Genomic DNA, 72,089 nt, shown 5'->3' with positions numbered 1-72,089 from the left:
CAATCTGAGTAATGGTCAGATAGTCATGATAGTTGATCCACAGTTGCCCCGAGCCTTGTGGCCTATAGGCAGAGTGACTAAAGCATATGCAGGAGTAGATGGGTGCATACGCACTGCAGAAGTGCAAGTGAAAGGGCGAACTTATCTTCGGCCTGTTGCCCGGTTAGTTAAGCTGCCATCGTGGGAGGATGATGGAGATAATAACTTACACTGAGACTTTCCTACCTAATTACAAATTTAGATAATAAATTTGGGGCGGCAATGTTGGAAAGTCTATTCCTTCAATTGGAACATGTCTTTCACACTACTGATTAATATACACCTTTCACTTTAAGACAGTGTGCTTTATACATCGCACAAGCTGGCTTACTGTGAGCATATAATCTATAAAGCTGTGTGCGTTCGTGACGAAAAAGTAAGTTATATCTAATTTCTAGAAGAAATATACCTGTTAATAATGTTGATGTTATCATTATTGTATTTGCACAAGTTGATTTTATTTGTCAATTTCTGTCGGGAAGCTAACATGCTAGTATTACAGACACGTGCTGTAATGCATTGTTGTTATATTATAAATGTTAATCTGTTAGCCAGATTAACTGAATTTAACACACTACACTAATAATTGTAGATTTGTCAGTGAATTTCAGACAATAGGTGATTGTTTATTGTTTATTTATGTTCAGTATGGTAAATGTTTAATATGTAACAATTAAACAGAAGGATTGTAATATTCTTTGTCTAATTTGCACATTTTTCTTATGTTTCAGACCACACACACACACACACACAACACATCTACACACTCATACCTTTCCACCACTATACATTATAACCAAATTGCTCACCGTCGTGACTTGTATCCATGTACCCAGCAATTCATTAAAGTTTTGTGGATATAACTCTCCGAGCCCTTACTCTCTTACCGGAGTCACCAGTTTTCAAGAACTATCTGAACATTCCAGAGGTACCACCTCTACAAATAGTTACTTTGATCAATGAGTGAAAGTGTCAAATAAAAGGATGGTTATTGAGATTAAGCAAGTAGTATTTGGCTGGTCACGCGAATCTAACATGGCTGCCTCAATGTGCGGACCCTCTCCATGTAAAATAAAACATCTTTTATAAGGTTATTGATCATGACTTCCTACATATGTTTCAAAATTACAATTAATTTCTTAGGGAGTACAGCTTTTTTTAATGAGGAAAAAATTACTTAGTGCACCTTTAACTTTAGTTCATTCATTTCTGTCTCCCACTCGCGAATGTCCTTCGACGCGCCCACGAGCCTGCAGTCAGCGGTGCCGCGCGCGCCATACTGAGTCAATAATACACACGGTGAATACATGTTAAAACTGTCATTACTTTCTCAAGTTATCTTTATAATGTTACAATTGAATATCGCACTACAACATAACATACATTTAAATACATTGTCATCTGCTGTACCTATAAATTGCGCTGGGAAACAGTTGGTGTCTTTTGTGTTTTACCTAAAGGTTTAAATATGATGATTTTATAATTATGATGTAGTAGGACTGTTAATAATACTGCTTAATAATGCCACTTGTACGTATTTTTCTATTCCAGAGAGACATCCAGTGCCTTAAACCTGTTTCATTTGCTTCATACTTCAGAAGGTAGTTTTTAGACAATTATATATTTTTGCATTGTAGAAACTTCTCAGCTGCATTTTTTATTTTTAAGGGATTGCTTTTTTAGTAAATCCACCCCAAAGAAGCTCAAATACAGAAGACAGTGGTATACTTTTTGAGTATTGTATTGCCAAATATCTCAAGATAGTTTTTGATATACTGGAGGTTCAAATAGAATAAGCTGCTATTTTTTTTTAATTATAGCATTTGCTTTCATAAGAGTTTATTATGGAATGACCTGTTGAAATGCTGTTTCTCTGTGATTGATGACATTTCTTTTACCTTTAGGAACTCAACAGAGCCACAGCAGTGAATGGTATAGGCTTTCTCATCATTGATAACAAATATATTTGCAAGCTTACATGGTGCAGACCAAAAATCAGATGTCAATGGAAATAAATGTTGCCTGTACAATTACTGATGCACATTAATTACTCCAGAAAAAAAGTGCTTATAAAATATTTTGTAAGCCTGCTGACCATTAACCCTTAAAAGGGCAATAACATAAAAATTCCTCATAAATTAGTTTATTGCTATTTTCTAACATACATTTATTTTCAAACATTTAAGTTTATTTCTTCAACATATAGAACTAATTTTATTGGAAATTTTGCAGCATGTAGCCTATTTTTCATTAAATCAATATTTGCATCAACATTTGCTATGAGGTCAGTGGATTTCTCACAATTCCATGTTACAGTAAATTAAGATTATGAATTGATTTCAGAGCTTTAATACAAAGTCACATGACCTCAGTAATTGCTGGGACTCTATTTTCAATAATTGTCACAGCAAATTGTCTAAGTTACTCACTGCTCCTTGATTCAACCTCTCAAATGCTGTATTTCCCAGGATACAAGAACCTTTATAGGGTTTTAAAGGCATCATCAAAATTGTTTTAGTATTGGGAATACTTCTGTGACCAGATAAGATTTGATACTAAAGGGGGTAAAATGGCAATATTTTAATTGCATTGTTTTTTATTGCAGTTCTTCTGTTTTTCTGTGAGCCCCATCTATTCCAGTCCTTCCTGCAACACACAATCCTTTTTTCTGCTTTTATATGGATGGCTGTCTACTTGCAAGTTCTCTTCAAAATTAGATGTATGCAAATATAACTTGAACTACAAGAGCAAATAACTAGTTGCAGAGAATCCCTTAAGTTAAAAGGATATTCAACCCAAAAATGTTAATTCTCTCATCATTTTCTCACTCTCATGCCATCCCAGATGTGTATGAGTTACATTTTTTTGCAGAACACAAACAAACATTTTCAGAAGAATATATCTGCTCTGTAGGTCCATACAATGCAATTGAGTGGTGGCCAGCTTCAAAAAGCAGCATTAAAGTAATCCATTCGACTTCAGTAGTTTAATCAATGTCTTCTGAAGTGATCCAGTTGGTTCTGGTTGAGAACAGACCAAATTGTAACTGCTTTTTCACTGCACATCTTGCCATTGAAACATCTAGGCATGATAATGATATCTAGCTCAATTATACTTCCTAGTGCTTGATGCATGCACAGAGTGCTAGATGCCGATAGGAACTGTAATCGAACTTTAAATCATGATTGCCAAGGAGGCTGCTGATGTGATTTATATTGAAAAAGGAGTTACATTTTTGCCTGTTCTCACCCAAAACAGATTGCATTGCTTTTTTTATGGATCTGTAGAGCTGAAATATTCTTCTAAAAATCGTCATTAGTGTTCTGCAGATGAAAGAAAGTCATACACATCTGGGATGTCATGAGGGTGAGTAAATGATGAGAGAATTAAAAATTCTAAAAAAAAAACTAAACCTTCAAGAAAACATTTAGATATAATTGTAAGCATATTGGCACTAAGGGTTTGCTTAACTTAAAGGGAAATTTCTCTCTAAAATGAAAATTCTCTCTTTACCCTCAAACTATTCCAGGTGTGTATGACTTTCTTTCTTCAGCAGAATACATTTGAAAAAATAAATAAATAGAAAGATATGTCAGCTCAGTAGGTCCAGTAAGTGGATGGTGATCAGACTTTTAAAGCTCCAAAAAGCACAGTCAGTCTGCATATACTTCATCCATATGACTCCAACAGTTAAATTAATGTTGTAAAAAATAACAATATTTAAGTACTTTTTAACTCTAAAACTCTAAACATACTTTTTAACCATTGCTTTCGGTCAGCAGCCTTATATGCATTCACGAGAGCACTGCGTACACCTCTTTCGTGTGACGAATTCACGTTGGCATGTTACAGGTTGTAATCGTGTTTTTCTCTCAGAAGAGACATCCAGGATAAGCACACAAATGCACCATTGTGAGTAAACAAACCAATAAATACAGATCTAAACCAAAATCAACGAAGCTTTTGTACAGCATTCCTCCTAATCAGCTGTAAACTGCGCTGCTCTTCCGTAAATGGTATGCACTTGTATAGTGCTTTTTTAACCTTAGCGGTTTTCATAGCGCTTTACACTGTGACTCATTCACCCATTCAAACACTCACTCACACAGAATAGCCTGCCATTGGGAGCAACATGGGGTTGAGTTTCTTGCCCAAGAACACTTCGGCAGGTGGAGTCGTGTGGGCCAGGAATCGAACCGCCAACCATGTGATTTGTGGCCAACCACCTGAGCCACAGCCACTTCCATGTTTGTTGCATGTGCATACTGCTGCTGACCGTAAGCGAAGATTTAGGGTTCAAAAGTATTTAAATATTGATCTTTTTGCACCGAAAGCAATCGTGTCACTTCAGAAGACATTGTTTTAACCGCTGGAGTCATGTGGATGATGTTTACGCTTACTGTCTGTGATTATTGGAGCTTCAAAAGTCTGATCACCATCCACTTGCATTATAAGGACCTACTGAGCTAAAATATTTTACTATTTTTCTTCAAATGTGTTCAGCATAAGAAAGAAATTCATATACATCTGGGACAGCATGAGCGTGAATAAATAATGAGAGAATTTTCATTTTTGGGTGAACAATGAAAAATAAATTAACCATGTTTTTACTTTAGTAAAATTGTAGCAAACATGACTTTAGGAACCATGGTAAATCTTGCAGTAATGGTTTTCAAATACCATGGTTAAACAATGGTTTCTGTTTCTGTAATAAAACAAGGTTTAATTTTTAATAACGGTTCATTTTCTTTTATTCCAGTAGTAACAATAGTTAAATTATGTGAGTAAAACCAGAGGAAACACAAAATTCAAATTTTATTACCATGCTTTTCATTGTCCTGTGTTACTCAGTGGTTTCACTACAAGTATCACGGTAGAAATATGGTTACTATAAAAACCATGGTAATTTTTATGGTTATGGTTTTACTACAAATACCATTGTTCAAATATGGTTATTGTACTAATCCTCCCACTCTGTCCTGCGCCCCTGCGGTCCTTCTGTGCATGTCTATTTAAGAAATTGTCTGACGTTAGTTGCATCATATGCATATGGTGGTAGCTCAGGAAATCTGTTGATTGACTGGTGTGCAACAGTCTCATTTTCTGTCCGCATGTTCACAGCCGCATGCAACAGACGCAGATTATGTTAAACTGCTCACTTGTTTTACGCTCCCTCTCTCACCTCAACAGTTCCCTGTTATTTTTAACGTCTTATCTAATGATAAAAAGGCAGATATCAAGCAAAGTTTTATCATATACCCGAGCTGCATTTATTTCCATTTAAACTTAAAGCCTGTTAAAGGGATTTACTGCATCTGCCTTGCTTAGATTGTATGCACTTTAAGTATCTTAAATAATTTTTAAATACGCTGTGACATCTCTTATAATAATACGAATGGCATATTATCATACATGGTGAGTACCCTGAGGAAACTAATGTTTAACTTACATTAGGACAAAAGAAGCTGTGTCATCTTGATCAGCCTTTTGGGAAGTCCGGTAAAGTTGGAAATAGCCTATATTCACAGATTCGAACTTCCCTGATCAATAACTAATTACAGAAACGTTGTTAAAATACAAACGACCACTATTTCCAACCGTAGTAATGTAGACAACTAGCTACATCCTAGTTTTCATCAAAATGAGCCTTCCTCCGATCTGAACAAATTACATTGATCAGTAATATGCGCAACCGGCCGAGATACAAGACCGCAGGGACCGTCTGCAAAGTGCAAAACCGAAAAGCGACACTTAAAACATATTCGATCATTTCACTGTTACACATTGTAGTGTCACCAAATTCAGTTCACACATCAGTTGTCTCCTGCTGGTTATACTACAACACTTTGTTTGGAAAAATGTGCTTTTGCATATTTTTGCATATTGTTTTATTAGGAAACCTATTCAATCACCTAACCCACTTAGTTTTGAAAAAAAATAAAATACCTTTGCATACCCCTGGGAAATTTTTATAGGGCTGGAAATGTGGTTATCTCTAGTAAGAGATATCAAAACTCTTTTACGGCCTCTTTAGTTAGGGCTGTTGCAAAACACACAATACCAAGGGATACCTTTGTTTGGTATTTGTGCTGCTGTCATTCCAAGGCACTGTATGTGAAACCATTTTGCACAAGTTCCACACTGAATCTATATGGGCATAAATATGTTAAACATACTGTATTAAGAAAATGTTAACTTTAGGAATCCTGTAATGCATAAAAGTATAGAATATATGATTACTTGAATGTTATCTCTTGTATTTCACAGATTATTTACAGATTATGCACTATTCAGATTATCTAATGTATTGATGTTTTAAAATAACACCTACTGGAGATTAAGTCTCACCCAAAAAGCATCAACAGTTTTGGGTTCCTTTTCCACACAAGGAACAGAACTCATCCTTTGAAACTGAATAAATAAATAAAAGAAATGCAAGTTTATTACTGCTAAATTTGTAAGAACTCTGCATCCTTTTTTTCAAGCTCTTTCTGTACCTCCTTCAACACCTTCTTGAATTCATATATGAAGGGAGATCTGCCAACAATTGTGTAGGCATTTGTTCTTTCTTCATCATCTTCTTCCTGAGCTAAGGGGCTGTCCTTTAATTTGTCTGTCTCTTCCATGTCTGGAATCTTGCAGTCTTTTATAAAGTCCTGCGTGGTCTTCAGATTAATCAGGACAGTATTTGTGGTGTGTTTGCCAATACAGTGCACAGTGAGTTGAAGATTTTAAGTGCTGTGGTCATTGAGGTAGTGTTTTGCAACCTGGCAAATGCAAATGTTGCAAAATCCTTTTTCTCCCAATTGACTGAGAGACAGCTTTGAGCACATGTGCAGAACATATGTGTAGCACTGTAAATGTTCTAATATCCTTCCATGTCTTCCATTTTGAACAAATAACAAAGCCCTGTCCAAGTAGCTGACATTGTGCTCCCTGTTGAATAACAGAAGAACGCTCTGGAGTAGTGCCCAGCTGTAGTCTGTTTCTACCTGATGTACACTTAGTTATGTGTACTGTGACATTTTTCGGAGGAATTGCATAAGCTAGAATGTGATTGGTGGTATAGAGTATTCATATGTCAGTATTTCACAGACTGGGAAAGGAGGTGCATTCTGACCATATCCCTGAAAGGTGAGAGAGTAGTAAAGGAGTCTTTTGGTCTGACCAGGAACTTTGGATACAACATAACCTGTAGCATCTAGGTATAAGGTCAGTGGAGTCTTCTTTCTTAGGTGTTGCACAACTATGCTTATTCCTGTTTCAGTATACATATGTACAACAAAGGGGTCAATTTGAAAGTCTGTATGTACCCAGGCATTTTGTGAAATCTGAAGTCACATTCCTTCATGATATTTTGAGTGAGGTACATCTCCATGAAAACATCATCATTAATTATTTTACTTTTTCTAACGTCTCAACTAATCACTTTAAGAACATTTTTGTTCAGATTTCAGGTTATGTTTCCTATTAATTTTCTGGCTGTGAGGAGTTTTGATATGCTGGCTCTTGAAGGCAAGGGTATAACAGGGATTTTTTCTCTCTCTGAAACTGTTGTGCAATACATTGGTCCATGGTTGCCTCAGTTTCATTGAACTGTGCAGTGGAACAATTGTCTGCCATTTCTTTCTAATCAATATAATTGTGAACCTCTTTGAAACCACTGGCAACTTTCTCCATTGTTTTTTGTTCCCTGTCTTTCCATGTTAAGGTTGGGCTCCTCTCTGCAATGGTATCTTCTGTTGTTTGTCATCTGCCTCATTCTCTTCTGTGTCCTCATCTGATTCAATATTATGAATCATGCAGGTCCTCTGTCCCATTGTCTTGATATGCCTCTCTAACATGTCTCTCTTCGTCAGTCTTTTTTGTCTTGCATACTGATGGCTCCTTAGTCTCACAATCATATATTTTTTCTCCATTACCTGAGATTCATTCATCTGTTGTTTACTAATCAAATCCCTCACTCCACTTCGATTTCTGGTCCATATGACCCATAGCCAATTACGTTTTTTCTTATGATCTTGACAAACAGAGTCAGAGAGATTTCAGACCAGATTTCTGTGGAATAACCTGTATCTCTCTTTGAAATGTTTGCACGCATCATTGTTCTGACCAAAGCTTCTGGTGGAATGGAAGTTTTTCCTCTGAGCCCCTTTTTTTGTTTAGTTTCCTTTTTGTTTTATCTCTACCCATTGTTTTTAAGTTGCCTCTCTAACCTAGGAAAATGGGTACAGGCAAAGCTTCAACCTTTTGTCAAGATAGTCAGTTTGTGTACATTTGGAGTAACATTTAAGTTAGTCAAATACACACAAGATCTAGATCCAATTTAAATTTGAATAGGTATACAAGCATACTTCAATTAACTATGTAAATAAATACAATGATAAGACAATTGAAAAAACAAAAATGTACTATAATGATGGAACTGGACTGAAGAAAAAACTTCAGGGGAATCCAAATGCATAAAGAACTGAAAGAGATTGCTTTTCTGATCATATGTTTTGATCACTGCAGGAAGAGCTTAATTGAACGTTGCTTCTGACTGGCTAGGGACATGGTCACCCTATGCATCCTTCATTTGATTGGTTTAAAGGTATTAGCCATCAGGCAGAAAATTAAAAAAATTCAAATACCCCAAATTATTTCAAAGTTTTTTTTCCCCCCAAATGAAGTGAAGATAACCAGCAGGAGACCACTGATGTGTGAACTGAATTTGGTGACACTACAATGTGTAACAGTGAAGTTACTGAATATTTTTTAAGTATCGCTTTTTGGTTTTGCACTTTGCAGACGGTCCCTGCGGTCTTGTATCTCAGCCGGCTGTGCTGTAGAGATCAATGTAATTTGTTCAGATCGGAGGAAGGCTCATTTAGGGCATATGCCCTGGGATTGAGGAGCAATTCCCCAACAATTCTTAGAAAGCAAATACTATTTGCTGCAATACAGTTTAGATTTTTTCTTTATCTGGACTCAGGAAGTAATTTAGAGCTGCAAAAGCAGGCAGATGAAAATTAACAAGTGAGGTTGTTGAGTACATTGTGAACTTTATCACACTACAGATAAGCATCCCTCATAACAAAGGATTTAGATAAAGAATGATCTCTAGTCAATATGACATGTTCCATCAGTTCAACATTCATGTGTTCTTAAGCAAGAGCCACTGAAGGAGCAGAGTATAGCTCAAGGAAGATCTCTTGATACATGATCTATTCAGAATGAGAGGACTGTTTTTACTGCTACTTGGTAAGCTCATATGATTTATTTTTGTGTAAAGTTCCTGTGGCTCAACTGGTAGAGGTCGTGGGTTAAATTTGTGTTTGATCCATACTTATAAAATGTATTCCTTGAATGCACTGTAAGTTGCTCTGGATAAAGGCATGTAAGTGCAAAAATTTAAACTGAATTAATTCAAATACAATATGTACTGAATGTGTTCCTTTTACACTGTGGACACAATATAATGTACAGAAAGATCATCAAGAATGTTTTAGCAAGTGTGTGTGTATGTACAGTATGCGCACCTGTTTGTGCACACATCATGACTACGCCACTTCTGTTTGTTAGAAATTATTTTCCTGCTTAATGTACATTTTTATAATTTTTTAATTGACATTCCTTAATCTTGCATCTTCAAATCTCAGAAATGTTTTCAGACTTACACTGATTGTGCATACTTTTTCTTTCAGACATTTAAATCCATTGCTTTTTTTCTCTAACTGCTATGTATTTTGCATTTTATGGGCAGTTTCAATGGTCTTGACCTCCTGTCCCAATGGCCAATTCAAGTGTATTGATTCGCAAGAATATGTTTCCATAGAGCAAGTGTGTGATTTCCGCACCAACTGTGCAGATGGATCAGGTGAACAATTTAGTGGTTGCTATTGCATTATGTAACTCATTTTTATTTGATTACATTCCTTTCCTAAAAACTTTAGTACCTTGAAACTGTTGCATCCTTTTGTGGTGTCATTCCCAAATTAATAATTATCTTAGAAAATACTATATTGTATCATGATGTAAGACATATTTCCCCTCACAGGCTCCTGTGACTTTGAGGAACATACATGTGGATGGAATGACACGAGTATGGATGCGTTTCGATGGAGATTAGAGATGGCAAACATCAGTGCTATCCCTGGTATGGACCATACCACAGGATCACCTTGGGGTAGGCCATCATCTAACTTCATTGTTCTACTGTAAATTTGATATGAATATGTTTAAATTTAAGGCTTCTATATTATGTATAGGTGGAGTTATGCATTTAGAGGGTGACAGTCCAGGTGCCTTCTCAAAAGCAATTTTGGAGCACACATTTCACCAGTCCACTGCACTCGGCTGCAAGATAAGGTGAATATTAATCCAATTCAACTATACATTTCATTAACACTCAGTTTCAGTTTTGTAGCTTTTACCCTATCTCTGTCTGTCTGTCTGTCTGTCTGTACTACCAAGCCTGAAGTCTATCAATTTCAGTTTTATGATTTTATGTTTCAGCTTCTGGTACCATCTTCATGACCCTATTGGTATTTCTTCCTACTTTGCCCTGAGCTCAATCTCTCAAACATCGACAACAATGTTATGGTCGATTAAAAAGGGGCAGACAAATGGTTGGGAAAACGCTTCGGTGTTAATTGGTAATCATCCTCAAGGTTTGAAGGTAGTAATCCATTGTTTTTTTTTTGTTTGTTTTTGTGATGTGTTTAATAAGTACAATAAGTTTAATAAGCAAAAACAGGATTGCAGAAATAATGTTTTCAAAGAGGTTGCCCCAAACGCCTCCATTGCATTTCCATTGGTTGGTCAAACAGGTAGTCCCATCCAAAATTCTGCTATTGGTTGAGCCAATGCTATGCTGGACTGGTCGAGATTCTTGAACAAATGGAGAGAGGTTTTGATAGTGCCACAGTGTTCACACTTTTCAGAGAAATCAAACTACTGTACAGTGTGAATTACATAATTATAGCTGTATAGTTGTAAAGTACAATACACCGAATACTAAGCTAGGACAGGAGAAAATATTTTTAAATGTAAAAACTTTCACACTTTACCTTCAACAGTCAAAAGTTCAACAGTTAACATGCTAATTTTTTTTTTTTTTTTCATTTACAGCTTGCATTTTCAGTGGATCCTACATTCATTGGAGATCAGGATATCATGCTTGATGACATTTTAATGACAGACTGTGCAGAAGGAGACACCCCTGTAGGTTCTGACCTGCTCAGCTGTGACTTTGAAAAGGACAACTGTGCCTGGTACCATGACCAGTCAGCTGAAATCACATGGCAGAGGGCAGATGGAAAAAAGCCTTCAGTTGATTATCAGGGACCTGGGCACGATCACACCACTGGCTCTGGTAGATCTGATGCAGCACTCAGTCAATTATACAATGCTATACTATGTAAAAAAATTACAAGTAATCCAACCATCAATTCATCATCATGGTTTTTATCATTATTATTAGGTTTTATTTATCTATTTATTATCACAAAAAATTATTTATTTATTTAGTCTATTAGACAAAAGTGGTCACAGTAAATCACTTACAATGGAAGCGGATGTTGCCAGTCCATAAACACTAAAATACACATACACATACTTTTACTTTAATGGATTTGGCTGACACATTTTGTAGGCTTTATTAGGCTTTACAAAGCGTGTCTACAACAAGCCAAAGACATATTGTAATGTATGTCTTTTTGAAATCTTAATTTATTAAGTACAGTATTTGTAATGAGTTAAATTGCTTAAAGTGTAAAACTGACTTTTAGAGTGAACAAATATTTTTGGCTTTGCAGGCTATTATATGTTTATAGCACCTCAAAGGTACTCCAAACCATCTGAGACAGCCAGAATGATCAGCTTTCCACAGCAAGCCAAATGTGTCAGCTTCTGGTATCTAATCTATGGTGGAAGCATTGGTGAGTCATTATGGCACACATCATAATTTTAAGAGTCTTCATGCTATTTGATGGAGGAAACTCAATTTTAAAATAATGCGATTGCTGCCTTATTGTGTTGTCCAAAAACTGATAGAATACCCTTGAACAGATGGTTATCCAACTGTGCTATTATTTGAATGAGCGACCACTGAGTTGCTATTCTTGTACATGTAAAATATGTTGGCCAGACGTACTGTGTAAGCAAGCACAAAGTTTCACCAGACTTCATGCCAAAATTCAGAAAGACAATGGCCTGGCTTATGAGATTAAACAAATCTTTGGTTTCTGTGTCTGTTGAAGGTTCTCTCAGATTCATCGCTAGGCAAGCTAATGGAACCCAAACGATAATGTGGATGAGGACAGGGACTCAAGGCAACAAGTGGCGTTTTGTGGACCTTAGCTTTGCAGATGGTGATGAACCAATTCAGGTACTGAATCACTGACTAAACTGTCCTAACAGATATGTCACATTTAAACCATGGATATGTGTGCGTGTTTGTTTTCTCATGTATTGTATCTAATAGTTTATATTTGAGGGGATCCTGGGAGGCACTGATGGCTGCATTGCCATAGATGACGTGCAGGTTTCAAGCAGTGTAAATGGCTCTTGTCCATCTGAGCGGGAGTGCACCTTCCAAGGCTCTCTCTGTGGCCTGCATCCTGACCCTACAACAGATTTTACATGGATCAGAACCAATGGAGAACTGGTCACTGGCACCCCCAGCCCTGCAACAGACCACACTTTAGGAACTGATAAGGGTCAGAATATCCAATTTAGCTACAGCACATCAGCAATACTGTAGTACAGGCCTTTTCACACTGACAGCGACTCAATAGCTGGAAGTCGCCATGACGCTGTATAGCTGGTTGTTCGTAGGTGTTCTAACTTTACTGCTGTATCCAATATCAGACAGTGGATTACTCTCTGCACTCCCTCTGGTAGTCACTGTATCATGCCACTACTCATTTGCATATAACAGAGCTATGCCAAAGTGTTTTTAAGGCAAGTCAGGTCACTCAGCCATATTAATAATGTACCTGGGTAGCTATTTTCATGCAAGTACTGCTCCTATCTACTTGAATGGGGAAAGACAGAATACTCCAAAGCTGTCAATATTATGTTCAAATAACACATTTAAAATCAGCAATAAAATATGAACACAATGATTTCATAATTTTTTCTTCCTTAGGTCCAATCATGCAAAATGTGCTGCCTCTATAACAAACGTGATTACATCTTTTAACTGTAAGACAGTACTATTGCCTCCATTTATTTTACATTTCGATTTCTCCCATTCATATGTCTATGAGTGACCTGTCTCATCCTTAAACTCTCTGGCTCTGCTCAACTTTGAACCAACACCGGTTAAAAAATACATACTCTCAATGAAAATGAAATACAGTTCGCTTTGTTGCTTCAGAATGCTGTCAGTGTGAACGTCCCTTAATTGAAACAAAGTAATAATTATTCTTATTTACAAATGTATCCATAGGCTTCTACCTGAGTTCACAGCTGTGGAAGAATCCCAGTGGCAGCAGAGGTAGCATGATGATGGATGTCGATCAACCGACCCCTGAGCAAGGAGAGTGCTGGATGTTCTGGTACCACATGAATGGAGGGGGTTCTCTTAACATCTACACCCAGGAGTTGCACAATGGCAGATCTCAAGTGCCTGTGTGGAACATGAGTGGAGATCAGGGAGAACAGTGGAGACATGGCAGAGCAACTGTCATAAGCCATCACAGCCCATACAAGGTGTGAATGGATGATCACTTAAAAAATAGTCCACCCCCCCAATGTTAGGGTCTCAGTCACTATTCACTTTCATCTTTTTTCCATTCAATGAAAGTAAATGGTGACTGAGGCTAACAATCTGCCTAATATCTCCTTTTGTGTTCCACAGGATTTGGGTGAATAAGCCCTTTTAACATCTTTGTTACTTGAGTGCCTTGTTTTGCATTTATACAATTAATGTTTTGTGCAACAATCCTAAATGTGCATTCAAAGTTAGTGCTGGTAGGCTTATGGCCCTTTTGCAGTTGGCACATTCTCGGATCATGCCGTTTTATGACTTATATATGTGATAAGGGCAGGCACAAATACTGTAAAGGTACAACTAGTCACGTCTCTCAGCATTTTTCAGTAGAGCCATAAACACTGTGTGATATGAGAATTACAGTGTTAATGTCAATGTTTAAAAAATATTATCTGGGAAACTGGTCAATATATAATTTGGAAGGAAGTACTTATTGTTTATTGCCTAATAAATCTGATTATATAAAGCTAAACCTGCATGTGCAAGTTTGCTCATGGGTGCAGGTGGTTATGTAATGATATCATTTATAAAACAAGCAATATAAGAAAGCATGTCATTAATATAAATTTAAGAAAGTTAGTAATAAATTGTCAATATTGACTTCACACAAACTTGTACTGTAAAGAAATCCACACACAGAGATTTGCCATGCAATCTAGTAATATTGTATAGCATTTTTTCTCAGACTGATTTGTCTACTTGTGTAACAGATAATATTTGAAGCAGTGGTTGAAAATGGGCAGGCAAAGGATATAGCCATTGATGACTTTACAATCCTAAATGAACCTTGTCCACCTCTTGGTTAGTCCTTGACCTTCTAATATTCACAAAATGTCATAATCATCATGCTTAAGCAATTAAATATGCATGCAATACTTCAGCAATATTTACTTACAAACAATGAATGGATTCAAAACAAATTACTCTTGTACCATGTAACATCGCACATTTTGCCCTGAAGGGCTTTGTGATTTTGAGATGGACATGTGTGGATGGGTGAATACTCATATCAGTGTCTCCAGTGTTGACTGGAGCTGGACATCTGGAACAACTGCTGTTTCATATGCTCCTGAAGTTGACCATACCACCAACACTGCCATGGGTATGTATCAATTCATTATTTTATCTGTACCCTGTTGTAACACTTTACAATAAGGTTCCAGTTGTTAACATTAGTTAACAACATTAGATAACATGATCTTACAATCAACAGTACTTATTTGTTAAGCATTTGTTAACCTTAGTTAATGTTAATTTCAACATATACTAATATAAAAAAATAAAAAAAGTTGTATTAGTTAACATTAGTTAATGCACTATGAACTAACATATACTAACAATGAACATTTGTATTTTTATTAACTAACATTTAAAAAGATTAATAAATACTGTAAAAAAAAAAAAAAATATATATATATATATATATATATATATATATATATATATATATATATATATATATATATAAAATTAATTGTTTGTCAATAATACCTAATGCATTAACTAATGTTAACAAATGGAACCTTATTGTAAAGTATTACCCTTTATCTGGTTGTGTGTAACCAAGACAAGTAGGGTTCTCCTTTTTATGTAAATATTAGCTATGCCTCTTGAAATCACACCCACTCCAGGAAGGTTACAGAGCAACATAATCAACTCTCCCTCTTGGATATTGTTAAATGGTTAGATATGCTCTGACATCCAAACACAAACTCATTTCGCCTAACATATTTTAATGGCAGTAAGTTTGCCGATCTGTTTGTCTTCTTCCCAGGACATTACATGGCCTTTGACTCAAGCAGCTCGGAAGAGCAGATTGCTCATCTTCAGAGCGAGGTGATGGAGCATGAATCTTATGGATGCTTGGAGTTCTGGTTCCATATGTATATGTGGGCCTTTGTTGGTGAGCATCTTTGTAGAGAGTAACATGCCCTAATTTCACTCTTGAACTTTTTTAGACAGAAAAAAATGAAATATTACTGGAAAGATACTCTTTTTTTTTTTTATGTGTTATTAACTTAAACTGAGTAATTTTTCCTGGACAAGTTCTTTTATTAGGCTAGAAGGTACAGTGTTATTCTTGTTATGTAATATAAAAACCATGATTTTTATTTTATTGTAAAGTATACTTTGTTTTCAATATTGCAGATAAGCTCAAACTAACAGTTTATGTAAATGAGTCTGGCTCTTTACGTTCTCTTTGGAATCAAACCGGTGATCAGGACAATGTATGGCATCAAGCCACTGTAGACTACTCATCATCTGTACAACACCAGGTGAAATGTTATTTAGCAATAACATGCTAAAACATTGTCACACCATAATACATTTTACAGTAATTGATTTGAACTTTACTGTTTGCAGATTGTGTTTGAAGCCAAGCGTCCATTATTTGACTCAGGAGTCATAGCTCTGGATGATATCTATATTAGGAGGAGCACAAAATGCTCTGACCTGACCCCAACCATACCTGCACCCACAACCGAACCCACCTCTCCACCTGCCTCCTCCATGGACTGCAGCTTTCAGGAGGGTAAGGGATGAAGGAGCAAAAGCAGTACATGAGTCAAGTTATTTAACATGTATAGTACTGAAAATGTCATCAAGTCATATATAATTTGTACTGTCATTCTAAAGAGCTGTTTCAATACTAAGACCTTCAAAAGTTTGGATTATATGAGTGGGCATGGTAGTTTCAGGTAATTTTGAGCCTTCTGTGACAATAATAATTCTAGATGTCTGTTTTTAGGACTGTGTGACTGGGTCCAGGAGACAGAAGATGGATTTGATTGGACCCATCAGATGGCTGGACAGGTCACTGAACCATGGCTTGGACCCTTATATGACCACACCTTAAAAAATTACAAAGGTAAGACTCATTATTTCAGCCTTAAATGGACAAAGCAGACTGGTCTTTATATTTTAGTTTGGCATTCTGCATCCTGTTTGTTTTTTCACTTGCAGGGTTTTATCTCATTGCAAATATGTCTGGAGATAAGATCTGTGAGACAGCAGTCATTTCTGCACCAGTGACCATTCAGAGCAATGATGTCTGTATTGAATTTTGGTATTACATGTTAGGACCATCTGTTGGAAGCTTAGATCTACTCCTTGAGATGGTATGTTCACCATGACAGGTCTTGTTAGTGTAAATTAATGAAGCTAATGCTTGTTTGTATGATGGATAGCTATTCTATTAGCGATATGTTATTTAAAAGTTAGACTAGAATAAATGTACAAGACACTTAAATAATATTCAAGATATGAAGTATTAAGGAGCAATACACTAAGAACGAATTGTACGAATTGTCTCATTTGTAAGTTGCTTTGGATAAAAGAGTCATTAAATGTAAATGTAATGTAAATATACGTGCTGATAGCATCTATATTGTTTTAGCACCCGATTCACTAAAGGATTTATGCAAATCAGATAATTGTGTAAACACCCCAAAAAATAGCTTATTCTTAATTCGTATGGCACAATTCTCTAGTTTGCAGAACGGTCAATAATGCATGGTTATGGAAGATGGATGCAATGCATAATAAGTGTACAAAGATCTCTTTTAAAAATACACTTCTGTTTACCACCTGCTGTCTGCTGTTTCCTGTTGCAATGTATATTTGCAGTGTGAAATCATTAGTATTTTCTGTTTCAGAAAACAATGGAAACCATTGCATGGACAAGAAGAGGCACACAGACTTCTGAATGGCTGAATGCACAAGTGTCCTTGAGTGCTCCAGATATTCAGCGAGTAAGAGAGACCCCCGACAGGTTGTCTGTAGTTAAGACCAGAATTACTGTATACATATTTACCTATACCATCAAAGCTACAGACAGAGCATGACTATCATGTTTTACAGGTGAAATTCTCCGGGAACAGAACAGTTGGAGGCAGTGGGTTCATAGCTATTGATGACTTCAGAGTGACTACAGGGGCTTGTGAGGATCACAGTAAGTTTGTCTCTTTTCAAACATTGCCCTTTTTTGCCTTTTCTAATGACCAGGCATTCTCAGCAGTTAGATAACTACCATGTGATCTCTCTTCTATAGACCCATGTGGATTTGAGTCCCTCTCACTATGTGGCTTTGAAAATGATGTGACTGACAGTTCTGTCTGGCACCATGTGGATGGCAGCAGTGGTCACACTGACCATACATACAGATCTAAACTTGGTGAGTGATTAAGTACGTTCTAATAAATGCATATTTTTTGTGAAAGTCAAATTACTGTCATATCTTGTCATTTTATGGCCTGTGTATGTAGGACACTCTCTTTGTCCTTTGCTAATACAAGCATTACTGTAAGGATTGCCCATACGCATAGTATTGTCAGGTAATTTTCGTCAGTAAGTGGTCAGACTTATGTTTTTCGCCTGCTAAATGATAAAATGCATGATGAAATCTGATAGACTTACATTGAAGGAGGGACCCAAGCCATATCTAGGGACTAGAATAAAGATTTGGTGGTTGGCTCTTTTGTTTTGTGGGAATAAGCAACAACCGCATACTGAGCACCTAGAAAACACTCAAACCATAGCAATGCTCTACAAACAACTCTGAACACATATGCAACCTCATAGCAATGGTCCTGACTGTGTATATATATATATATATATATATATATATATATATATATATATATGTGTATATGCTTGTGTTTTACATAATGTGGCAGGTCATTCAATGGCTGTCTTGGGAGCTGAGCTTCAGAATCCAGTGGTCACAAAACTTCTGACACCAGAGTATAGCCCATCTACTGAGTCTTGTGTGCAGTTCTGGTATGCTATTAGCTTTTAACTAATAATCTCTTTTTTCTTCTCCATTCTGGCTCCAGCTTTATGGTTATGTTCTATCTCAATCTTGTTTGTCAAGAATAACTGTGACAATATTTTCAGTATGGCGTTTTGATAAATGCTGTTTGTAGGTATTGGCTGTCTGCAGGCTCAGGTGATTCTCTCTCAGTGCATGTTCTTCTTAATGGGGAGCTGGGTCCAGCTCTCTGGTCTCTCTCTGGAGCTTGCTCTAATGGTTGGGAAGTAGCAGAGGTCACTTTGTCCGCTCCCTCCAAATTCAGGGTGAGTTTGCTAATACCATTTTCTAATATATTCCTTTTTAAGGGTAATAAAGGTTTCTCTCCTTGATTCTTCCTCTCCTCACCTTTGGCAGCTTACACTTGGTTTGAAAAGATAATGTTTTTAGAGTAACAAAGAAAATTTCGTTACACATGTGTTTTGATTTCTTGAATTCTAAAATTGCTACTGTTCTGTTTATGAATATAATTTTGTATTCACATACAGGTGGCATTCAGAGCAAAGCTCAGTTCCAACTCTGAGTCATTTGTTCTGCTGGATGATGTCTCAGTTAGAAGTGAAGCTTGTCTCCCAACAGGAAGTTGTGATTTTGAATCAGGACAGTGTGCATGGGTGAATGTTGCTAATGGGGTCTCAAATGAACATGATTGGATCCATGCAGATGGCCACTTCAAAGGTCCTCTGGTCGATCACACTACTCACACTGCAGATGGTGAGGCACAAAGAAGAAAAAAGCAGATATTGATTTCCCTGCTGAAAAGTCTATGAATGTCCATGGTTTATGCTATTTAATGCTGGTTTAGCTCATGGAACAGTATGGCCATGTTGTTCACCAACAAATATGCTGGTCAATCAGCATGGTCTTTCTTATGAAGCTGGTTGTTCAGTGTAGGTTTCCTGGTTCAGCAAGTTAAGTATTCTGGTTTACTGGCTGATCCAGCATACCGGCACCACATGCTGGAGAGAAGCATCCAAAACACAACATTTGCTGGTGATCAACAATGCTGGTTATTTCAACAGGGATATAGTTAGTAAGGGATATTATGAGCTCATGTTGTGTCAGAATTACCATAAGTTTACATGTTTAGAAGAACTCGTAATGAAAAGTTGTATTGTAAGTTGTACTGTAAACTCGGAATTCTATGAAAGCTCCAACTTGAAAGTTGTGACGTCATGTAAAAAGAACCAATATGGCAGCAGCCTCAACAGTTTAAGGTATTGAACAACACAGATTTCTGTTTGATATGCCAATTTATTATGCCAGTGTTAAGAATTTTTCAAGAACATATTTAGGTGAATTAATAAATTAATGTAGTCAGAAAAGAAATAGCAAAAAATTTAAAAGAAATAGCAGGATAGCTGATGAGAAACATCATAGCTGGATTTGGACTTTTGGTGTATACAGTGGGAAGTTTATCTGTGGTTTTTCATGTTCCTCTTTCAGGCAAGTTTCTGTTGAGCCAATTTCAGAAGAACACACAAGATCGAAACAAAATATCAGTTTTGAAATCAGAGAGGATCCTGCAGACCAGTGACTCGTGTCTCGAGTTCTGGTACCATATGAATGGCAGGTCTGAATGACACACATACTACTCTTACTCTCTTTTCCCTCTATTTACTTTTACTACGAAGATCCACTCTTATCATTGCTTGACTCTGAGGTACGATTAATGAAGAGTTTGTTGTGTACTTTCTTATTGGCAGTGACCCAGGGATCCTTCGAGTTTTAATAGATTCAGGTGCAACTGAGCAACAACAGTTGTTTAAAACACAGGCCACCGGGAACAACTGGACATATGTCTTTACCACAGTGACTGAAACCGAACCCTTTCAGGTATGAAATACCCATCTATTTTTAAGTCTCTTTCCAATATAGAACTGTATATCACATAGTTTATGTGTAATTATACACTGTTTAACTGTTTTATACCTGGTATATCAGATTTACCTAGAATCTCAAGTGGGTAATGAAGGATTCATTGCAGTGGATGACATAAGAGTGACAAAGGGGCCATGTAAAGGTTAAACATCCTTCTAATAAAATGTTTTGATTACAATCAGTGCTGCTTACCATGCAATACTACAAAAATCTAGACTTTTTATATGACTAATGTAGCTGGGGTGAAAAGTATCTCTAAGTAAGATTTGTTTGAGGCATGTTTACTATGCCTTACCATCTCTATTTTCATTGGCACATTCAGAAATCAGTGTGGAAAGTGGAGTATTTGTTGGGTGCCACTTTGAGGCAGACACCTGTGAATGGAAAGATATTAGTGTTGGGCAGTTTGTTTGGAAGCGGGACCAGAATGGTACAACCACTGCCAACACTGGCCCTTCGGTGGATCACACCACTGGCACAGAGATTGGTATAATCTCACTATCCTGAAAAACACTATTTCTTTTTAATTTACTCATATGTAGTGCAAAAACAGAATGTTACGTGGAAAAAAAATCCTAATTTAAATAAAGAGGTTATATGCTCTTTATCAACAACAACAAAACAATTTTAATGTACTTGTCATAGGCTGGTACATGGCAGTAGAAGCCAGTCATGGTGAGCACAACAGCTATGCTGCTCTACAGAGTCCCACTATGAAAGATGCCAGCAATAAGTGTTTGTTTGAGTTTTACTACCACATGAATGGAGAGGGTAAGACTTACTTTTGTCATGAAGTGTTAAATGATCATACACCTAAAGTAGAGTATTTTTGGCAATAGCAAAAGATGTATACTGTAGATCCTAGAAGATATTTGCATCATTTTGTATTTACCAGGCATTGGAGATCTGAAAGTGTTCATCCAGGAGGGCCCAACGAGGATGCCCCTGTGGTGGATGTCTGGTAACCACGGAGATGAGTGGCTTCGGGCAGAGTTGGGTGTGGGTCGCACCCATCAGGTCTTCACTCTCCTCTTTGAGGCTACCAGAACCTACAGCGAGCTCGGGGACATTGCTATAGATGACATTGCCTTCTTGAACTGCACTCTTCCAGGCAGGTTACAAACATAAGCTGTGTCCCAAACAACATACTGTACACTACTATGCAATCCTCTTATTAAATATACTCAAAATATACTATACACTCAGCCATGTAGTGTATGAATTGTAGTGTAGTATCATCCCAAATGGACCACTTAATGTTTTTTATTACTACACGGAAGTATTTGGTGTTGATGGATGCTGACGGTAGTGACGTTTCAAGCACACGTGATGTATTGCTGCTAGTTTTAACGTGTTAGTCAATCCCAGTTCAACACTTGAATCTTACACAACGTACATATTTATACAGCTTGGAGTGATGGTAAAGCATTCAACTCATATTTGTAATGTGCTGTCTCAGCTGAAGTTTTGCTAGCTGCTAAGTTCTTCATTATTTACAAATTATTTGTCAGACCAGCAGCGCAGCCAGGTAACTCCGCCCCTTCCTTTATGTGCGGCAAGCCGTGTGCGCTGAGTACATGAAGTGTCCAACATTCCACACTTTTGATGGTTAAAAAATGCATCATCCAGTATTTAAAGAACACTTTTTGCTGTATTTTCAGTGTTAACAGACTACACACACTACACTAAAAAATGGCTTAGATTAGTGCAGAAGTGTGCAGTTTGGGACACACCTATAATGTTGCATTAACCAATTTCTTACCCATTAAGCAATTTTGAAACAGTGATAGTTTAAAATTTTGGTCATCATTTTCTCACCCTAATATTGTTCCAAACCTGTATGGCTTTCTTTCCTCCATGTAACACAAAAGATGTCAGGCATAACAAACTTAGTCACCATTTAATTTCAGTGCGTGGGTAAAAAAGATGCAGTGGAAGTGAATGGTGACTGAAGCTAACATTCTGCTGAACACCTCATCATAAAAAAACACAATATGTCCATCTATCCATTATTTCTTGTCTTAAACTTCAGAGCCACAGGAATCTTGTCAAGAGAGCCTGTTCACATGTTCCAACCTTGTGTGTGTGGAGCCAAACAGAGTGTGTGACTACAACGATGACTGTGGTGATGGCACGGATGAGGAGCTCTGTGGTATGACCGTGGGTTTATTTCATGATAAAGCAAAATTGCCACTGTTTTCTGAGAACTTTAAGTGTGATGTTTATTTAAACTATCAGAAACACTGATCAGTCAGGGTCTCAAAGTGTAAGATACTCTAGTTTTTAGCAGCAAAATCAAGGATGAGTTGTATCTTTTAAAATATCTGAAATCTCAAGCACAGTAGCATAGTATCAGCTTTTAGAAAATACCCAAACGTCTTGTCTTTTGTTTGAACAGATATAAAGGGTTATAAGCAGCGCTGCAGTTTTGAGCAGGGCATGTGCTCATGGGAGAAGAGTTACTTGGAATCTGGCTGGATATTGCAGAAGGGAGAACAGGCCTGGCCTAAGCATGGACCGCCAAGAGACCACACCCGCAACACAGCAGCAGGTACTCCAAAGATTCCTCCATATTAAGCATACACAATAGATTATTAGTTCAAATTATTAGAACTTATCACACAATTTCTGTCATAGAATAGATGATATACCATTTAACCTACAATATAACACATACAGTATGTAAAACATAACCACGTGTGTTGTAAATACTACGCCTGTAATTTAAGGTCTGTATGTTTAATGTGATTTCTATATTGTGACTAGACATAGTAATCTCCTTTTTAATTAAATGGATGTGGCATGTTCCAGGTCATTACATTACTCCAATGCATGAGCTGAGTGAGATTCAAACAGCAGAGATCATCTCCAGCACTCTGCTGCCCAGCTCTGACTGCACAGTGAGTAATTATGTAGTCACATGCCACACAAATATTGAGACTGCTTTTCTCAAATGTATTGACGCACATCACACTTACTGGACGAAAACATTTTCCCAAGTTTCTGTTATGTTCTTGCAGGTGAGGTTCTACCACTATTTTCAAGGTAACAGCACTGCTGCCAGGCTAGTTGTCAGACAAAGGACCCTTCATAATGGAGAAGATGACAGTATAATTTGGGACAGTACTGTGACACAGAGCTTCCGCTGGCACAGAGTGGAGGTCACCTTCTCCTCCTCGGTTAAGAGTAAGGTCAGACTAACATTTTAATATATGTACTTACATATTTTATCTTAGGTAAGTTGTGACAAATTACAATTCTGTTTTCACTTATTCACTCTTGTGTTGTTTCAAACCTATATTGTATTCTTTCTTCTGTGGAACACAAAAGGTGATGTTAGATTGTTATGGCTCCTACACACTATACGACTTTCGTGTAGTGTAAACTCGGCATTAGGGACTAACTGCAACAGTCATCATTCACTTTTTTAGTATGGAAAGAAAGGTGCAATGAAAGTAAATGGTGACTGAGACAAACATTCTGACTAACATCTGATTTTGTCTTTTATGTTCAGATTGTTTTCCAGTACGTGGGAAATGGTGAGGCTCATACAGCACAGATAGCGGTAGACGATATTTCCTTCTCTGTGACATGTCCTCACGATCCTGACAACAGCCAGCTGCCAGTCACACCTGATTCAACAACGACACCATCAATGACAACAGTGACATCTGCTGCACCTTCAGCTTCTCCATCAATCAATCCTTGCAAGGTAAGGGCATTTCAGCTGCCACACAGCTGAAATATTGACAATATTTTACATACTCTGTTTTAAGCTGCTCTTTAATTGTATCGTTGTTTGTCAAATTCAGGAGAATGAGTTTTACTGCTGGCGGTCTGGTGGCATTAAATGCATTGCAGAAGGTGCCCAGTGTAATTATGTCTTAGACTGCCCCCAAGGGGAAGATGAAGACACCTGTGGTGAGTGCATTGGTGCTGCCTCCTCATAACTGGAATGCTCTTTTATTATTTATCATTTTGGTTCTATATCTTTCTAGGTCCATGTAATTTTGACAATGGACTTTGCCAATGGAGTGATATAAGTGTAGGTCCTAACAAGTGGCAATGGGTACAGGCCACTAACACCACAGTCCTGCCCCCTGACCACACCACTGGATCAGGTAATGCCATGCTAGACCAATCCATAAAGAATAACATATCAAAGTAAATATCATACACATTTTTCCTTTTTCCTTCACTTTTCTACAGGGCACTACATGCAGACATATTTCATGGAGCCATCTAAGAATGAGGCTGTGTTCCAGAGCCCATCCCTGCCAATCAGCTCTGCATACTGCCAGTTTCTGTGAGTTCATTCATAATTTCACCATTACAGTTTGGTAAGACAAATGAATGGCCTGATTGTAAAAATACTGTGCACTGTCTGTGTCAGAAATGAACCATCATTTGAGGTGAAAATGCCACCAAAGTGACATAGATGCACCAGGTATTTAAAATAGGAGTTTGATCTATATATTATATAATGTATGTGTTATAGACTGTACTGTATGTGTTATAGACTGTATTTCATTTCTGTTATGTAATCTTACATCGTTTATAATATTGAAATATATGATCTTCACAGCCTCTGATATCAGAGTTGTACTTGCTATCTTAGAGGCAAGTGTTAAATGTGATGAAGTACTATGACGTGGTTATTGTTGGAAATTTGTTAGAATAATAAAGGCTAAAAGAAAGATGCCCTCTCATAAAGGTAAATATGCCACTGAAATCAATCGAAGAGAAAATATCAAAGTGGCATTGGAAGTAAATGTAGCTTTGGGGAAAACAACACTTTGATATGTCTCTCCTTTTTGTTTGTTTTCATACACACTAGGTTTCACTTCCACATGGGTGCAGGAAGTTCAGGCAATCTCAGTGTGCTCCTTGTGAATGGAGAGGAGGACAGGAAGATACTTTGGTCCAGATCCATGAGCAGTTCAACTCAATGGCTCCCAGAACACTTACCACTGGGCAAACAAGAACAGCCTTATAGGGTATGTCAGTGTGTGTGTAAGAGATGTAAAGCATTTACACACTACACAATTCATATCATATGTCTCATCTTTATATATGAATACTCTAGGATCCCTGTCTCGAATTGCAAACATATTCAGGCAAGTTTTGGCTTGACTATGTACATATTTACACTGTGTCGCATCCTATTTAAGATCATATTTAGCAGCCAAACCTTGCTCCAACTGGATGAATCATTGCCTACTACAACTAGGACCATTGCCCTGGATGATATCTCCTTCCACGACTGTGAGAAAGACTACCAACCACCAGGTAGGGAAGCTAGTGAGAAGTTAGTTGGAATCATGTACAGAGTCAGAGATGGCTCGGAAATTAAAACAGTCTTGTTCTTCAATATAAAACAAGTTTGATCAAATATATCAAGATATTAACCTAGCCATTGCATTGTATAGAAATGAATAAAGCAAAATAAAGTGACTTTTTATGCATTTTTAAATATGAGTAGAATAGTTTGCTCAGAGTGAACAGAACGTTATCCACATTATGAAATCATGTCTCGCTTCTGCTGTAAACCAGACTTTTCCTTGGCCACATGTTCCTTTGAGAAGGATATGTGTGGGTGGGTTCAGGGAGCTGCAGAGAACCTAGACTGGTTCAGATGGAGTGGACTAACTGAGATCCCAAACACCGGTCCCTCAGGAGACCACACCAGTGGAAAGGGTAAGTCAGTGACCATTTCCGCTGTATCATTACCAGCTCAATCTTCACATTTATCTAATTTATGTGAGTCTTGTGTTATTTTACAGGCTATTATTTGTACATCAAGAGCTCAAGTGACAGCAGAACAGGCGATATGGCTCATTTGAAGTCTCAACTGTCTCCCCCAACTGGACCTGATGGCTATTGCTTCACATTCTGGTATCACATGTTTGGAGCAACTGTGGGCTTGCTAAGAATGTCTATTTATGACATTTCATCCAATCACATATCATTGGTAAGACAAGACTAGAAGAATTGACCAGAATAACATTTTCAGGGTACATGTCTGGTTTCTTTTGTCACATAAATAAGAAGTGAAAAATGTTTATACTGTGCTTCAAATTGTAGATGTGGCAGAGACAGGGGTCTCAGGGGAATGAGTGGCGTAAGGCCCAAAGTCATGTGAAACTACAGGAAGTTCATCAGATATTAATTGAAGCTTCAGTAGGAGGACTGGCCGGGCACATTGCTATTGATGATTTATCAGTCTCTAAAGGTGCCTGTGCTCCCACAGGTAATTAACAACATAGCCTAGTATGCTGTGCATTTATTTTTTTTGTTGCCCTGTTAAAATGTAATCCATGCTTCCTGGGGCACCACAAACATTTGGAACAGCTGGAATAGTATGGGCCCTTTGAGAGTGCTAAATCTAAGCACATTTGTTTGTGCCAAATGGGCATGGGTGGGAGTGTTTATGCCATTGTAGAATTTCACTATGCACAGTAAACCAGGATTAATTTAATCCATGAGTGAAAGTGTCTAATAACAGGGCAGTTACTGAAAGGAAGCAAGTAGAATTCGGCTGGTTATGTGATGCTAACATGGCTGCCCCCATAAAGCGCCCCTGCTCCATATAGAATAATGCTTTTGAAAAGTTACCTTTATGACTAGAGTCCCTATCTCATGTGAGTGGTCATGATTGTATACATCTGTTTCAAAATGACAATTCATTTCTTTAGAAGTAAAACTTTTTAAATGAGGAAATTAATTACTGAGTGTACATTTAAATAAATTACTTTAAGTATATTAGCTATTTCTTAAAACACTCCATTACTGTTTCAGTGAGTCTTTGTGACTTTGAAGAGGGAGACTGTGGCTGGATTCAACAGACTGATGATGACCTGGACTGGATTAGAGTGTCAGGAAATAGTCTAAAATCGAAATCCTCAAAGTCTAGACCTGGCTTTGACCATACAACCAACACAGCGAGTGGATATTACTTTCATATGGAAACCAGTTCTGCCCATGTGCAAGGAAAAAGTGCCAGAATGACCTCTCCTCTGCAGCCTGCAGGTCAGAAAGAACAATGTTTTTCCAATTAACTCTAAAATATGTGGAAATAAGTATATTTAGGGACAGAACAGCTTTGATGAAAAATCATTTTCACTGGGTAAAAATTCTTGCTTCAACCTGATATGCGGTAAGTAAATTAACACCTTCCTAGCTTATTTTTATTATTGTCAGGTTAGGTAAATTAAGTAGAATCTGGCCTAAATTGTAAGTATAAATTATATTTACAACCTGGTCAGAAGACTCCTTTGCAGTATGTTCTGGCTCACAAACTTAAAACATTAAAATAAAAGCCTTGGTAGGCAATTATTTAGCAATCAATAAAAAATCTTTTTATTTGTTACAATTGTTCTAGCAATCAAAATATAGGTAAGTAAAAAGTAAAAAAGATATAATCATCAAAACAATTCAAAGGCAAAATCAACAATTAATTCTACCATTGGTGGTACTGCACAAGTGTAATAGCATCTGATCTTCTAATCTCTTTATCAGCCTTTTATAGATAAATTAGCCATCTCTTGAACAGGCACATCCTCATATGTCTCGTCAGTTGGTCTTTTAAGGAATTTATCTGATCAACCGCCTCCAACATCCTTGACCTTAAATTCGACTCTCTGCAGTCATCTTCTCATATCAGGGTCATTAATCTAATTTATTTTATCTTCTTTCTCTGCACTTCTGTCTTCATCTTGCTAACATTTCATCTGTACAACATGTTCAGACATACCCATAGGCGGAAATCGCGGGGGCTCGGAGGGGTCAGGACCCCCCATCTGAGGGTTGTTCCCCCCTAAAATATAATTAAAATATGTGTATTGTAAATAATATAATGATATATTCTTAAAATAATTGTTTAAGAAATAAAAGAATACAAATGCAAATGGGGCAACAACAAAAAAACCCTTGGTGTCCCCTTCAAAAATTGCTCTTGAGAATTGTTATGTTTATTGTCCCCCCCAACATTTTGATGAAATTTTCGCCCCTGGACATACCCTATATGCAGCAACATGTACACTGGTCTTAACTGTATAATAAATAATGTTTTCACTTATTTAATACATACAACGCTAATGGGTAACACATTTTACATTCTTTGTTTAAATGTATAACATATTTTAACTCTTGTGTGCAGAATATTATATTTAATACATTGAGTGTAATCAAACAAGGAGGCGTGGCAATTGCATTTTCTCCATATTATACAACAAACCTTAAAGCATGTTGGATTCTGTTTCATTAGGTGATGCCAAGTGTATCCAGTTGTGGTATTACATGGAGGGAAAAGGCACTGGGACCCTAAATGTGTATCAACAGTTCTCTGACAAAGATCAGTCCTTGCAGGTGACCCAATCTGGAGGACAGGGGGGAATGTGGAGGTTTGCTCAGACTCCACTAACTCTCTCAGGATCAGACTATAGGGTGAGTTCCAAAGTAAGCTTTGAGTCTGTTGGCAGATCGAAGAGTCTAGTCCATATTTCAGCATTACAAACACACTATTGCAAATAGAGTGATAGAGAGTCTCAAAACCCTGCCACAAGTTACTCATAGGCAAAGGCTGTCAATTGTTGGCACCGCAGTCACAGATCACGTGCACAAATTTGCCCAATAAACTACAAGACGTACACTTGAGTTAAATGTTGTGGAACTGCAGGAGTGTCCTCATTAATAGATTTCTTTACAGATTGTGGTGGAGGGGATTTCAGGCGAGAGCGAAGAGGGAGCCATAGCGTTTGATGATGTGCAGATTTCCAATGCCCCATGTACTCCTTCAGGACAATGTGACTTTGAGGATAATTTTTGCAGCTGGATGAATCTGTTAGAGGTGGATGATGCAGACTGGCTCAGAGCTCAAGCAGGCACTGCAAATCACACAGGCCCCAGTGTGGACCACACCACCAACTCTTCCACAGGTGAGCTGCAAACATTGTCTGAAGTTAATTATAATGCATTAACCAGGGACTAGAAATGGTTCAAAGAGTGACATTTTTTTTTTGAACGTAACCAAACATTTTAACAAAGTCCGTTTAAATTGTTCCGGAGTGAAAACATTGGAAAACAAAGTTCATTCGGAACTTTATTAGCTCCAGAAGAACATGACCTGTGTATGTGTTCTCTATAAGATATATTTAATATTATGGACACAATTATTAAAAAGACATTATTTAATATAAGCTACTGTATAGTATTATTAGGATTTCTACATTGATCAGTCCCACATGGGAAAAAAATTAATCTGCTATTTTCGCTTATTGTGGCAAAGTAGGTCGCTTTAAAATGTTTTTTTGTTTGTTTTGTTTTTTGTTTTGTTTTTTCTTTTCTTTTTGCTTTTTTTCCCCAGGCCTGCTCTTGTGAAATCTGTAAACACTGTAACTGAAATATCACTGACAATTAGCACAGAGTAGTGTCATTTTAAAAATAAACATTTTAACAATTTTTTTTTTCTAACCAGTTACTATTTGGAAAGTAGGCCACGGTATGCCAGAGACAAAATGAAAAATGACAGTTTCTGCTTAGAATGAACCGAAATAAAAAAGCATTTTCATTTTAAATACCTGGTCATAACAGTGAATATTTGCAGTACATATATAGAAATATCTGATATTCTTATTAGGTAACAAAAATTGTATCTGTGGATTGATGTGTTTGTATGTAGGTTATTACCTTTATGTGGACAGCTCTGTAGGCATCTGGGGAGACACTGCGATGATCCTTAGTGAGATATTCACTCCTGACATTAGGGGGCAGTGTTTCATATTCTGGTATAATATCCATGGGTACAACGTTGGGACGCTCAATCTATACGTTAATAACAGGTAAAGATCAAACAAAAACACAATTTACCATATGTATATGTAAATGTATTTGTGAATCACATTTCTCTTTCTTTCCCAGGAGTATTTATGAACGTGGGAATAAGCTTGGCCAGATAGTATGGACAGAGTCAGGAGATCAGGGAGATGTGTGGAGGAAAAGTAACATCTATGTGGAATACAGAGAGTCTTTCTGGGTATGAAACCACTCTTAATCAGTATCATGCAGAATTTACAGGATCAAAGTGTAGATGTTGCTGATTCTGTTAATGTCGGTCAAAAATCCCAGTTCACATTTCATTCACACTGTCCCTGGACTTAAATGTGAGCCTTATTTTTGTCCATTTTAGTTGTGATAGGGTCTCTGTCTACTTTTCATTCATGATTTTATTTTTGGAACCTGAACCTCTTAATTGTAGTTTTAGATTCACTCAAAACACTCAATTTCAACATTGGTTCCTTCTCTTCCCACAGTTTATTTTTCAATTCTTGAAAGGAGCAGGTACCAAAGGAAATGTAGCTATTGATGATGTTCACATCATCCCTGGGCCTTGTGACTCAAACCCCACCTCTGCACCGCCAAACCATATTGACAGTAAGCAATCTAAGTGATTTAATACCTGTCTGTCTTATATACTTCAGGCTCACACATTCATCAAATATTCATTATATGTTTTTGTAAAGTGCGTCTTGTCAAAGCCTGAATCACCTTACAATCCATTTTGTTGGTTTGTTTAGCTATAGGTATTGGGGTAGGAGTGGGAGTGACACTCTTGGTGATTTTTACAGTCGGTGCTGCCCTTTTTGTGCTTAATAAGAAGAGAAGTGCTAACAGGTACAGTATGTGCTGGTCATTTCATGATAATTTTGATAGCATATATACTGAACAGAGGGAGCCTCACTTTTCTTTTTCTTTGCAGGGAATCAATACTTGAAGATGATGCGCTTGATATAAACTTTGATAGAAACATTCACAGCACAGTGAGTTTGAGTATTTCTTCTAGCCTATAAGCATACACTAATACATGTGTAACCGGTCCTGCTCGACCTGCTCCGAGCAGGATTTTAACCCGGGTCTCTGGCATGAGAGGCTAAAGGCTACAGCCCCTAGTGTCATTCGCTGGTACGCCTCTTGAGGCCAGGGGAGTGAGGTTTACACATACCTGGCTCCTTTTATACATGCATACAATGTGAAAACTGTTCTTCCTTTAATTCCTTCTACTGTTGTTTTTTTCAGGGTTTAACATCCACAGAGGAGAATGGTCACTCCAATGCCTTACATACAATCTACTATTCAGCAAATGGAAATAACACATCTTTCACATAAATTGATCTTTGCTCAGAAACTGAAAAGAATAAATAAAAATACTTAATCTTTACATTTCAATGCATCAATGTTAATAGAATAAAAATGGTTAGTGTCTCCCGGGCAAATATTGGTGTTTACTGTTGTCATATTTTTTTCTTAAAAGCATATTTTGCATGGTACAGCAAAACAATAATTTAAATAAGAGCTCATTTATTATTGCAAGTAGCCATAAATGTGCTTACAGACTGATCTCACAGAGAAATAGGAAACAGTATTTTGACTGTTCTTTAGCTAAAATCCATCTGAGCATACTGAAATGCAAAACACTGCCTCCAGTTGCCAAAGCGGTAAGTGTTGTTGGCCGTATGGGCACATGTGAGCTCCATTTTCTGATTAGGATATAGCTGCATGCATTGCTCTAAAAAGGGGCGGAAGCTTCAAACCGTGGCGGGGTGAGCAAGAGACAAAACAGTGGCCATGGCGTCAAGCCTCTGAGAGGCATTTATAAAAAATAATAACAATGTTCATAAAAAGGGGAAAATAGAGTGTCCAGTGGGAATGGTGTTCAAAATAAAGGGAATCTGGCATCCTCGTGATGAGCTGGGGCTACGTGAAGGGCAGGGAAGAGTCCGAGGAATGGCTCAGGCATGAGTGGGATCTGATGGCCGCACACACTCCACACCTGGATCCGTGGGGTGGTGGTGTTGTTAGCGGCCTGTCTTCCCAGGCCCGCAGCAGGTGTGAGAGGAAAGCGGCCAACCCTCTAGCCTGTCAGCCGTGACGCGTGCTGTCCTTCCCAGGTGACACATCTAACTCGCGCCAGGAGTCCGAGAAGTGAGTCCCGTGACACATCTATCTCGGACAAAGCCTCCCACTATGATTCTGGGCCTGCGAGGATGCCAGTGTGTGCACACATGGAGAATAGAAGCCAGTTCCCCAAGAAGAGGCGAGCTCTATTATTTCTATTATCTCTCTCTTTATTGGCAGCAGTGATGAGGCTAAACGCACAATTGAGGCTCACTAACTACCTTCTCTCTCCTGCCCACTCCTATCATGAGCCTGGCCGAAGGTCGGCCCTCAGAGGCAGGACAACGATGATGAGAAAGAGGGGCGGGTCATTCCGCCACATCCATGAAAGATATAGGGAGCCCCTTACTTAACCCTATCCCTAACCTTATAGATGTAGAAAGTCATTTTAATCCAATACACTTTTTGTCAAATTCTGCAAATATATCTTCACGGTCCGCTAGCTGTACTTCTGTGTGTGTGCTGAAAAAAATCTGGTGTTTGTACACAGCCCTGGCTCTGTAAAAGGGAAAATAAACAAAGTGGATTGGACCGAACCACACAACACTATTGTGTGTTCATGAATTTGGAGGGCAGAGCTTCTGAAGGAGCACTGAAGGGAGGTGTGGTTTTTTGGGTCTCCCACGCTGCTAACATAAAGCGCTTTTGGCCACAAGGTATGGTAAACACACTGGAGCCGATGCAAATATGTCTGATGGGAGATGGCGCTTGTCAGTGAGTCTGCATAAATTGGCCAATCCTAGGGTACTGGAACTTTCGCAAACAATATGCAGACTTCCCATGTGATCATGTTGGTACTTAAAGGATCTTGGTCAAAGCTATTTTTTGACTCCCATACAAAATGACATACATTTGGTCATTTGTTTCTTAAATTTGCTACAAAAGCCTTAACAGATCTCAGACTTTAACAGATACCATTAGGTTTTGTTATGGTCTAATTCATGTAATTTGAATAGTTTTTCATTCATACCAACGTTTTGTGCAATTTGACATTTCATGGCTTCTCTGGGAATTTAGTCTGGACAAATGATAGAAACCCTAACATAATGAGGTACTGTAAAGCGTTTGACCTTCAGTATTTAAGTATCTTTGGGGGGCAGTAGACATCACCTCAAACTTTCTATTTTCATCTGCATAAATTCCCACATACATCACTTTAGTATGCCCTCTATCTGTGCATGTCAGTAGGCCTTAATGTAATTCTAAAGTCAATGCAAAATAATTAAACCTCAGCAAACAGAAGCTTGAGAGTGGCAGTCTACTTGCTTAATCTCACTAACATTCTTGTTATTGGACACTTTCACTCTTGGATTAAATTAATCATGGCTGATTGTGAATAGTGAATTTCTACAATGGCTTCTATAACAGAAAACGTCTGAACCGAAAACTTGATTTTGCATGATGCTGCATCCACACACCTAGGTGTCACTCTAAACTCAAGATGACACGAGCAAAAACGTACTGAGTGCACTTTTAATTTTTAGACCACTGAATAGACGCAAACATAATTTAGAACAGAGCAGTCTGACTTCTCCAAACTCAAGGGCCAGAGAGGTCTCTCAGCCTTGTGAGACATTTCACACTCCCCTAATCCACTAATTTCTCACAGGAACCAGTTTCCTCATGGTAAACCAACATTCTCTCTTTTCCACATTAGACATGCACACACACCAAACACCAGAAACACACTCTCACATTATCACATCTCAAACATAGTTAGAACAAAAACATCCGTTTAAATGCTCAGATAAATCAGAATGAAATGTGTTAGTACTACTCAGAATTAATGTGTGTCTATATTTAAATCAAGTGGCTAAAGCTGTTTAATTTCATGTGTCTGTTTACTGAGAATGTCTGCTGTTCATGTTCAGATTAACTCCAGGTTGCTCCGGGGGATTGTCCCTGTAAGTGCACTGTAAGTCGCTTTGGATAAAAGCGTCTGCCAAATGCATGAATGTAAATGTAAATGAATGTAGATTGACACTGCTCTGGAGTGGTATATTATATGGTTAAACACCTTATATTTAAAAGTGATTTTACAAAGAATTAAAATCCATGTGTGAAAAGAAGATACAGTGGTGAAGTTGTAATAGGGCTACCAGAAATGTTTTATTCTTGCATTACCTGAGTTTGACATTGTACTAGCCCTATAAGATTTTTTTAAATAAAAAGACATCAATGTAGGTAAAGAGATACATTTGTTCTTTGATGTAAAGTAGACTTAAAATGTTTTGCCATTTGCACTTAAAAAAGCATGTTGAATGACGTTGTTATAACCAGAAAAATATAAATATATATCTTTCAGTGACCATATAAATTCAATTTAGCAGTTTATTAAAGAAGATAAATAAAACTCAGATCCTCCCCAGTGTTCACACTCATAAAACACATGATGCAGGCTGTCGTTCTGTTTTACAGATCACACAAATTCGTCTCTCAGATAGTTGAAGATCTAAACTCATCACATGCGCGTCACAATAACTTCAGTATGGATTTGACATTCTCGTGGGAGTGTCGGGGAGCTGAACTTCGCGTCGGACGTGGGGAATAAAAATATTATTCGTATTCTCTTTCCTTTGAAATTTACAAGGACGCTTTAGAATATCGTCGGCCATGGCACTAGTGACAAGACCACATGTTTTCTTTGGGATTTTCGCAATTATTCAGATTACATTTACCATTCAGGAATTACCTTCAAATGGTAAGCCGTTCATTTATTTGCCAATGTTTTATTCCAATCAATACTTTGTTACCTAGATATTAGTTTAATAATCTATGCATGTAATCTCAGAATGATGTACTCATTTCCCATAAATGACCAAAAGAATTAGCTTGCTCCTCAAATGATCTTTCCCTTCATTTCTTTGCCATAATGATTAGTTTTGGACTGGATAATTCTCTTGTGCCAGTGCCTTAATTTTCATCACTCTTTTATAAAACTGGCTGCACTTGCATTATAGGTCAATGACGTGAATCATTTTTTCTCATTTATTCAAAAATATATTAAAAATGCAATTCACACAAAAACATTACTGGTATAGACTCATGATGAATTCACTTGTACTGTGTTATGTTTTAATTTCTGAGTTCAAAGTAATTTTGATAGTTTTATTTGTCAAAAAATGACTTATTGACATAGCCTACGTGATTACGTGATTTATATATATATATATATATATATATATATATATATATATATATATATAAATCACGTAAACATCATATATATAAATTATATATATATATATATATATATATATATATATATATATATATATATATATATATATATATCGAACCGATCTCACGGAAATTCAAGTTGGCTATTTCGTATGATTTCGTTCATGTGTGCATATATATATATATATATATATATATCTTTGACAACTTCTGTGGCTTTTTTCATGATGGTTACACTACTTGACAGAGCTTATTATTATTATTATTATTATTATTATTATTTCATAATTATTTTGTTGTAGTTAATGTTTAAAAAAAAATCCTAATTCATTAAAACCAACACAGACGCAAATATTGCATTTATACAAAACTGAGACATGTCTTGAAAATTAGACTCTTAAGATACTTACCATTTTTATCACCTTGGACTTCTTATTAGCATCTTATTAGTCAATGATTTATAAATCAGTTGAATAGAGGGCACTGATACACCTTGTAAGAATTAAGATTATAAGAGAGTAATGCTTGACTTAGTCATTAAAAGACACTGGGAGCAGTACATTGCTTGGCAATACACAGGGTAACCAATTTAGAAAAAATGAGATAATATTGATATTTTTTATATTATATATTTGTTTTTCATAATTATGGATTTATTTAGCTAAAATCCTGTGTGTGTGTGTGTGTGTGTGTGTGTGTGTGTGTGTGTGTGTGTGTGTGTGTGTGTGTGTGTGTGTGTGTGTGTTTTTTACCATAATTTCTGTTCATACAGTAGCTAGCCATCCAGACCATTTTTTGTCCTGTGCTCACTGTACCCTCTGGTCTTTGCCAGCATGTTGAAAATAAACATCACATAGTTACAATGCCAAACTGGAAAATGGATCCCATTGGGTAGCATTCAATTAAAGACACTCTGATATTAACTATAGCATATCACATTGGAGATATTGATAAAGATGTAATGTATAGAATTTCAATGAGAAGGACACAGGAAAGAACTGGACCGTGCACACAGAAACTCTTATTTTGCGCCAGTCAAAACATTGCCCTACCCTCATACTCCCTTCCACCTACTACCATGAGGAATGCTGAGCATGTTTCACCCTCTCTTGTGAAAGAACTCCTGTCACTGGTAGGATGTGACAATCTGTGTTTATTTTTTGTTTGCATCCAGACTCTCACAGCTGTGAAACCATTCTTCAATAGTTGAAACAGCTAAAAAGATTAGTTTTTTTCTGTGTCAGATATCAAACAATGTCATACCGTATCAGGTGCCACAGATGATAATTTTAGTTCTTAGTGCAGTTCACATTTAGGCTGTTAATAAATCTAAAGATTCTATACATTTGCTAATCAATGAAAACATCAAATACAATGGTTTGATAACCATTATTTGTCAGGGGTCTCCTACTTTGCCTTTGAGAAGCTTTCCAAGCAAGAAAGTGCTGATGTAAACCTCAAGCTTTACCATAAAAGATGGAGGAGATGGCTGTTCTCATCTAAACCAGAGGACGAGATCAGTCAGAACAACCAGGATCTGAAACGCTATGAAGTGCATGGCAGATTGGATTCAGAGCGCTTTCCAGAAGTTGTGACTAATGACAGTAATGGCAACTCATCCATTGAGGTAAAGATTAAAAATTAGGGCCTACTTCTCAGACATATTTCTGTGCTCATACCCTTACTGTTCATAAATGTTCTGTTTGCTTCAGAGAGATATGGATCATATTTACTACACATCCAAATTCTATGGGCCCACAGACAGCGCAGACAAGGATTTGTGGGTCAATCTTGAACAATTGGACATGGGAAGGGTTCACGAAATTCTCTCTAACACGCATCAGCAAACTTTGGTATGGACTAGAACCAAAAAGTAAATTCTTGATATTTTGTTAACACTGCAGGTGCGTATGCATGTTATGATATGAAAATAATGTTATGTAACACTACACAACAAGGATGTATATGCCAAAATTAGTTAACAATATATGTTAACATGAACTAATAATGAACAACACATTAACACCACCTATTCATCTTGACTCATGTTAATTAAAAGTTATTAGTTAATGCATTATGAATTAACAATGAGCAATTGTATTTCCATAAATGAACACTGACCAAGATTAATTAATGATACCTAATGCGTTTACTAATGTTAACAAAAACATCTTATTTGAAAGTGTTACCAATTTTTGTAATTGTTATTCATTGTAATTACATTTTTGTAAGAAAAGTGTTTAATAGAATTTTATGTTTGTTTTTAATAGAAATTGAATCTGTCCTTCCATTTCCCTTTCTATGGACATCTATTAAGGGAAATACATGTAGCTACGGGAGGTGAGTGCTACACAATTTAGATTGATTTAAACTTTATTTTAAATCAAATTTTAGGACTTAGGTGTATTTTGTGTTGATTTTATTTCTATTCAGGTTTCATCTATACTGGAGATGTTATCCACAAAATGCTAACAGCGACTCAGTACATTGCTCCACTCATGGCGAATTTTGACCTCAGTATCTCACAAAATTCAGCGGTTATTTACTGTGATAATGGTAAATTGGGACAGACTAAACATGCTTTAGAAATTTGAAGAACCCTGATTTATTTACATAATTTAATGTGTTTGAATACGTTATAATATTTGAATTTGAAAGGTTATTATTAAACAAACCCCTATTTTAGGTACAGCTCTTGTTGTGCAGTGGGACCATGTGTATATCCAGGATGCTTCTTATTTGGGCAGTTTTACCTTCCAGACATCTTTGCACAATGATGGCAGAATTATATTTGCATACAAAAAGGTTGTTGTTTTTACATGGTTCTTGGTTATTACAGCTACCATTACCTCATACTTGTGGACAAACCAAACTTTGATTGTGGACTCTTGGCTGTTTTAGATTCCCATTGACATAAGTCAGATTAGCCCAGTGAATCATCCTGTGAAAGTCGGGCTCTCTGATGCATTTGTGGTTCTTCATAAAATTGACCAGATCCCCAGTGAGTCACTGCTCAATTTCTTAATACTTTTCCACACTCAAGTGATGCCTCTGCATATATAATTGCTTTGGCATAAGAATTCTGCCATTCCTTGGTTGTGTATTAAATCATATCTTGTTCTTTTTTTTTTTTGTGACAGATCTTCGACGGAGAACAATATATGAATACCATCGGGTCGAGCTCTTAAAGTCCAAGATCACAAACTCCACTGCTGTTGAGATGCTTCCTCTGCCAAGTAAGTCTGAGCTGCTGACAGAACTGCATCAGCTAAGATGGAAATAAGATCAATATAATTACAGTGACCACATACAATATGTATAAAAGCTTCAATCACTCTGTTATACAATTTTTTTTTCTCCATGGCTTAACTTCAGTATATTTCTTTGCTTAGTGTGAGAAAACAATAAGTACCCACATATCTTTATCATGTGTTTGTTTAAATTTGCCACGGCTCCTCCTGCTGTGTCAGCCTGCCTCCAATTCTCCAGCTGTGAGATGTGTGTTACAGCTCACATTGGCTTCAACTGTAGCTGGTGTAGTCGCCTTCAAAGGTATACACTTTATTGGTTCACTTGTATTTTCGATATGCACTAAAACTATTAGACCATAAAATATAATCTGACCAAAAACACTAAACCATTTCATTATAACAGTGTATTCATTTCTGAATTTGTGTAGATTACTGGTCAGTGTTTTCAGCATTTCATTTCAGTTTTGACAACTCTCTGAAAGATTGAGCATGTTAATGTGGGTATACCATGTTGACAGCATTTTTGTCTTGCTGGACTATACACTGCTGCTGCAGAAAAAGTACAAAGACTTGGTACCGCTAGAACATACACAGACAAGTGGGCATGCTACTGCACAATTAGACATACATACATACAATTTCCATGTAGCAGATATAGACATGGAGGAAGGGGGTTTCAGAGAAAAACTCTTACAGCACTCTGGAGAATAACCAACTTATATGCAAAATTGAGCAATTTTAATTTGACATAAAGAGAGAGTACATGAGTTGATTGGCTACCCAAAATACATCAAGGAATCAGCTTATACCATGCAAGCCAATTGGCTTAACATATAACATGTGAGCAAGCCAACAGATAACAAGTTCAAAGAACTTATCAACTCATTCTTCATGTAGAGTTTCATGCCTGAACCTCAGTCATAAGTTACCAAATTGTAGTCATGCATGTCCTTCTCATGTAACCATGGTATTTTAGTGTAGTACAGTGTTCAACACTAATTTTACTATTAAGGCAGGACCCTACACCTATGCAAAATGTGACACGTTACAATAAGATTGTATTTATTTACATTCATTTCATAACATTAGTTTACATGACCCAACAATGAATAATAATTTTAACAGCACTTATCTGGGTTAATGTTAATTTCAATGTACATTTTAAACAAAAATGTCTATACTTTAGCATAAACTAAGATTAATAATTGTTGTAAAAGTGCATAATGCATTTACTACTGTTAAGAAATAGAACCTTATTGTGTTATCAATAAAAAAAGTTTTCTCCTGTAGATGTTCCAGTGGATTTGACCAGTACCGTCAAGACTGGGTTGACAGTGGATGTCTAAATGAGGTGAAGAGCCGTTCTTGGGCCATTCCTCATTTATAATTCAACAATCTCCAATTGTTACTAACTTACTTTGAATGTGTTTCAAGATAAAGAACCAGAGTTGTGTTCGACCTCTAGACATAAAACCACCTCTCATTAAAGCCAGCACTACAGCAGCGCAGACAGGAACAACAACAGTTTCAACACAACGGATCCGAGTTTCCACAACCACAGCAACCACATCAATTGGAGCCTTCTCTCTTACCACTAAAATGACCAGCACACCCTTATCTTTAAAAAACACAGCAACAAGTATCCTCACTGATGGTAAGTAACTTATTATTGTCTTGATGTGTTATTATGTCATGTAGACCATTAAGAGTTTATTTACAGCATTGGTGATTTCTCAGGGCCAGCAAAGCATTCTCTGCTGACGTAACATGTCTAATAAATGAATATTTTTTAAACCTTTCATTCTAAATCATCTTAATGTATGTTCAATCGCTTTCCACTCCAAATTCATCTACAAACGAACAGCAAAAACCAAAACATTTATCCAATCAGAATGTATTCATTAATGCTTACAAGCAAAGCATGTCGGCTGTTTCACAAATCGCAAGCTCCTTAGCCGAAGCAGCGAGTGAGATTGAGCTCCACCCCCTCAGGCCTTCAGAATTTCCACAGAATCCATCAACAGTGCAAGTGAATAGGCATCTAAAGTCAGATTGTCAGATTAATCAGCCAATCAGACTAATTTATTTGTTCTTGCGGGTGTCATCTTTAGCATATGTCCCAGTCCAGGCCTTCTAGCTGGCCTTGAGTGACACAATCATACTTTAAGTGATGTACGGAATTTGAAAGCGAAGAGTGCGAGATCTTGCCTTAAAAGACTTCTCTAGACTTAAAATGCATGGGCCACAGCTGATTTACAGTCACATTGTCACAGATCTACCGGACACTCCCAGCACTAATACTCTACAATCCCTCTCCCCTGAGTGCTGATCATCTGCACCTGTCCCTCGTAACTGCATCAATCAGCTCCGTGACATAAAAGCCCAATCCTCCTTTCATTCTTTGTCTGGTCTCGACTAAGTATACAGACTTACCTGCTACCACTGGTTACTCACTGAAGACATTCCCTCACTCTCTTATCCTGCTCCATCACTCCGTTGACAATTCCCCAAGTTCTTCTCTGCCTTTGTTTAGTTTGTTTTGTTCTCAATAAACACAATCTCTGTGTTCTACGCTACCTACAAATCTGGGTGTCTGTAACACACATTACCTTAGTATTTGCTTTTCAGTATAGACTCACTCATTGCTCCTGCCCTGCCTCTTTTGTTTGTACACTCAAAAAACATATTTTAACCTATTCCTAAAACAAAAATTCCACCAAATTAAATTGTGTATTGTTTAACAAAATGTATCAATTAAATTTGATGGAATTTTGTTAAGAAATTGAAATGCGTAAACCTTAAAATATATATTATTAAAAGTGTCCTCCAGGAACCTTTTTAGGGATAAGTTAGAAAAATATCTAAATAAAGAAATAATGTCTAAATTATTTCAGCAATCAGAAACAAAATTTTTATATTGATATTTTTCCCTGTCTACAAAACTACAAAAAGAGGACCTCAACATTCTATTCGTGTAGGAAATTTGTGAAGGAAACAATGTTGAAAAGAGTGACAAAATGTTAAAAACTCAATGAGACAATTATTGAGTTGTCATTTTGTTTCTCATTTTGTGCTTGAATAACACATTCTATACATTTGTTTGAGAAACACATTGTATGAGTTGGTATCGTGTTCAAATGACGATACCACAGTTAATCAGAAAACCAATTTACAGAATACTCTGTAAATATTTTTTTTTTTACTCAGACTCAGAAGTCTTGTTGTAATTGTTGTTGTTCAACTCTACAAGCAGGTACTCTTTTTCAGAGTCTCAGATGGACAGTACTGAGAAACAGACAGAAGAGCAGATGCAGACTGCTCTGCTCACTGGCATCCTGGTCACCGTGGTCCTCATGATGGCAGCTGTGTTGGCAACTGTATACATGTACTATCATCCAACCTCCAGCGCCAGCCTCTTCTTCATAGAGGTCAGTCACAAGCAAATATATATATATATATACATATACACTGTGCACACCGATCAGCAACAACATTAAAACCACCTGCTAAATATTGTGTAGGCCCCCCTCATGCCACCAAAACAGCGCCAACCAGCATCTCGTAATAAAATAGCTATTCTTCTCACCACAATTGTACAGAGTGGTTATCTGAGTTACTGTAGACTTTGTCAGTTTGAACCAGTCTGGCCATTATCTGTTGACCGCTCTCATCAACAAGGCATCCACAGCCATCCACAGAACTGCTGCTCACCTTAAGTTTTTTTATTTTTGGCACCATTCTGAGTATATTGTAGAGATTGATGTGCGTGAAAATTCCAGGGGATCAGCAGTTACAGAAATACTCAAACCAGCCCGTCTGACACCAACAATTATAAATGCTTTTTGATTATCTAATCAGTCATTCATGTGGCAGCAGAGCAGTGCATAAAATCAAACAGATATGGGTCAGGAGCTTCAGTTAATATTCACTTATAATGTATTTCTGTACTGCTGATCTCCTGGAATTTTCACGCACAAGTCTCTAGACTTTACTCCAAATGGTGCCAAAAATAAAAACATCCAGTTAGTGACAGTTCTGTGGACGAAAATATCATGTTGATGAGAGAGGTCAACAGAGAATGGGCAGACTGGTTCGAACTGACAAAGTCTACGGCAAGTCAGATAACCGCATCTCAGAATAGCATCTCAGATGGCGCTGTTTTGGTGACAAGACGGGGACCAACACAATATTAGGCATGTGGTTTTAATGTTGTGGCTGATCAGTGTATATGTATATATATATATATATATATATATATATATATATATATATATATATATATATATATATATAAATAACGTTGTAATTTTTTTATTGATATGTAGAGAAGGCAAACACACTGGCCTGCTATGAAATTTCGACGGGGTTCAGGACACCCATCATATGCAGAGGTAGAAGCCATGGGGCACGACAAAGAAGGATTCATCATGATGGAACCTAGAGACAGTTTCTTGGTACCAGACAGGAGAGAAAGCTCATTCCTAACTGACCAGAGAGAAGGATTTATTGTAGCTGACCAAAGAGAACGCTTCCTCATCATGGAACGCTGCTGACATGAATTCCATAAATATTTACATTTTTTTTTTTTTTTTAAATTTGATTTTTTTTTATGTTGCTCTGTTTTTGAGAGGGAGTTGCACTGGGGACTGGAATATACATGTGGTATGTGACTATGCTATAGGATATGCAAACACTACACAGTACTTGATATATTGTACCCTCAAACAAACATGCAATGTACACTGTGTCCACACACACACACAAGCACGTATGTGCACGTGCACACAAAGTTATACCAATGGAACTGAATGTCCCAGGACAAGCCTTAACATTTTGGCTTTTAGGCATCATTAAAAATCTAAAATTTTCATTTATAGATGCCACTGTGCAAATTTACAATTCACAGTCACCTATGATTTCTTTAACCCATGAGTGAAAGTGTCAAACAACAGGCCGTTTACTGAGATTATGCGAGTAGTATTCATCTGGTCATGTGATCCTAACATTGCAGCCCCCATATGAGGGGACCTGCTCCATGTAGAATACAACAGTTTTTATAAGGTTACTGATACATGCTTCATCTCATATTAATGTTTATGATTTTATACATCTATTTCAGAATTACAAATAATTTCTTTAGGATTAAAACTTTTTTAATGAGGAAAAAATCATGAGAGCACCTATAAGCCTGTGTATTGTAACCACAGATAAATATATATGTAGAACTGGAACGCTGATGCAGCAGTAAACTGCCAGCAGAAGGAAGTGTTTGAGCGCCATCTTGGTCTTCCCCAACTGCAAAAGAGCGTCAATGACTGACAGCTGAAAACGACTCCATTTCTCCATCTCCAACCTTCAGATAAGACAGTTGAATTTGCCCTAACAATCATGTTTAATGTTTAATTTACTTGTTATTGATAATATTAATTACAAGGGAAAATATATACACAGATTGTTATGTCAGAGCATTCACCTTCAGCCTATCAATACAGCACAACAATCACTAAAGGAAGCAGCAGTCGTACATAAATTACAAGTTGGTTATTTCGTATGATCTTGCACGATGTTCTTTGCATAAACTCGTACGACTTCATCACGTGCAAATTCACTGATGTCTAATGCGGTAGTAAACATGAGTTCCACGCATGAGGCATTATGGACATACTTATTAATATTATGCCCTTACCCAAACCTCTTATCTAAACTTAACCAATCAGTAGAGTGTGTAAACATGATAGGAAGTTTTTGTGTGTGACATAAGCAAGTAATTGTCACATATTAGATGGAAATGACCCAGGGACATCATTGGCTGTAGTGAAAGTTGTAGGAATAGTGCAGTCACACGATATCATATGAATTAGCCAAATTTGAAAAGTTGTACGAATCCTGACGATTTCGCCATGAGATTGTGTTGCACAAAACCGCCCACAAGTTGAAATATAAGTAGGAAAAGCTGTACTATCTGCTTGTTTTGGGGTGACAACACATCCTTTCCCTCAAAGGGAAAGTCAGACAGATGAAGATATCAATAACATTATTTTTCCTGATTCGGAACCTACGACAATGCCAGATTCCACTAAGGATGATCTCACCTGGAAATTTAAACATCTGTGCTCCAAGGAAATGAGATTGCAACTTCATGGAGTGATTCTCATTGAGTATGTGAGATCTAAGAGAATTTCGAGGGGACTGCATATTCAAAAAGTACCTATCATCGGTCGCAGTGATGAGGAATTGTGCACAAAGTGGTGCGAAATTCTAAATAAAGCATCTTTGGACATGATGGTACTCATTATTGAATTTACACATCAATAGTTAATGTCCGGCAAGAAATTGTTGGATGAGATGTGCACTTCTTTGTCCAGACCATTGAGAAGGATTTGGAAGCCATGATACGTTCCTTTAAAGAGGATGTACAGAAGAAGAAATTAAGCAAGCTTCACAGAGACACCATTGATTATCATGACGGGAAAGTTTACCGATGGCGTATGAACTCAACTTGGTCTAATAAACCCAAAAAACAGGTTAGTTTCAGGCAAAAGTCAATATATCTGTTTCCAGTTCTGAGTATCAATCTGACTCCGATCTTGATTTTTTTAATGCGAGAAAAAGGATGATACCCCAAATATGCAACCTCCTCAACAACGACAGTACAACACTCGACGAGGACATGGACGCACCGAGGACAGCGCAGTGGAGGACGCTATAGAAATTTGACTCAATTAAGGAGAACCTGCAGGATCTGAACTTAGTCTTCAATTTATCCTACACCAGCCTCTCTACTGCAGAAGAACAACTGCTCAACAAAGGTTTGTCATTTGTCCGTCCAACATCTACGGATCCCTTTCAGCTGAAAGTTAAAATGTTTCAATTCTATAGATCCATTAAATTGAAATACTTTTACTATAAAGATGTTGAACAGAGACAAGATCAACCAGTGTCTGGGAATCAATCTTTTAGGGCTAGAAGTTATTTTTGTCTACATGTTAATAATGCAGCAATTGAAACTTTTTGTAATTTGGTTGATGCGGATATTGTTAAAACTCTGAAGATTCCTAGGCCTAATTATTGTGGCCTGAAAGAACAACAGACTTTGATAGGCAACATCTTCATAAGAAAAAATATGTAATATGGATACCTGCCGATAAGGGTGGGGGTTTGGTTCTAATGAGAAAAAAACGACTATGTCTGTGAGATTTAATGACAACTTTCAAATGACTTTCAAATCTGTTACATGAAATTGGACTCGAATCCAACTTCGCTTTTCAAAAAAGAGACTGATGCCAGTGATAAATGATTTGATTAGCCCAGTGGAATTGAAGTATCGTATTAATGATTTTCTGGTAACTCCTGTCGTACGTCTTGCCTAAATTTCATAAATCTTTGATTCATACTCCTGGTCGCCCTATAGTGGCCTCTAATGAAAGTCTTTTGGAACCCTAATCTCATTATGTTGATTGAATTCTTAAAATGTTTGTGGACAACTTCCATCTTATTTTAAGAATACTGGTGATTTTATACAACAGTTGGAAGATGTCCACTTTGAAAGTTGTGATGCAAATATCTCACATTAGATGTGGGTTTCTTTATACACCAACATCCTGCATATTATGGGTTTGGAAGCTTTTGAGTTTTTCCTGGCATCAAGAATTGATAAAACTCCACCATCTCATTTTATTCTTGACATGATATCCGCTTCTTTTTAAGAATTATTTCTTATTTGAGGATCGCTATTATCTCCAGAAATAGGGAGCTGCAATGGGTTCAGTCCTTTTATGGGTTTCCTGGAACAAAAATGAATTTGGAATAATAACCCTTTTTCCAAATTAATTTTGATGTGGAAAAGATACATCTATGTGTCACATATTCCCTGTTGTCTTTTGTTTTTGTGCTTTTATGTTGAAGTTATTGTTTAGTTCCTGTTCTTGTAGTTCTTTGTAGTTTCATTTTATGATTGGTTTTCCCCTGATTGTTTCTCATTCCCTGATTGTTTCCCCAGGTGTTCCTTGTTTTCTCTTGTGTATTTAAGCCCTTGTTTCCCCCAGTTTATTTGTCAGTTCTTGCATGTTTTGTTATGCTCTGTGCTAGGTTCCTTGTGTTTTGATTTATTCTGTGCGTTCTTGTTTTCTTTAATAAAGCTGCATATAGATCCTCATTCCTCGCCTGCCTCGTCACAGAAAGCAATCAGGGGAAAACCAACCATAAAATGAAACTACAAAGAACTACAAAAACCTAACAGGAACCAAACAAGAACTTAAACATAAAAGCACAAAAACAAAAGACAACATGTGACACTGACATTTTTTGCATTATCAGGGGATCTAAAGCAAACTTTGGGGATTTGTTTTATCTTCCTAAATAACATGGCTGATTCTATCAAATGTAATGCTGAAATAGAAAATATATATCTATAACATTTAGCAAACATTATTATAAGTATATTCTATTGGGATAAATAAGGTAAATACACCCTCTCTTTAAATAGAAGCAGGTGCGCTATTGACGATGTAAATCGAAAAAGTTTTGTCTTAGCACTGAACACTTTTTGGCGTCTCATAGCAATATGGCCACGCAGTAGCTTCACTGTTATGACGTCATCAGCAATGCAGTTCTATCAGTGATTGTAACACCTTGTAGAATTCCTGTAATAAACAGGGAAGCATAGAAGTTAAAGGATATAGTTTTGCAGCCTAAGTAATACCTTGTGTACTCTTGTGTAACTGATTGCAATAAATCTAATTGTATGTGGATGAGCCTTTTTATTTCTTTATTTTTGTGTTGTTGCAGAGGCACAGCTAGGCCTACAGTATAAAGAAGAATCTTCAGAGACTCTTCTCTTGATAAAGAAGAGACTGCAGTGATTGTTTGACATGTTCTTAATTTAAATACTGTTGCAGTGAAGTAGTTAGTTGAAATTTGTTAATTACACTTTCTATTCTACAGCAAGAAAAACAACTGTGTTTAATGTTTCCAATTAATTACTCAACAACTAAAGTGTAACTGAAATAAAATTGACAAAACAATTTAAATGTATTAATGTACACAAATGCAATAAATCAATATCTTTGCAATAGCAAGACAATCTTTCTAGTACAAAATATTCAATAACACCATAGCAGGATTTACAGATTCCTTATGCAAACATGAAAATGTTTGTGTTATGCATGACTGTGATTCATATAGCTGAGGTGTGGTCAGAATGACAAAATCTACTCTAACAGACAAATGGTCAAAACATAATCCAGGGAGTGTTTGGTCAGCTGTACAGTTAAGTACTTTCTGTAACATTAATTTAATTAAAGGCTTAACTAAATTATAAGTTCAATTCACAGTAATTGATGAGTTCCACAACATTGTCTAATATATTACATGAATAATTTTGATGACTCAAGTCTAAATTATTCTGACAATAGTGCAGACCACAAGAGAGGTAATAAAGCAACCTGATCCTGAATGTTATCTTTGTAATCATATTGCCTTGCAAATGTAATATGGCATCAAAGTGTTAGCAACACTTCAGTCCATTTTAATATATTCAACCAGAGCGTATTTAATTTGATATTTGCCATGACATATAGCTTCAAGGCACAAGTGATCATGTGCTTTACCGAGCACAGTCATTTGAATCCTGACAGTCCTTGATGTCTGCCACAACCCTCTTTAGGCCTCTTTATCTAAAAGTGGCAGATAAAAAGAAAGCAATCTAGTGTACTTTTTAAATAATTCTTACATATGAAATATATATATAAAAAAAATCCATATCAGTTGCTCTTATTTTACCTTGTGTTGGAGGTGCTGGCAGTCACCGCCTCAGTTTCCGGGATGAGCCAATGTTTTGTGTCTAAACAAAAGTATTGAAAGAATTATAACAGTCAAGTGAGTGATAATATTACAAAAGTAATGTACTTAATAATTTAATTAATATGAAGACAACACCTTAGATTTTGTGGTCTTGACCATGGTATTTTGGGTCTGTGGAACTACATTAAGGCCTGCATTTTTCAGAGCAGCAATTCTTGATGCAATGTCTAAAACCTGAAGCAGAGAGAGAAATCACATAGCTCAGGCCAAATCTGGAAATGACAAATGTTTCATAAATTTTGATTTTATTGTTTAGACTGCTTCGCATTTTTATCGACAGTTTTAGGACACGGTGTGTAGTAAAATATATTTGTTTTGTTCTATATAGTAGTATGCATAGTGCTAAAAAAAAAATGTAACACTGTAAAGGACACCAAAACTGTGACATATAGCCCAAAATGTATTTGTTTATTGCAAATTAGGATCCATAGATAATTCAATACAATAGCTTTAGGAATTGTATTTCAAAATTAAAGAATTCTGGGTCTGGGTAGCTCAGCGAGTAATGACGCTGACTACCACTCCTGGAGTCGAGAGTTCGAATCCAGGGTGTGCAGAGTGACTCCAGCCAGGTCTCCTAAGCAACCAAATTGGCCCGGTTGCTAGGGAGCATAGAGTCACATGGGGTAATCTCCTCGTGGTCTTAACTGGCTCTCGTTCTCAATGCACGTGGTAAGTTGTGCATGGATGTCGGAGAGTAGCATGAGCCTCTGTCACGTGTTGTAGCTGAGATGAGACAGGAGGTGATGGATCTATTCGCAGGCTTTTAATGAAGATGATAGAGATACAAATCAATGTGAACACATGTAACAATGAAAAAAAAAAAAAAACCATAAACTACAAACTAACACATGGGTTAAACGGACTAGAACTGACAAAGAGTGAACAAAAACTCAGGAAGAGGGCAGGAAGACGCAGATGATGATGGATGCAGGATGTCTGGGGATGATCTATAGGTTAGGGAGGTGACCACAGGTCAGGTATAGGGTCAGGAGTCCTGGGAGGTGTCCTCAGGGCATGGATAGGTTCGGGAGGCCTGGGAGGAGGCCTCAGGGACAGGAGGTTTGGCCGCAGGGGTTGGAAACGAAGAGGGTGACTCTGAGGGCAGAGCCGAGGGAGGCTAGACGAAGGCAGGTGGAGACGAGGGAGGCTCGACTAAGGCAGTCGGTGCTGTGGAAGGTGGACCCATGAGAAACTCGAGGGGCAGAGCCATGGAAGGTGGAGCCGTGAGAGGCTCGAGGGACAGAACTGGAGAACTTGGAGCCTGGAGAGCAGCTGAAGGCTCGAAGGACCAGGGTGGAGCCGGAGGCTCGGTGGACCAAGACTTTGGTCAAGACTTAATGAGACGGGAGGTGATTGATCTATTCGCAGGCTTTTAATGAAGATGATGATAGAGATACAAATCAACGTGAACACATGTAACAATGAACAATAAACCATACACTACAAACTAACACAGGGGTTAAATGGCCTAGAACTGACAAAGAGTGAACAAAAACATGAGGATATGTATATACAAACAGGTGTTGATGAGGGAATGGAGAACAAGTAAGGTAGATGGCAGTGATGAGGGCAGTGCATCGTGGGAAATGTAGTTCATGGTAAATTGATGACAGATGATAAAAAACTACATCAAAATAAGAGCCCTTGAGAACATAACAGTGACACACTGTGACAGCCTCCACATGATGCGAGTCTCTGCGTTGTAATGCACAGCGAGCCACATGATAAGATGCGTGGATTGACTCTCTCAGAAGCGGAGGCAACTGAGACTTGTCCTCCACCACCTAAATTGAGGTGAGTAACCGAGCCACCACGAGGACCTAGTAAGTAGTGGGAATTGGGCATTCCAAAATTGAGGATATTATAAAAAAATAAAAAAAATGAAGTCATAAATACACCAAGTGCCTCTCAATCCATATGCTTGCAGCTTCAGAGCAATGAACACTGAGCTGCAGATGAGATCCTGAAAGAGAGAGCACAGTATCCAGGTAGAACACACCTGGAGCTCAGACTGCTGCACCTGGGCTGCTGCAGAGGCCACCTCGTCCTCCAGGTGAGCAAGCTCTCTTTCAGTAGTGGATCCACTGATGCTGAATGAACAGTCCTCTAGATCTCCCAGTTCAGCCTCAGTCCCGTACACTGTACCTGCAGGCACGTACACCTGCACTCAGTGAAAAAAAACACAGAATCATACATTATATATTGTACAAGAGAAGTATACCTTACAGGCAGAAACAATCATAACAAATTCAATAATAATCCACTATAGCCCTGTGGTAAGGAGTCTGTATCTCAGAACAAATCTGTACATTCTCCTCCAGTTTGCTGAGCTGTACGTCTAGTCTCCTGGTCTCGACTGGGGGTATTGAGAGGTTACTGTGGTCTGGCTGGTTTCTCCCATCTCCCATAGATCCGTGAATCAGATCCTCTGTGGCATTTAGTACTTTCAGCACCTCTGTGGTGATGCTGCGCAGTGATGCAGCCGAGTACCTCTATTAATGATAGAATATATAGAGAAAGGCATTTTAAGAGTAAAATCAAGCAACTATAGAATGTAGAATTAATGTAGGAGACATTATGATAGTCACAGTGGTCAGACAGCAAATTAAATGTAAACACATCAAAAAAAGAAATGTCCTCACTTTCAACTGCTTTTATTTTCAGCAAACTTAACATGTGTAAATATTTGTATGAACATAAAAAGATTCAACAACTAAGACAAAAACAGAACAAGTTTCACAGACATGTGAAACAGAAATTGAATAATGTGTCCCTGAACAAAGTGGGGGGCAAAATCAAAAGTAACAGTCAGTATCTGGTGTGGCCACCAGCTGCATTAAGTACTATATCTCCTCCTCATGGACTGCACCAGATTGGCAAGTTCTTGCTGTGAGATGTTTCTCCACTCTTCCACCAAGGCACTCACAAGTTCCTGGACATTTCTGGGGGGAATGGCCCTAGCCCTCACCCTCCGATCCAACCAGTCCCAGACGTGCTCAATGGGATTGAGATACGGGCTCTTCGCTGGTCATGGCAGAACACTGACATCCCTGTCTTGTAGGAAATCGTGCACAGAATGAGCAGTATGGCTGGTGGCATTGTCATGCTGGAGGTTCATGTCAGGATGAGCTTGTAGGAAGGGTGACGCATGAGGGAGGAAGATGTCTTCCCTGTAATGCACAGCATTGCGATTGCCTACAAAGACAACAAGCTCAGTTTGATGATGCTGTAACACACCGCCCCAGACCATGATGGACCCTTCACCTCCAAATCGATCCCACTCCAGAGTACAGGTCTCGGTGTAACGCTCATTCCTTCGACGGAATTACAACAGGCCTACAAGCCCTCAGTCCAGCCTCTCTCAGCCTATTGCAGACAGTCTGAGCACTGATGGAGGGATTGTGCATTCCTGGTGTAACTCGGGAAGTTGTTGTTACCATCCTGTACCTGTCCTGCAGGTGTGATATTTGAATGTACCGATCCCATGCTGGTGTTGTTACACATGGCCTGCTACTGCGAGGATGATCAGCTGTCCTTCCTGTCTCCCTATAGCACTGCTGGGCGTCTCACAGTACGGACATTGCAATTTATTGTCTGCAGTCTTCATGCCTTAACGTTCATGCAGATGAGCAGAGACCCTGAGCATCTTTCTTTTGTTGTTTTACAGAGTCAGTAGAAAGGACTCTTTAAGTTTTTATAACTGTGACCTTAATTGCGTACCATCTGTAAGCTGTTAGTGTCTTAACGACCGTTCCATAGATGCATGTTCATTAATTGTTTATGGTTCATTTAACAAGCATGGAAAACATTGTTTAAACCCCAATAAATATCTGTAAAGTTATTTGGATTTTTACAAAAAATATCTTTAAAATGCTTTGTCCTCAAAAAAGGGACATTTCTTTTTTGCTGAGTTTATATACAGGAAAGAGGAGGGAGCTAAACAGTAGTAAATACAGTATGAGTGTCTTTTGGTCTAAATGAGAGCATTCTATACATTAGGGTACAAGTATAACCTGCTGTATTATATATCAGAGATCAAATGTAGGCTTAACTCTAAGTCCAGCTTGAGTGCATTCTAACAAGTACAAAAAGAGGAGGAAGACAAAGAATGCATATAGAAAAGACATAAGAAAGCAATAAGCAGAGCTACAGAGGAACTGTTTAATGAGCAAATTAATGAATGTCAGTTGCAAGAAGGTTACTGTGCCCTGAATCGGTTGGGAGTTGTTACCTTGTAGATCTCCTCTGGTGACAGATACTCCACCTGACCAGATGGGTCGCTATGCTGAAGAGAGTTCTGGGTTGTGGAATCCTTCTCTTCCTGCTCTCTTTTCTCAGCTAAGTCGCGTTGACTATTGACAACATCCTTTTCCAGAACTCTCTCTTCTGATGCTTTGAAAATAGTCTTGCATTCCTTGCCTTCTGTCCTCTTAGTATCTTCTCTGTGTCTTTCAAGTGCAAAAGCTTTGTTGTTCTTGCCCTCCTTCATTTCTTTTTCCTCCTTCTGAGCCTCCTTCGATCCTCCACCAACACAAGATCGCTCAGATTTTGTGTTGTCTTGCATCTCCTGTTTTTCATCTCCTTTCTCGTTTTTGTTTTCCTCCTCTGCCTGTAGTTTCTCCAGTTTATCTCCCACATTCTCTTCTCTGGCTAAAAATAATCCCTCACAAGTATAAGCTTTTGTCTCTTCTTCCATGTTATCCAAAGCCTTTACTACACTATCAATGATCTTATCAAATTCCATCTTTCCATCTTCACTAATATATCCAAATTCACTGGATACGTTGACAATCTCTGCATTCTCAGCTCTGCTCTGCTCAGCTTCAACTGAGCTTCCAAAATCTTTCCTTTTTGTCTTTTCTTCTTGAGTCTGTTCTTCTCCCTTGCTTTTTATCTTCTGAAACCTCTCACTGAATATCTCATTTTGTGGATCTGTCCCAGTAAGTCTTTGTGTTTGGCTCTCAGTGCTCAATTCTTCAGACGCTTGTGTCTTGTCCTTAGTATCATTTTGCGCACTGATCTCCAGCTCTGGTACACTGTCCTTTTGCCTTTTCTCTGATCTCTCTTCTTCTGCTTTTTCAACCATGTTCTCTAAATGATATTTGGTTTTCTCTTCATATTGTATCATTTTATCTCCATCTGTCCATTCATCATCAACCTCCAGCTATCTCAGTTCCCATTGGTTGATTTTCACTTTCACTTTCAGTTTGATATTCAAATCGGTCCAATTCATCTCCGGTGGAGGAAAGTTGTGTCTCGCTGACTTGACTGGTTACCTCTCTAAGTTTGTAAGTCAGCTCATTTTTCTCAAGCCACTCTGTTCTCTTTTGTTGGTTTGTGGCTTCAATTTCATCTGATCTTTCTTTTGCATCAATCTTAATACCCAATAAAGCATGTCCCATCACCTCATTTACTGCTTTTGCTTCATAATCTGAATACTCCAACCTGTCCAGTTCACCCTCAGTGGAGGAAAATTGTGTTTCTTTGACTTGACTAGATAGCTCTCTAAGTTTACAAGTCAACTCCTGACCTAAAGATCCAACCACACCAAGGGTCCCATGATTTGCATTGCAGGGAGTTTTGAGATCAGTTTCGAATGGATCAGGGGTCACTACTCCAGAGCTCAAAATGTCGGGAGTTGCAGTGTCTGAAATGTCAGCTTCTAGATCATGATCGCTGAGTCCTTTTTCTCGCAAGGCTGAGTCTGGTTTCATGTACTGTCTCTTCACTAGAGCATCCGAGAGCTGGCTACTGCAATCCTGCCAAAAAAAATTCAGTGTCTTAGTATCAGGATTCCCACGCTTTTTGACTGATTAATTTCCATGACGTTTCCAATCATTTTTGATTACTAGATAAGTGAAAATGATTTTGATTATACTGATTCTCTAAAGAAGACTCTACTGAGTCTTTTTAATTTTATATTTAATATTTATATAATTTTTTTATTTTTATTGAATTTTTCAAATGAACAATTTATTGAAACTGACTCAAAAGAAAGATTCGCTCAAACTCACAAATCGGACATCATTATGTCTTGCAAGCAAGTTTCACATGCTCTACCCAGGAGCAGTATCTTCTAGCCTTTACAAAAATATGATATATGGCCATATATGAAAATAAAGTATGCATTATATAAAATAATAGTTTGTATTATGAGCATATATACATATTAAAATTCCACTAGTATTTGGGAAAATATGTTACATATATGAAAACACTTACAGTATGTAGCATTTTTTCCCCACATCTGTTCCATATACAATATGTACAATGTGTGATTTTTATATCAGTGAAAACCATATGAACATGTACTGTATATTTCATGTATGGGTTTGACATATATTGCCATATATCAGATTTCTGTATGGAAATATTTTAGTGCAGAACTGTATTATAAAAAGTAGATTGACAATAAATATGAAGGTTTTATTACTCATAATACAACAAAGTTGTAATTATGACTTAAGACTTTCCAGTCTTTTTGATGCCTTGAAAGCAAATTTTGTTTTTTAATTCTAATTTAATATTTTACGGTTTTTCATGATTTTGGAAACCCTGTTCTATTAATAAGATCATAAAAATCAAAATAGTGTCTCTATCCAAGTACTTGCTTGTTTAGCAGGGATATTACATAATCCAAAGCTTTATAATATAAATAAGCATTCCTCACCGGTACAGAAATAGACAATACAGACTGTCCTTTCCACTCTGCCTCCTCTCTCTTATTTTTCCTTCTTAGGCGTGACCTCTTGACCATGTTGTCCTCTAGGCCATCCTCACTGCTCTCTGTCCCTGGGTTGAAATTAATATCCATGATGCTTGGACGGCGGGTGTATGAGGGGCGTCTGTGTTCTGGTGGCACTTTTCGCTTCAGGAAGGTCAGCAGAGCTTTGTGGGACTTGGAAAGTGGTCCGTCCAGGTCAAATTGGGCAGGGTTGTTATCAGTATCAGCATTAAAGGTGTCTGCAATGAGCTGTTGGGTTTGACCATCCAAAGGCAAGGTTGAGTGACGGCTATAAGACTCATGGTAACTTGACTGCTTGTTTGCAGACATATTACGACGAAGTTCTAGCAAAGCAGCACCCCAAACCCCATCACCATCAGCCTCTGTTTCAGAGCCCATCTCAGTGTAAGCAGACACAATAGCAGACTCCTTTTCTAAGACGCTGTAGACCAGGCTCTTACGCTTGGTTAGAAGACTTGGCCGAGATAGCAGGGTGTTCTGATAAGCAATCCAGTTCCCATCAGGGCTCTGCAACACTGAAGGCACACACACACACACAGAGTATAAACACATTTAGACATGAATAAATGTAAAGTTTTAGTCAAACAAAGAATTCGTCACATTATAAATTAGTTCCATGAGATGGTCAGTTTAAAAAGTATTAAAGGGCTAAAATTCAGGAGTTTATTAATAAAATCTTGTCCAGCTTGTCTTTAAGCTGTCTGTGACCTTTTCAAGTTGAAGAGCAGCTATCTGCCCAAAGCTGCCTGTCCCAGAATGCCCATCAGAGCAGGACAGCAGCCAACATCTTACACATATCTGTGAAGAGGATAATTCACTAAAAAATTTAAATCCTCCTGTATGATTCATACAATGATGACTCTTAGATATAACAGCTTTTTTTCTGTTATAGAATCATTTTATGTAAAGCTGCTTTGAAAAGATGCCTGTTGTGAAAAGTGCTATACAAATAAAAATGACTTGACTTGACCATGATTTTCTCTTTAACATGGAAAACAAAAGGACATGCAATGAAAGTAAAAGTTGACTGAGACATTCTATCTTCTTTTGTGTCCAATGAAGAAAGTCATAATGGTTTGGAACAATATAATGGTGAGTAAATGATAACAGATTTTTCATTATTGGGTGAACTGTCAATTTAATTAACAATGACTAAGTATAATATGGATTTATTGGAAGGCTCTAACTAGAATTGTCCAGTCGGTCAACACTCCTCCAGCTAGGCAAGGCCTGAACAGGCACTGCTCCCTCTTTCTTCATTTCTAGAGCATGACAATTTTAGAGGCTGGGGGCCTTGAGCCGATGTTGCCATGCTGTACAACTCTCTCATCCAGAGAAAAAGCTGATTGTGATCGCTGAAGGGAGAGAAGATGTATTAATCAGCTAATATCACTGCTCAAAGCAATACAAAAAGCATTAAATAAGCAAGCCAGAGTCAGACCACAATCACTGGATGTTTCGGTGTTGGAAAGAAAGAGAAGGCATGAGTACCCAGACGGAAGCATTGAAGGCACTCTGGGTTTGAACAGAAGAGGTCATATCAGTGTTCTGGCCAGGCAACAAGTCCAGGTTAGATGCAGACTGCATCTCAGACAGATCCCTTCTCCGCCAGACAATCTGAAGTTTGAATATTCCAATATTATGATTTTATAAAAACAATGTAAATATTGGTAATAATACAGTTTTATATCAACATATGATATAAATGAATTCAATTCCCCATTGTCTTTTTGATGTCACATGAAGAGCCTTGAAATGTACTGTATACATATTCCATGAACCTTGTGATACTATATGTAGGCTATCCCATAATCTCATACATTCAGATTAATGGATGATCTTAAACCATTAAAACGAACACATACATCCATTCATAATTGAGCCTCTGTATATTTAATCAGTAATAATTTGATATTCTGTCTTCTTAAATCACTGTAAACTCAATTCAAGAGAATGTATATCTGTAGATTCCTAAAAGGTCAGTGCAGTTATGTTACTCACTTTTTGTACTATAGTTGTGGCCAGTTCCTCTATAAGCTCTCCTCTGTTCTCTTGCAGATAATGAGCTTCGTTCTGCTTTTCCTTCAAAGAAAATGTCAAGCAGTTCAAACTCATGTATAAGAATAAATAAATAAAACATACTGTTCCTCAATAAATATGAATGGGAAGGTCTTTACTTGACTGTCAGCCTGTCTCTCAGCCTTAGCAATGGCCTCATCTATGGCCTCTTCTGCCACCCGCAGTGCAACACTAATCGTCTCAGCCATGCTGTGCTCTGAAGAGACAAGGTAATAGATTACTTTCAAATAAAAAACAGTACGGTACTTATTTTACATTGTCATAAACAGTGACTAAAATAATAATAATAATAATAATAATAATTGGTTTGCATTAGATCAAATATCACTGGCATCTGCATAAATGATGCTTTTCTCAGATATTTTTTGCAATTGAAGTTAATAAACTGGTCCCAGTTGTTGATGTGTTAAGTCAGTTACCTTCAGGTTCACACAGGTGTCCTACTACAGTAACCACAGGTGTAGTTTATCACATTAACGATGAACTATGATGATTCGAATGTTGATATAGTGTCCAAATACTTTTAGCCTTAATTTTAACAGTATTATTATTTATAATAATATATAAAAAGTATATTGTTTAATCATTTAAAGCTCAACAAACTTCGTTTTCTGAAATGTTTGCTTGAAAAGTGTGCTTGTGCTATCTCTCTTTAAAATAAATGATATTTAGTCTGATATTTTGTTACCTAATGCAAGACATTTGTACATAAAGTGTGGTTTAAGTGTCCAAATACTTTTTGGGTGACTGTAGTTCAAAAGATCACTGAAAATGTATCTATAGTGAAACTTCATAACAGTGCACATAGGATTTATATGACCACAAACCTTCACTTTGCTTGTAGAACGTTGAGTCGCTCTCATACATACTGCCTTCGTTGCAGATGCTCTCCTCATGAGTGCTGCCCTCTGATGGTGCACAAAATATTACAGTTGATTTGATTAAAGATGCTCTCTAATTTATGGACAAAAAGTTTAAATCTTTCCATATTCAGTGTGTAACTTTCAGACTGTGTGTGTTACCCCTAATAGCTGAGTGGTACATCTTATATTAAAATGATTAACATCCACATACTGCAAATCAATGCACTTGGTTGAAATGCCTGTTTAATTTCTAGTGTTTACTAATGTTTTGTTTTGGTCTTATAAAAATAATCTCCTCAAGACTGATAGGGTCAAGCAAGACAGAAAGAAAGAGCTTGGCTCAATATAAAAATAAGAAATTAAGGCACAGCCATATGCAATCAAACGTTTTTGTTTTTGTTGTTGAAATGGCAAGCTGTTCCTATAACCTGGACAGCTTACTGATGGCTTGAGAATTTCAGTTTGAGAGATGAGACTGCACTTCCAACTCTGAAACATGATTTAATAGCTAATCACAGGTTTCCCTCAATGACAGACACTGTTCCATTCTCACAGAGCTGGTGGATGACAAATAATTTGATAGATAACTACTGACATATCAAAATGGCCTAAGCTCCACACAGAGCCCTTTGAAGAGATTCACTTGAGCGCATCTTAAGTCACCAACTACCACTTGGCCTTTACATCCAAGCCAATGCACAGACTCTCCTTAAATCTACTATCTACTGAGAAGAGTTCTGCTGAAAGACCAGTAAAATGGGTCACAAATCACCAACATTTGTTGTGTTTTAGATGCTGGTCACACAAATAGGATCCTGAAGAGCAGGTGCAGCTTAAAGAAATAGTTCACCCAAAATGAAAGTTGTTCTAAACACATATCTTTATTTTGAAGAATACAAAAGGAGGAATTTTAAGGGTGTCCCCTTCACTGATTTCAATCAAATTTATAATTTCAAAGCTAAAAAAAAAAGACTTTAAAAAGTTTCATAAAATGCCAATGCTCGTACATCATATTCTAAGTCTTCTGAAGGCATACGATTTTAGTTATTTTACCGTAAAGATCATGGACCCCATTTTAATAATGCTAAGCCATAAACACAGCGATATGCGATCCGTCATATGCAGAAAATCAGTGGGCATGGCCATTAAGTTTTGCCATTTTCATCTAGGCAGTCTAGGCTTGCCAGTGGGTTGCCAATATGTGTGTGTAAATCACTAATGGGCTGGGTCAAGTACAAGTTAATTCTGAGGTTTTTCTCTGGTTATTGAACTAAGTCCTAATATATATTCAATTACCTGTTAAGCAACATCAATATAAATGAGGACATTGTCATTCATTAGAATTTGTTAGTGTAAATGGGCTGTATGTTATGTATTAGAAGAATAGATATACAGACCATTTGTGTCTTACGTTCTTTTGTGGCATAACTACATCCTTGCTGTGAACTCTCTCCTTTTTTGTCTGCCATTGTTCCAGTGCTGTGGAGTTTAGCAGTGAAATGCTACAGAGGAAGTATGTGTTTCCTCCGATTTACAGTATGTTTTCACCTGCAGTCTTGATAGTGTCACTGTACACTTGAAATATGCTTTGCTGCTCTCAAATTGTTCATTGTTTTGTAATGTATTTGTTTTATGTTTCTCAGTTTAATATTTAATTTCTGTACAACGTCCTTGAGCTTTGGAAAGGCATTATACAAAATAAACATATTATTATTATAACTATGATTACTGATCTACTGACACAAATTATTGTCTTAAAAGCGATTGATAGCTCTTTAAAATCCTCTGCTGGTGGAATCCCCAATCTAGAATTAGTGCTCTCATAAAAATTGGATATGACGTGGTGCAGACTAGACATGCATAAAAATTCACTCTTGTCTAAACTGGTCTTTTCAGCAAGGAGCAAATCCAAATAATGTTATAAATCTAGCTTTTTTAATACTGAAGACTGATGCAGATGAGATGTAGCATAAAAATCTATCCACGATAATGGTATAAGCTTATCGCTCCATTCTTAGCACTGGTCTGACAATAACAGATTATCTTGTCTAGCTTTTCTCTCTGTCAAATTTTCTAAAATTGTGACGGTTGAACTGTGATGTAACGATCATGGTCAATTTGACCCAATGAGATCAACAGTGGGACTTAGAAAGGTTAAACAAATTATCAATTTCAAGCAATTATTTTGTAAAGAACTATATGCATTTGCTGGATATTGATTCAGTATTTAAGTGTTAATGATATGACAGTGAAAGGATCAGATCATGTATAAACTGTACAGTGACCTTTCCTCCATAAACATGAATAATTCTCTAAAATCTCGCCACTGCTAAATCAGATACAGAGTTGGAACTCAGATCAGAAGACCCCTGCCAGCTCTTTCCTTAAAAGGATAGTTCAACCAAAAATAATGATTTTGTCATAATATACTCACCTTTATGTTGTTCTAAACTCTTATGACTATTCTTTGTTGAAAATTCTTAGGGACTGACAGTCAAAATTCACTTTCATGGCATCTTTTTCCATTCAATCAAAGTGAATGGTGACTGAGACTGTCAATCACTAACATATTTCCTAACATCGCCTTTTGTGTTCCAATGAAGAGAGAATGTAATTTGGGTTTGGAACAACATGAGGAGGAGTAAATAATATCAGAATTTTTATTTTAGGTGAACTAGCCCTTTAACCATTTATTTATGTCTTTAACCAAGACATGCACATAAAAGGGTCACGAAAAAGACTGTCATATCTTTCACAATGTCATTTGTGCTTTCAATTCAAACATCTTCATCTCACAGCATGTGGCCTCTATGTGATATAAAAGCTTCCATGCAATAATCCTATTTTGCTGACTCCAGAACTTAGAAAAGTGGACCTTTTTAATTCTTTTAATTCCAAACCAAGATGAGATTTTCACCGGGTGTAGGTGGTCATTTATATTTTACCCTAAGAATCTAGCAAACATACAGCAAAATACATTACAAAATATCACAGATATATTTTTATTTTAAAGAAAGTTCATACAGCACTCCAGATGGTGAGTACCTGTAAGTTCTGCTTGTACTCCACACTCTGCTGCATGCCTCCTGTAGAGGTTCTTTAACACTTTAGCACTGCCAAATATTTTAAAGCGCCTTCTTACATTATTGTAGAACCATTCCAGTGACTGGGTCTTCAGGAGCCTGAAAATAAATAAACAAAGGCACACTGCCATGCTTAAAGAGTTAGTTTACACTCATGATGTACCCATATTACTTTCTGTCTTCTGTGGAATTCAAATGCTTTAAAATAAAGATGCTCTAAATGAGTCTTAATAATTAATCATAAATAATTTTGACAGAATGAATGGTATGATTACAAAGAGTATTCCATTAAATGATTGTTAGCGTTTAATATTCATCACCATGTTAAAGAAATATTCTATTGACAACCTAAATATTTTAATCAGTTGTTTTTTTAAGAAGTATGCAGAGAAATATGAGAGGTCTTTAAAAGTTGCTGTTGTTTCCATTCTTAAAATAACATTGTGCATCACTTCATAATGTACAGACAAAAAAATTATTCCCCATAGCAAAGAGGCAATTTGTGCTGATCATGTTATTCACTTTGCATTTATTTAAACCACTGAAGCCAATGCAAAAATCAATACCAAACAACTGTAGATGATATTTCACAAGTTTGCATGCCCATATAATCTTTAGCATAAATTATAAACAGGTTTGTCTAGCTAGCCATGATAGACCCCCCAGGACTAGTGAAGGATGGAGATGGCTAATATGGGTGAAATACTTACAGAGTTGGAGATGTGGTGGGATCCTGGGAGAACTGATACTGTGATGAGGTGAGAGGTTACTTAAATACTCTCATAATTAATTGGAAGATTAGATGGACATGCTCCTCCCAAACTTACGTTTGATATACTGTACCTCCAATAGCATAATATGTTTAAAACATAGCACAAACTTAAATTGTCTGCTTACATTCCCTAATGATCTAATACAGTACACACTGAACTGATGGGTGAAATCATTGAATGTGCATCAGTTTTGTTACACTTTATGTGACAAAAGAGAAAATAAACAGAGAGGAAGTGTCCTTGTATCGTAATTCTAACTCAGCTCAAATGTCCATGTGTATTTAAAGATAGGAATAAAAAGAAATCATATTTTTGTTAAAAACTAGATAAATACATTCAAGTTTTGCACAAAAATGAAGCACCTAATATACACTGGCATTCAAATGTTTGGGGTCACTTGACTGAACTGTTTCTCATGATCTTAAAAACCTTTTTTAAGGCGTATGCTTAAATGTTTGAAATTAGATTTGAAGACAAAAAAAATTATTGTGCCACCATATTAATTTATTTTGTTACAAAACTAAACTTGTATAAAAAAAAAGATTTTAAAATGGATGACTAGGACCAAAAAATAAAAAAGCAGCTGGGAACTTCAATACTGTTTAAAAAGCATCCCGTGGTGATACTCCAAGAAGCTGTTTGAGAAAATGTCAAGAATACATTTCTGCAAAGTCTATGCAAAGAGTGACAACTTTGAAGATGCTAAATATAACAAAGTTTTGATTTATTTTGGATTTTCTTTTAGTCACAACACAATTCCTATAGTCCCATTTCTGTTCTTCCAAAGTTTTGATGACTTTACAATTTCCTTAAATTTGAAAAATAATAATAATAAAGAATGAGTAAGTGACCCAAAATCTTTGATCGGTAGTGTACAAAAGACTAAATAAAAAGTTTAAATAATAGTAACATAATAAGCTTTGCCATTTCTGAAGCATTTAGCTTTTGGGTTTGATTGAAAATGATGCACCACAGATTAAAAATCTAATGATGTAAACCTTAATTCTTCTTCTTTTTTTATCTCCTTTTCTCCCAATTTGGAATGCCCAATTCCCACTAATTATAGGTCCTCGTGGTGGCGTGGTTACTCACCTCAATTTGGGTGATGGAGGACAAGTCTCAGTTGCCTCTGCTTCTGAGACCACTCAATTTATCACATGGCTCATTGTGCATGACACCGCGGAAACTTCGCATGTGGAGGATCATGCTACTCTACGCGATCCACATGGCTTGCCATGTGCCCCAATGAGAGTGAGAACCACTAATCGTGACCATTCTAGAATATATCTTTTTCTAAGTCCCTCATTTCATCTGTAGTCAGGTAGGCCGTGGCATTTAAACGATGCCCAATTGGCACTAAGGGGCCTAAAGTGTGCCAAGAAAACATCCCCCACACCATTACACAAACACCACCACCAGCCTGCACAGTGGTAACAAGGCATGATGGATCCATGTTCTCATTCTGTTTACGCCAAATTCTGACTCTACCATCTGAATGTCTCAACAGAAATCGAGACTCATCAGACCAGGCAACATTTTTCCAGTCTTCAACTGTCCAATTTTGGTGAGCTCTTGCAAATTGTAGCCTCTTTTTCCTATTTGTAGTGGAGATGAGTGGTACCCGGTGGGGTCTTCTGCTGTTGTAGCCCATCCGCCTCAAGGTTTTGCGTGTTGTGGCTTCACAAATGCTTTGCTGCATACCTCGGTTGTAACGAGTGGTTATTTCAGGCAAAGTTGCTCTTCTATCAGCTTGAATCAGTCGGCCCATTCTCCTCTGACCTCTAGCATCAACAAGGCATTTTCGCCCACAGGACTGCCGCATATTGGATGTTTTTCCCTTTTCACACCATTCTTTGTAAACCCTAGAAATGGTTGTGCGTGAAAATCCCAGTAACTGAGCAGATTGTGAAATACTCAGACCGGCCCGTCTGGCACCAACAACCACGCCACGCTCAAAATTGCTTAAATCACCTTTCTTTCCCATTCTGACATTCAGTTTGGAGTTCAGGAGATTGTCTTGACCAGGACCACACCCCTAAATGCATTGAAGCAAGTGCCATGTGATTGGTTGATTAGATAATTGCATTAATGAGAAATTGAACAGGTGTTCCTAATAATCCTTTAGGTGAGTGTATATGGGAGTGGAGTGTTGAGATCCTTTGAAAATCTGGTTCAACATTTTGGGATTCCCTGATCTCAGTTATTTAGATATTTACAGCTGCAACACCTGCTCTGTACTATTTTTGGGAGGAGTATACAACCCCCTAAAGAGGCAGATACTCTGGGAAAGATTTAAACTTGGTATTGGAGGAGGGAGAGTGGGCTAGGATTCTATAAAACATGAAGTCTGCATCTAGAGATGCAAGGATGCACCTTATGCAATTCAAGATTTTACATCGATTTAATTGGACCAACTCTAGATTGTATAGGCTTGGTCTCAAAGACACACCCACATGCTGGCGATGCAAATCAGAGGATGGAGACATAACCCATATCTTTTAGGGGTGTGTGAAGATCCAGGAGTTTTGGTTGAAGTTTCAGAGACTTGTGTGTGATGTATTGGGCACTCAGCTTTCATTTTGCCCCAGTCCCTGTATTTTGGGCGATGGGGTGGTCATCGATGTTGAGAATAGACACATAAAGATTTGTGACATTACAATAAGATAATTTTGGACCCAGCGTAGGCAATATTTGCATTTCTTCGAACCCAGCTCAAGCTCCACCCAGTTTCTCGGTTTCTGCTCCCAGCTTGGTCGCCCAATTTGTGTTTATGCTGAGGAGCTTTCTGATGCGGCCTGCGGGTGTTGTATTGGTGAAACCAACCTCAAACACCTCTTTTTGTCAGGCCTGGACATGTCCATCTGTCCAGAGGAGCTGGGAGAGATATTTTGCTGGCCCTATTGGGATTTGGTGGACCTCTTCTGCTGGGTCACAGAAGTTGAGCTTATACTGCAGAGGAGGAATGCAAAATCCCAAGAACCCTCTCAGCCAGCGCCCTGTCAAATCTCTGGTTCTTACCAGGTTCTTCCCTGGCACACTGCCGAGAAATGAGGAAGCCCGCTGCTGACTACAAGGAGTCGGAGGAGCCCGCTGCTGACCGCCAGAAGGTGGAAGAGCCCATTGCTGACCGCCAGGAGGTGGAGCGCGTTGCTGACCGTCAAGAGGTGGAGGAGACCGCAGCTGACCGCAAGGAGGCAGAGGCGCCCGTTGGCCAGTTCCCTGTGGTCATCGAGTCTGTCCAAATCCCTGAGGCTGTCAATGAACCTGTCCTGTTCCCTGTGTTTGTTGATTAGCCTGTTCAGTTTCCTGTGGTCATCCAGTCTGTCCAGATCCCTGAGGCTGTCGATGAACCTGTCCTGTTCACTGTGGTGGTCAATGAGTCTGTCCTGTTCCCTGTGGTCATTGAGTCTTTCCAGTTTCCTGAGACTGTGAGCAAGCCTGTCCTGTTCCCTGTAGCTATCGACGAGCCCGTCCAGTTCCCTGAGGCTTTTGACGAGCCAATCCTGTTCCCTGTGTCAGTAGATAAATCTGCCCAGTTCCCTGTTGTCTTCAATGATTCTGTCCATTTCCCTGAGGCTGTCAACGAGCCTGTCCAGTTCCCTGTAGCTGTCGACAAGCCTGTCCAGTTCCCTGTGGCTGTCAACGAGCCTGTCCAGTTCCCTGTGGCTGTCGAAAAGTCTGTCCAGTCCCCAGCGGTCGTCGACCAGCCTTTTGCTCAGTACAGTGGCCAGCACCCATTAGACACCAGCTAACATTCTGTTGCTCAGCCCAGTAACCGGCACCCATCAGATACCAGCCACCATTCGGTTGCTCAGGTGCAGATGCACAGCTACAAGTTGAAGTTCATAGAAATAAGTAGAGATGCTGGCACATTGCTAAACGTTCCAGTTTATTGACAACGTTTTGACCCAAGTTGGGTCTTCGTCAAATGTGTTTGACCTGATGAATACTGGAACAGGATTGTTAAGCAGAATGTAAGGTGAAGTCACCATTCACTTTAATTGCATTTTTTATTCCATACAATGACTGTGAATGGTAACTGTGAGGTTAACATTCTGCCTAATATTGCTTTTTGTGTTTCACGGATGAAAAAAGCATACTTTTTCAGAATGACATGAGGGTGAGTAAAAGATGACAGGATTTAAATGTTTGGGTGAAGTTCTTTTCACTTCCCTTGGATTAAGTTTAGATTGATTTAAAATAACTGTGTACATCATGTAAACTAATTTATAATAGTTTAGTGGTGTCAACATACCCCATAACCAATAGCAGAATAATTTTTGGTCATAAATAGCCAGGTGTTTCCCAAAAAAAGCCCCCTGACTGAGTTCTCTCTCACTGGCCTCCACTCATCTGTCAATGAATCACATAAATTATAGCTTAGCTCTTGTTAGCGGTGCCCCTCTTCAGCAATACTGACCTGCTTTTCTGGCAAGCAGAGCACAGCCAGTCTTTGTCCTTCTTACTGTAGGTGCAACAGCGTTTGCAGACGTTGTAGCAACAGTCCAGACAGAAGCACTTGGGGTTGAGCAGGAAGGTGAATGGAGAACAGCAACGGATGCAGCAGCGCTCATTAAACCTGTGCTGTCGCGACAGCAGAACACATCGATTGCCCTCCTCAACTAGAGACTGCTTCATCTCACTGAAGAGACAGAGGGGGGGGGCAAGGTATGGAGGGAAAAAAAAGAGCAGCGTCTGTATTATAAAATATTTCTCCTCTTGTGTTCCACGAATGAAATAAAGTCAATTGGGTTTGAAACTGCAAGAGGGTGAGTAAATGATGACATAATTTTAATGAATGCATTCAGTAAATATGCGTTATTAATAAAAATTGTATATCCTTTCTTACATGCCAAAATGAGAACTTTCCTGACCCATGACTTATAAAAAAAAAAAAAAACATAATTTTTTTTTTTTTTTCAATTATTTGTCTTCTTTATCTTATTTATGTATACATTTTGGATGGTTTATACATAATTCTTATTTATTTTGTTTATTTTTTTCCTTCACTTGTACTTATCTTTATGATTTTATTCATACATTGTTTGATCTTATTGAACATTTATATAGAAAGAAACTCCACAGTTTTACCACCATTTGTGAACTTTTCAGAAGGTCCCTTCCCACACCCTTGACAGTATTAGCATGTTTTAGCACAATATGTGGACTTTTCAGATGGTCCCTTCCACACCTTAGGCAAATATTCCAACTTATATCAATGTTAAATTGGCGATATGGAACTATTTCACTGTGACACCATCTGACCAGCTTAAATACGGGACAAATCACTTTTTTAATCTTTAAATATGGGAAGATATCATATTTTATGGAACGGGTGGCAACCCAATCTGCTGGCAGGTTTGGGAGGGTTACTTTTGAAATGTATTCCACTACTGATTACAGAATACATGATGTAAAATTTAATTTGTAATGTATTCAGTTAGATTACTCAAGGTCAGTAACATATTCTAAATACTTTGGAGTACTTCTTCAGTACTGGTAGATATTTTCATTTGTTTTGACTATAAAAACTCTGCCAGTACAGTACGACAAAATACACATGTTAAAAATTCATTCTCTGAAAAACCTAAATATCTTATGCAGTATTGTTTCTAAAACAAGATAAATCAAATTGATCTTGTTTTAAGGATTTTTGATATTTTTACATGAAAGGACTAAATAGTAAATAAAACAAATGACAATAAAAGGCAAAGTAATCTCTTTGGTAATCAAAATACTTTTTGAATGTAACTGTATTCTAATTAACAATTATTTAAATTGTAACTTAATATAGTTACTTATATTTTGTATTTTAAATATGTAATCCCATTACATGTATTCCGTTACTCCCCAAACCATTCTGCTGGTGAAGTGAATAAATTACTTTGAGAGGAGGAAAGGAGATTAAAAAAGAGAAAGGATGCATTATATTGAAAAACTCAGTTTGGTTGAGGTGTGGTTTCACAATACCAACAGGAAATCAATAGGAATGATTAGAGCCAGCAGCTTCGACTAATCGGCTTCAGTCGAGAGTAAGCGGGAGGCATTAAGGATAATCTGAGTGGATTAAAAAAAAGAAAAGTTAAAAGGGAAAAGCAAGAAAACAAAGGTTGTGTATTTACATAATACATATGCAAGGGTGGCTGCTACTTTTTGGTTTGGAGACTTTGGGCTCAGCAATCATACATTTATAGTAATGTCCCCATGAGGAAAATAGCTTGTAGATTGACTTTTAAATGTAACATACAGAGACAGGCTAATGATTACAAACAGCCATCTATAGTGAATCCGATTTAAAATATATTCAAGCATGGGAAAGGGGAAACAGCAGAGCACAAACATAGATAAACACCTGAAAAATCCTTACAGACCAGAGCAGCATCCATTTAATCTTACTAAGATATATTCAATCAGCGGTCTCTCAAACAAACTAATAATTGGATACTCAGCAGGCCATTTCCACAGAGTTCTGGGAAACATTTTCTGTTGTTTACATAGCAAGCAGTTGGCGCAGAGGGGCAGAGGTTTCCTGTGCCAGCTGGCGTACATCCAAGGAAGCATGACCCATGATAGATAGCCAGACTGTACACAGGTGCTATAAACAGGGGGGCAACCGGTGCCAATATTTTACACCAAGTCATCAGACCAGGCAGTATCTATCACAAATGACAAATCATACATAATATATATATAATTAACAAATATATAAATATACTGTAATCTAAAATCTACTGTTGTGTTTTTACAGTGTAAGGACTCCAGCAATGTAGCAATTACATGCCCTGTTCCTGGAACAACTTAATTTATGGCAGTTGGCGCATTGGATATGGCTCCCTTCAGAGCAATGACAGAAAACTGTACTAATCTTTTAAGACAGTACGTGTCAATCAGTCAAATCAATTGTTATTCTATGACGATCCAGCATAGATAGAACTGAGATTCAATCAAGAACATGTCAAACAAGACCCACTGATTGCACAAGGTTCTCCAATTCAAATAATCTCTCATGAGGGATCAACTTTGAATGCTGATGAAGAACAGCTTGTAACATAAGCCACTCAAAAGATAATACCGTTTGGAATGCTACGTGTGACGCTCCTGTTCTACACGCTCCTTACGGGACTCAAACCAGCATCTCCAGCATGGGAGGCGGGTGCGCTAACGAGGCTAAAGCCAATAGCGTCAGTCGCTATTGCACCTCTTGTGGTCTGGAGAGCGAAGTTTATACACATTGCACAGCTATCTATCAGCTGGCTCCGTTATACTCACCCCCCTAAACCTCACTCCCATCTGGGTCACGGCACCATCGTGATGCTCCTGTTCTACCCGCTCCGTATGGGACTCAAACCGGCATCTCTGGCATTGGAGGCGGGTGCGCTAACATGGAGGCTAAAGGCTACAGCCTCTAGCATCAGTCGCTAATGCACCACTTTAGATCAGGAGAGTGAGGTTTATACACATTGCACAGTTATCTATCAGCTGGCTCCTGTTACATATGTGCAAACAATTACAAATAAACATATAAAATGACACATTGAATTTCACAATTTTACAGTGGTCACACAACATAGAATCATTTAATATTAGTACAGTTTAGTACAATCCGGAATGACCGTGTAATACACAACATGATCTCACCAGAAAGTAATCACATTCACTCTGAGACTTGGGTTCTAGTATCACGAGAACTATGAAGTATTCGTGTTCATGTACACAATGGTGAGTGAGATTCGGAGGTTGCATTTTTCCTCTAAAATCAATTTTTTTTCAGACAGTCGATTTAGGGTTGGAGTTTAAGTTAGGGGATAGAGTAAAAAATATATGCATTCCTGTTGACTGTATTACATAATTTACAACAATAAATACAAATCACAACACTTTTGGCGCCACCCTGTGGATATTTCACTCAAAAACTGGTCAACAACACTTCCAGCTTCGGCCACTGAGGGCAGTGGTTTGAATTTCAGTAAGCACAGACAGATTTCAGCAGCAGAACTTTCGACCTAATTTTGCCGAATTCACAGTGACATAAGTCTGGTTCCACAAGACAAACTGCCTGGTTAAACTCGTATTGTTCTATCAAATGTCCTCTTCATGTAATGCATGAGAGAATTTAGATCCAAAAGGAGAAGCATTACCAAAATTTAAATCTATCATCTGTTTGAAATCTTTGATTTAATGAAATAACAATCATGGCTAACTGCATGAATAGAGGGCCCTTGGAGTTCTCACTATGTGTTTTCTAACTGTTATAGAGAAGAATGTGTAATTCCGTATTTTTGTATTCTCATCTCTGCACACATTTATAGTTAAGATGTGGATCCATGAGTGAATTGTTTTCATATTAAAGGGGACCTATTATGCAAAATTCACTTTTACATGGTGTTTGAACATAAATGTGTGTTGGCAGTGTGTGTACACAACCACCCTATAATGATAAAAATACACCCAGTCCTCTTTTTTTAATACCTATTAATCATAAGCACTGTCTCAAAACAAGCCGTTCGCAGATTCTGTACAAAGTGGCGTCACTATGTACAGGCCCTGCCCATGAATGTTGATGGACACTGCAGCACCTGTACACCAATTAATAAGTGAACATTCCACAACATGTTCAACATGTTTGTTTGTGTGTGTTGTTCCATTATAGTGCATAGTGTATGTTGTAACAGTATTTGTGTGTGTGTTGCTCATCCATCGTTGCGAACCTGCTGAAAAAACTCAAAAGCACTTGATAAAGAGGATGCTATGTACATTTTGTCTTTTGGAACACTACTTATATCTGATAGCACTAAATAATAGAAAGCTAAAAAAAAAAGGCAAGTTAAGACCACTAGGTATGCGTACTGTCCATTTCCTGCAATTATGGTCTGGGAGGTGCAGTATTTTTAATGCAAACCCATAGGAACATCTGTTCAGCTCTAGACAGGAAGGGTCCTTTCCCATTGGCTGTTCAGTAAAGGAAGACATTTTGGTCTTAACTAGTGAACAAATATGTGACTGCAATATAATTCTGTCTCTCCAGATTGATCAAACCTGAAATCAACTCCATGGTAGGCTCAGGGAAGTGAGTCATGGCTAAAGAGGGAAGGGAGGACCCTTCATGTAATTATGTTTTAAAGTATGACAACGTATGATGGGAACTTCTTTATGCTCTCTAGTAATGACTGGAATCCCATTCTACTGACATGATGAAGATGAAAATAATAAGTTACAAATATATATACAAATATAGCCTAAACTTTTCAAGTAAAAATGTGTCACGATTTACATTAATATTACCATAATGACAAGACAAAAATGTACCGTTAGTATTTTATAAACACAGTATATGCTTTTGCCCATGTAATCAGAGTTCTTAAAAGTAATGCTATAAGACAAACAAGAGTGGGTAGGAGTCACCTGAGCCGTGCCTCCTCTGTCTTTCGTAGCTGCATGTCCCGTTGCACTACCTGGAGCACATGCTCTGCCTCGATATCCGTCAGACCAGAGAGATCCAATTTGCGCCCCATCTCTCCTTACCTCTATCTAAAGAGATACCTTCCCTGTAAAAAAAAAAAAAATAAAAAATAATAATAATAATAATAATAATAATAATAATATATATATATATATATATATATATATATATATATATATATATATATATATATATATATATATATATATATATATATATATATATATAAGCCTATAAGATATTTTTACATTTTATGAAAAGGCACATTTTGTTCAAGTCATATGGTGACATCACTGATGATGTGTCCCAGTGTCCCAAGAATGTTATTTGTTTTGTCACATTTAATTATG

At 37.5% G+C, this 72,089-nt stretch overlaps 2 protein-coding genes, 1 long non-coding RNA gene and 1 pseudogene across 3 annotated transcripts; 3 read left to right on the top strand and 1 right to left on the bottom strand.

The window, feature by feature from the left end:
• Positions 1 to 17,475: 17,475 nt before the first annotated feature.
• On the top strand, positions 17,476 to 17,964 carry LOC127644870 (uncharacterized). The gene is made up of 3 exons (XR_007970737.1): positions 17,476 to 17,550; positions 17,660 to 17,750; positions 17,850 to 17,964. It is a non-coding gene; the product is annotated as an uncharacterized LOC127644870 (long non-coding RNA).
• Positions 17,965 to 18,482: 518 nt separating this feature from the next.
• Positions 18,483 to 31,748, top strand: si:ch211-106h4.4 (MAM and LDL-receptor class A domain-containing protein 1). The gene is made up of 31 exons (XM_052129351.1): positions 18,483 to 18,577; positions 18,724 to 18,874; positions 19,097 to 19,322; positions 20,055 to 20,181; positions 20,315 to 20,444; positions 20,553 to 20,631; positions 20,812 to 20,976; positions 21,135 to 21,260; positions 21,385 to 21,600; positions 22,522 to 22,641; positions 22,888 to 23,040; positions 23,301 to 23,389; positions 23,510 to 23,680; positions 24,004 to 24,201; positions 24,302 to 24,410; positions 24,488 to 24,610; positions 24,699 to 24,795; positions 25,327 to 25,486; positions 25,661 to 25,778; positions 26,043 to 26,186; positions 26,273 to 26,460; positions 26,574 to 26,739; positions 27,288 to 27,518; positions 28,756 to 28,934; positions 29,197 to 29,425; positions 30,169 to 30,328; positions 30,408 to 30,522; positions 30,800 to 30,920; positions 31,064 to 31,160; positions 31,246 to 31,306; positions 31,563 to 31,748. Exons 1-31 carry the CDS (start codon positions 18,483 to 18,485, stop codon positions 31,650 to 31,652), a joined length of 4,434 nt encoding a protein of 1,477 aa, XP_051985311.1. The 3' UTR covers positions 31,653 to 31,748.
• Positions 31,749 to 35,054: 3,306 nt separating this feature from the next.
• plxdc2a (plexin domain containing 2a) lies at positions 35,055 to 43,425 on the top strand. The gene is made up of 13 exons (XM_052129193.1): positions 35,055 to 35,142; positions 37,022 to 37,248; positions 37,334 to 37,474; positions 37,892 to 37,961; positions 38,055 to 38,177; positions 38,308 to 38,426; positions 38,523 to 38,622; positions 38,762 to 38,857; positions 39,092 to 39,173; positions 40,163 to 40,223; positions 40,307 to 40,526; positions 42,140 to 42,300; positions 43,198 to 43,425. The coding sequence occupies exons 1-13, from the start codon at positions 35,055 to 35,057 to the stop codon at positions 43,423 to 43,425; spliced, it is 1,716 nt and encodes a 571-aa protein (XP_051985153.1).
• A 4,642-nt stretch (positions 43,426 to 48,067) lies between these two features.
• LOC127645538 (rab effector MyRIP-like) lies at positions 48,068 to 71,791 on the bottom strand (annotated as a pseudogene).
• Between the last annotated feature and the right edge of the window lie 298 nt (positions 71,792 to 72,089).

This window comes from Xyrauchen texanus, chromosome 6 (genome assembly GCF_025860055.1).
Source record: "Xyrauchen texanus isolate HMW12.3.18 chromosome 6, RBS_HiC_50CHRs, whole genome shotgun sequence".
Classification (NCBI taxonomy): domain Eukaryota; kingdom Metazoa; phylum Chordata; class Actinopteri; order Cypriniformes; family Catostomidae; genus Xyrauchen; species Xyrauchen texanus.
The sequence above is the reverse complement of the archived record's forward strand: the minus strand, read 5'-3'. Positions and strand labels throughout refer to the sequence as shown.

Coding starts and splice junctions, on each gene's coding strand:
- plxdc2a (XM_052129193.1), top strand. CDS start 35,055: ATGGCACTAGTGACAAGACCACATGTTTTCTTTGGGATTTTCGCAATT. Junction 38,623..38,761: donor TAAAATTGACCAGATCCCCA/GTGAGTCACTGC, acceptor TTTTTGTGACAG/ATCTTCGACGGAGAACAATA. Junction 40,224..40,306: donor ACAGTGGATGTCTAAATGAG/GTGAAGAGCCGT, acceptor ATGTGTTTCAAG/ATAAAGAACCAGAGTTGTGT.
- si:ch211-106h4.4 (XM_052129351.1), top strand. CDS start 18,483: ATGGCTGTCTTGGGAGCTGAGCTTCAGAATCCAGTGGTCACAAAACTT. Junction 28,935..29,196: donor TCTCAGGATCAGACTATAGG/GTGAGTTCCAAA, acceptor ATTTCTTTACAG/ATTGTGGTGGAGGGGATTTC. Junction 31,161..31,245: donor AAGAAGAGAAGTGCTAACAG/GTACAGTATGTG, acceptor TTTTCTTTGCAG/GGAATCAATACTTGAAGATG.